At 48.8% G+C, this 66,163-nt stretch overlaps 6 non-coding genes across 6 annotated transcripts; 2 read left to right on the forward strand and 4 right to left on the reverse strand.

Moving 5' to 3' along the window:
- Positions 1 to 20,838: 20,838 nt before the first annotated feature.
- trnas-cga (transfer RNA serine (anticodon CGA)) lies at positions 20,839 to 20,920 on the forward strand. The gene has a single exon. It is a non-coding gene; the product is annotated as a tRNA-Ser (tRNA).
- Positions 20,921 to 21,878: 958 nt separating this feature from the next.
- trnai-aau (transfer RNA isoleucine (anticodon AAU)) lies at positions 21,879 to 21,952 on the reverse strand. Its single transcript has one exon. It is a non-coding gene; the product is annotated as a tRNA-Ile (tRNA).
- A 22,139-nt stretch (positions 21,953 to 44,091) lies between these two features.
- On the reverse strand, positions 44,092 to 44,165 carry trnai-aau (transfer RNA isoleucine (anticodon AAU)). The gene has a single exon. It is a non-coding gene; the product is annotated as a tRNA-Ile (tRNA).
- Positions 44,166 to 49,794: 5,629 nt separating this feature from the next.
- On the reverse strand, positions 49,795 to 49,868 carry trnai-aau (transfer RNA isoleucine (anticodon AAU)). The gene has a single exon. It is a non-coding gene; the product is annotated as a tRNA-Ile (tRNA).
- A 400-nt stretch (positions 49,869 to 50,268) lies between these two features.
- trnai-aau (transfer RNA isoleucine (anticodon AAU)) lies at positions 50,269 to 50,342 on the reverse strand. The gene has a single exon. It is a non-coding gene; the product is annotated as a tRNA-Ile (tRNA).
- A 4,631-nt stretch (positions 50,343 to 54,973) lies between these two features.
- Positions 54,974 to 55,067, forward strand: trnar-ucu (transfer RNA arginine (anticodon UCU)). The gene is made up of 2 exons: positions 54,974 to 55,010; positions 55,032 to 55,067. It is a non-coding gene; the product is annotated as a tRNA-Arg (tRNA).
- Positions 55,068 to 66,163: the final 11,096 nt, after the last annotated feature.

The following is a 66,163-nucleotide window of genomic DNA, read 5'->3' on the forward strand; positions in this document are numbered from 1 at the left end:
ACACACAGTCTCTATACTGAGCTGAGACAGGCTGACACACAGTCTCTATACTGAGCTGAGACAGGCTGACACACAGTTTCTATACTGAGCTGAGACAGGCTGATACACAGTCCCTATACTGAGCTGAAAGAGGCTGACACACAGTCTCTATACTGAGCTGAGACAGACTGACACACAGTCTCTATACTGAGCTGAGACAGGCTGACACACAGTCCCTATACTGAGCTGAGACAGACTGACACACAGTCTCTATACTGAGCTGAGACAGACTGACACACAGTCTCTATACTGAGCTGAATGAGGCTGACACACAGTCTCTATACTGAGCTGAGACAGACTGACACACAGTCTCTGTATTGAGCTGAGACAGGCTGACACACAGTCTCTATACTGAGCTGAGACAGGCTGACACACAGTCTCTATACTGAGCTGAGACAGACTGACACACAGTCTCTATACTGAGCTGAGACAGGCTGACACACAGTCTCTATACTGAGCTGAGACAGGCTGACACACAGTTTCTATACTGAGCTGAGACAGGCTGACACACAGTTTCTATACTGAGCTGAAAGAGGCTGACACACAGTCTCTATACTGAGCTGAGACAGACTGACACACAGTCTCTATACTGAGCTGAATGAGGCTGACACACAGTCCCTATACTGAGCTGAATGAGGCTGACACACAGTCTCTATACTGAGCTGAGTGAGGCTGACACACAGCCTCTATACTGAGCTGAATGAGGCTGACACACAGACTCTATACTGAGCTGAGACAGGCTGACACACAGTCTCTATACTGAGCTGAGACAGACTGACACACAGTCTCTATACTGAGCTGAGACAGGCTGACACACAGTCTCCATACTGAGCTGAATGAGGCTGACACACAGTCTCTATACTTAGCTGAGACAGACTGACACACAGTCTCTATACTGAGCTGAGTGAGGCTGACACACAGCCTCTATACTGAGCTGAGACAGACTGACACACAGTCTCTATACTGAGCTGAGACAGGCTGACACACAGTCTCTATACTGAGCTGAGACAGGCTGACACACAGTCTCTATACTGAGCTGAATCAGACTGACACACAGACTCTCACAGTCTCTATACTGAGCTGAGACAGACTGACACACAGTCTCTATACTGAGCTGAATGAGGTTGACACACAGTCCCTATACTGAGCTGAATGAGGCTGACACACAGTCCCTATACTGAGCTGAATGAGGCTGACACACAGTCTCTATTCTGAGCTGAATGAGGTTGACACACAGTCCCTATACTGAGCTGAATGAGGCTGACACACAGTCTCTATACTGAGCTGAATGAGGCTGGCACACAGTCCCTATACTGAGCTGAGACAGACTGACACACAGTCTCTATACTGAGCTGAATGAGGCTGACACACAGTCTCTATACTGAGCTGAATGAGGCTGACACACAGTCTCTATACTGAGCTGAGACAGGCTGACACACAGTCTCTATACTGAGCTGAGACAGGCTGACACACAGTCTCTATACTGAGCTGAGACAGGCTGACACACAGTCTCTATACTGAGCTGAGACAGGCTGACACACAGTTTCTATACTGAGCTGAGACAGGCTGACACACTGTCTCTATACTGAGCTGAGACAGGCTGACACACAGTCTCTATACTGAGCTGAATGAGGCTGACACACAGTCTCTATACTGAGCTGAATGAGGCTGACACACAGTCTCTATACTGAGCTGAGACAGGCTGACACACAGTCTCTATACTGAGCTGAGACAGGCTGACACACAGTCTCTATACTGAGCTGAATGAGGCTGACACACAGTCCCTATACTGAGCTGAATGAGGCTGACACACAGTCCCTATACTGAGCTGAATGAGGCTGACACACAGTCTCTATTCTGAGCTGAATGCGGTTGACACACAGTCCCTATACTGAGCTGAATGAGGCTGACACACAGTCTCTATACTGAGCTGAATGAGGCTGACACACAGTCCCTATACTGAGCTGAGACAGACTGACACACAGTCTCTATACTGAGCTGAATGAGGCTGACACACAGTCTTTATACTGAGCTGAATGAGGCTGACACACAGTCTCCATACTGAGCTGAGACAGGCTGACACACAGTCTCTATACTGAGCTGAGACAGGCTGACACACAGTCTCTATACTGAGCTGAGACAGGCTGACACACAGTCTCTATACTGAGCTGAGACAGGCTGACACACAGTTTCTATACTGAGCTGAGACAGGCTGACACACTGTCTCTATACTGAGCTGAGTCAGGCTGACACACAGACTCTATACTGAGCTGAATGAGGCTGACACACAGTCTCTATACTGAGCTGAATGAGGCTGACACACAGTCTCTATACTGAGCTGAGACAGGCTGACACACAGTCTCTATACTGAGCTGAGACAGGCTGACACACAGTCTCTATACTGAGCTGAATGAGGCTGACACACAGTCCCTATACTGAGCTGAATGAGGCTGACACACAGTCTCTATACTGAGCTGAATGAGGCTGACACACAGTCTCTATACGGAGCTGAATGAGGCTGACACACAGTCTCTATACTGAGCTGAATGAGGCTGACACACAGTCTCTATACTGAGCTGAGACAGGCTGACACACAGTCTCTATACTGAGCTGAGACAGGCTGACACACAGTCTCTATACTGAGCTGAATGAGGCTGACACACAGTCCCTATACTGAGCTGAATGAGGCTGACACACAGTCTCTATACTGAGCTGAATGAGGCTGACACACAGTCTCTATACTGAGCTGAATGAGGCTGACACACAGTCTCTATACTGAGCTGAATGAGGCTGACACACAGTCCCTATACTGAGCTGAATGAGGCTGACACACAGTCTCTATACTGAGCTGAATGAGGCTGACACACAGTCTCTATACTGAGCTGAGACAGGCTGACATACAGTCTCTATACTGAGCTGAATGAGGCTGACACACAGTCCCTATACTGAGCTGAGACAGGCTGACACACAGTCTCTATACTGAGCTTAATGAGGCTGACACACAGTCTCTATACTGAGCTGAGACAGGCTGACACACAGTCTCTATACTGAGCTGAATGAGGCTGACACACAGTCCCTATACTGAGCTGAATGAGGCTGACACACAGTCTCTATACTGAGCTGAAAGAGGCTGACACACAGTCTCTATACTGAGCTGAGACAGGCTGACACACAGTCTCTATACTGAGCTGAATGAGGCTGACACACAGTCTCTATACTGAGCTGAGACAGGCTGACACACAGTCTCTATACTGAGCTGAATGAGGCTGACACACAGTCCCTATACTGAGCTGAGACAGACTGACACACAGACTCTATACTGAGCTGAGACAGGCTGACACACAGTCCCTATACTGAGCTGAGACAGGCTGACACACAGTCTCTATACTGAGCTGAGACAGGCTGACACACAGTCTCTATACTGAGCTGAATGAGGCTGACACACAGTCCCTATACTGAGCTGAGACAGACTGACACACAGACTCTATACTGAGCTGAATGAGGCTGACACACAGTCCCTATACTGAGCTGAATGAGGCTGACACACAGTCTCTATACTGAGCTGAGACAGGCTGACACACAGTCCCTATACTGAGCTGAATGAGGCTGACACACAGTCTCTATACTGAGCTGAATGAGGCTGACACACAGTCCCTATACTGAGCTGAGACAGGCTGACACACAGTCTCTATATTGAGCTGAATGAGGCTGACACACAGTCTCTATACTGAGCTGAATGAGGCTGACACACAGTCTCTATACTGAGCTGAATGAGGCTGACACACAGTCTCTATACTGAGCTGAGACAGACTGATACACAGTCTCTATACTGAGCTGAGACAGACTGACACACAGTCCCTATACTGAGCTGAGACAGGCTGACACACAGTCTCTATACTGAGCTGAGACAGGCTGACACACAGTCTCTATACTGAGCTGAATGAGGCTGACACACAGTCCCTATACTGAGCTGAGACAGACTGACACACAGACTCTATACTGAGCTGAATGAGGCTGACACACAGTCCCTATACTGAGCTGAATGAGGCTGACACACAGTCTCTATACTGAGCTGAGACAGGCTGACACACAGTCCCTATACTGAGCTGAATGAGGCTGTCACACAGTCTCTATACTGAGCTGAGACAGGCTGACACACAGTCCCTATTCTGAGCTGAATGAGGCTGACACATAGTCTCTATACTGAGCTGAATGAGGCTGACACACAGTCTCTATACTGAGCTGAGACAGGCTGACACACAGTCTCTATACTGAGCTGAATGAGGCTGACACACAGTCTCTATACTGAGCTGAGACAGGCTGACACACAGTCTCTATACTGAGCTGTATGAGGTTGACACACAGTCTCTATACTGAGCTGAGACAGACTGACACACAGTCTCTATACTGAGCTGAGACAGGCTGACACACAGTCCCTATACTGAGCTGAGACAGACTGACACACAGTCTCTATACTGAGCTGAATGAGGCTGACACACAGTCCCTATACTGAGCTGAATGAGGCTGACACACAGTCTCTATACTGAGCTGAGTGAGGCTGACACACAGCCTCTATACTGAGCTGAATGAGGCTGACACACAGACTCTATACTGAGCTGAGACAGGCTGACACACAGTCTCTATACTGAGCTGAGACAGACTGACACACAGTCTCTATACTGAGCTGAGACAGGCTGACACACAGTCTCTATACTGAGCTGAATGAGGCTGACACACAGTCTCTATACTGAGCTGAGACAGACTGACACACAGTCTCTATACTGAGCTGAGTGAGGCTGACACACAGCCTCTATACTGAGCTGAGACAGACTGACACACAGTCTCTATACTGAGCTGAGACAGGCTGACACACAGTCTCTATACTGAGCTGAGACAGGCTGACACACAGTCTCTATACTGAGCTGAATCAGACTGACACACAGACTCTCACAGTCTCTATACTGAGCTGAGACAGACTGACACACAGTCTCTATACTGAGCTGAATGAGGTTGACACACAGTCCCTATACTGAGCTGAATGAGGCTGACACACAGTCCCTATACTGAGCTGAATGAGGCTGACACACAGTCTCTATTCTGAGCTGAATGAGGTTGACACACAGTCCCTATACTGAGTTGAATGAGGCTGACACACAGTCTCTATACTGAGCTGAATGAGGCTGACACACAGTCCCTATACTGAGCTGAGACAGACTGACACACAGTCTCTATACTGAGCTGAATGAGGCTGACACACAGTCTCTATACTGAGCTGAATGAGGCTGACACACAGTCTCTATACTGAGCTGAGACAGGCTGACACACAGTCTCTATACTGAGCTGAGACAGGCTGACACACAGTCTCTATACTGAGCTGAGACAGGCTGACACACAGTCTCTATACTGAGCTGAGACAGGCTGACACACAGTTTCTATACTGAGCTGAGACAGGCTGACACACTGTCTCTATACTGAGCTGAGACAGGCTGACACACAGTCTCTATACTGAGCTGAATGAGGCTGACACACAGTCTCTATACTGAGCTGAATGAGGCTGACACACAGTCTCTATACTGAGCTGAGACAGGCTGACACACAGTCTCTATACTGAGCTGAGACAGGCTGACACACAGTCTCTATACTGAGCTGAATGAGGCTGACACACAGTCCCTATACTGAGCTGAATGAGGCTGACACACAGTCCCTATACTGAGCTGAATGAGGCTGACACACAGTCTCTATTCTGAGCTGAATGCGGTTGACACACAGTCCCTATACTGAGCTGAATGAGGCTGACACACAGTCTCTATACTGAGCTGAATGAGGCTGACACACAGTCCCTATACTGAGCTGAGACAGACTGACACACAGTCTCGATACTGAGCTGAATGAGGCTGACACACAGTCTTTATACTGAGCTGAATGAGGCTGACACACAGTCTCCATACTGAGCTGAGACAGGCTGACACACAGTCTCTATACTGAGCTGAGACAGGCTGACACACAGTCTCTATACTGAGCTGAGACAGGCTGACACACAGTCTCTATACTGAGCTGAGACAGGCTGACACACAGTTTCTATACTTAGCTGAGACAGGCTGACACACTGTCTCTATACTGAGCTGAGTCAGGCTGACACACAGTCTCTATACTGAGCTGAATGAGGCTGACACACAGTCTCTATACTGAGCTGAATGAGGCTGACACACAGTCTCTATACTGAGCTGAGACAGGCTGACACACAGTCTCTATACTGAGCTGAGACAGGCTGACACACAGTCTCTATACTGAGCTGAATGAGGCTGACACACAGTCCCTATACTGAGCTGAATGAGGCTGACACACAGTCTCTATACTGAGCTGAATGAGGCTGACACACAGTCTCTATACTGAGCTGAATGAGGCTGACACACAGTCTCTATACTGAGCTGAATGAGGCTGACACACAGTCTCTATACTGAGCTGAGACAGGCTGACACACAGTCTCTATACTGAGCTGAATGAGGCTGACACACAGTCTCTATACTGAGCTGAGACAGGCTGACACACAGTCTCTATACTGAGCTGAATGAGGCTGACACACAGTCTCTATACTGAGCTGAGACAGGCTGACACACAGTCTCTATACTGAGCTGAATGAGGCTGACACACAGTCCCTATACTGAGCTGAGACAGACTGACACACAGACTCTATACTGAGCTGAGACAGGCTGACACACAGTCCCTATACTGAGCTGAGACAGGCTGACACACAGTCTCTATACTGAGCTGAGACAGGCTGACACACAGTCTCTATACTGAGCTGAATGAGGCTGACACACAGTCCCTATACTGAGCTGAGACAGACTGACACACAGACTCTATACTGAGCTGAATGAGGCTGACACACAGTCCCTATACTGAGCTGAATGAGGCTGACACACAGTCTCTATACTGAGCTGAGACAGGCTGACACACAGTCCCTATACTGAGCTGAATGAGGCTGACACACAGTCTCTATACTGAGCTGAATGAGGCTGACACACAGTCCCTATACTGAGCTGAGACAGGCTGACACACAGTCTCTATATTGAGCTGAATGAGGCTGACACACAGTCTCTATACTGAGCTGAATGAGGCTGACACACAGTCTCTATACTGAGCTGAATGAGGCTGACACACAGTCTCTATACTGAGCTGAGACAGACTGACACACAGTCTCTATACTGAGCTGAGACAGACTGACACACAGTCCCTATACTGAGCTGAGACAGGCTGACACACAGTCTCTATACTGAGCTGAGACAGGCTGACACACAGTCTCTATACTGAGCTGAATGAGGCTGACACACAGTCCCTATACTGAGCTGAGACAGACTGACACACAGACTCTACACTGAGCTGAATGAGGCTGACACACAGTCCCTATACTGAGCTGAATGAGGCTGACACACAGTCTCTATACTGAGCTGAGACAGGCTGACACACAGTCCCTATACTGAGCTGAATGAGGCTGTCACACAGTCTCGATACTGAGCTGAGACAGGCTGACACACAGTCCCTATTCTGAGCTGAATGAGGCTGACACATAGTCTCTATACTGAGCTGAATGAGGCTGACACACAGTCTCTATACTGAGCTGAGACAGGCTGACACACAGTCTCTATACTGAGCTGAATGAGGCTGACACACAGTCTCTATACTGAGCTGAGACAGGCTGACACACAGTCTCTATACTGAGCTGTATGAGGTTGACACACAGTCTCTATACTGAGCTGAGACAGACTGACACACAGTCTCTATACTGAGCTGAGACAGGCTGACACACAGTCCCTATACTGAGCTGAGACAGACTGACACACAGTCTCTATACTGAGCTGAGACAGGCTGACACACAGTCTCTATACTGAGCTGAGACAGGCTGACACACAGTCTCTATACTGAGCTGAGACAGACTGACACACAGTCTCTATACTGAGCTGAGACAGGCTGACACACAGTTTCTATACTGAGCTGAGACAGGCTGTCACACAGTCTCTATACTGAGCTGAGACAGGCTGACACACAGTCTCTATACTGAGCTGAATGAGGCTGACACACAGTCTCTATACTGAGCTGAGACAGGCTGACACACAGTCTCTATACTGAGCTGAATGAGACTGACACACAGTCCCTATACTGAGCTGAATGAGGCTGACACACAGTCTCTATACAGAGCTGAATGAGGCTGACACACAGTCTCTATACTGAGCTGAATGAGGCTGACACACAGTCTCTATACTGAGCTGAATGAGGCTGACACACAGTCTCTATACTGAGCTGAGACAGGCTGACACACAGTCTCTATACTGAGCTGAATGAGACTGACACACAGTCCCTATACTGAGCTGAATGAGGCTGACACACAGTCTCTATACTGAGCTGAATGAGGCTGACACACAGTCCCTATACTGAGCTGAATGAGGCTGACACACAGTCTCTATACTGAGCTGAATGAGGCTGACACACAGTCTCTATACTGAGCTGAATGAGGCTGACACACAGTCTCTATACTGAGCTGAATGAGGCTGACACACAGTCTCTATACTGAGCTGAATGAGGCTGACACACAGTCTCTATACTGAGCTGAGACAGGCTGACACACAGTCTCTATACTGAGCTGAATGAGACTGACACACAGTCCCTATACTGAGCTGAATGAGGCTGACACACAGTCTCTATACTGAGCTGAATGAGGCTGACACACAGTCCCTATACTGAGCTGAATGAGGCTGACACACAGTCTCTATACTGAGCTGAATGAGGCTGACACACAGTCTCTATACTGAGCTGAGACAGGCTGACACACAGTCTCTATACTGAGCTGAATGAGACTGACACACAGTCCCTATACTGAGCTGAATGAGGCTGACACACAGTCCCTATACTGAGCTGAGACAGACTGACACACAGTCTCTATACTGAGCTGAATGAGGCTGACACACAGTCTCTATACTGAGCTGAGACAGACTGACACACAGTCTCTATACTGAGCTGAGACAGGCTGACACACAGTCTCTATACTGAGCTGAATGAGACTGACACACAGTCCCTATACTGAGCTGAATGAGGCTGACACACAGTCCCTATACTGAGCTGAGACAGACTGACACACAGTCTCTATACTGAGCTGAATGAGGCTGACACACAGTGTCTATACTGAGCTGAGACAGACTGACACACAGTCTCTATACTGAGCTGAATGAGGCTGACACACAGTCCCTATACTGAGCTGAGACAGACTGACACACAGTCTCTATACTGAGCTGAATGAAACTGACACACAGTCCCTATACTGAGCTGAGACAGACTGACACACAGTTTCTATACTGAGCTGAGACAGGCTGTCACACAGTCCCTATACTGAGCTGAGACAGGCTGACACACAGTCTCTATACTGAGCTGAGACAGACTGACACACAGTCTCTATACTGAGCTGAGACAGACTGACACACAGTCTCTATACTGAGCTGAGACAGGCTGTCACACAGTCCCTATACTGAGCTGAGACAGACTGACACACAGTCTCTATACTGAGCTGAGACAGGCTGACACACAGTCTCTATACTGAGCTGAGACAGACTGACACACAGTCTCTATACTGAGCTGAGACAGGCTGACACACAGTCTCTATACTGAGCTGAGACAGGCTGACACACAGTTTCTATACTGAGCTGAGACAGGCTGACACACAGTCCCTATACTGAGCTGAAAGAGGCTGACACACAGTCTCTATACTGAGCTGAGACAGACTGACACACAGTCTCTATACTGAGCTGAGACAGGCTGACACACAGTCCCTATACTGAGCTGAGACAGACTGACACACAGTCTCTGTACTGAGCTGAGACAGGCTGACACACAGTCTCTATACTGAGCTGAGACAGGCTGACACACAGTCTCTATACTGAGCTGAGACAGGCTGACACACAGTCTCTATACTGAGCTGAGACAGACTGACACACAGTCTCTATACTGAGCTGAGACAGGCTGACACACAGTCTCTATACTGAGCTGAGACAGGCTGACACACAGTTTCTATACTGAGCTGAGACAGGCTGACACACAGTTTCTATACTGAGCTGAAAGAGGCTGACACACAGTCTCTATACTGAGCTGAGACAGACTGACACACAGTCTCTATACTGAGCTGAGACAGGCTGACACACAGTCCCTATACTGAGCTGAGACAGACTGACACACAGTCTCTGTACTGAGCTGAGACAGGCTGACACACAGTCTCTATACTGAGCTGAGACAGACTGACACACAGTCCCTATACTGAGCTGAGACAGGCTGACACACAGTCTCTATACTGAGCTGAATGAGGCTGACACACAGTCCCTATACTGAGCTGAATGAGGCTGACACACAGTCCCTATACTGAGCTGAATGAGGCTGACACACAGTCTCTATTCTGAGCTGAATGCGGTTGACACACAGTCCCTATACTGAGCTGAATGAGGCTGACACACAGTCTCTATACTGAGCTGAATGAGGCTGACACACAGTCCCTATACTGAGCTGAGACAGACTGACACACAGTCTCTATACTGAGCTGAATGAGGCTGACACACAGTCTTTATACTGAGCTGAATGAGGCTGACACACAGTCTCCATACTGAGCTGAGACAGGCTGACACACAGTCTCTATACTGAGCTGAGACAGGCTGACACACAGTCTCTATACTGAGCTGAGACAGGCTGACACACAGTCTCTATACTGAGCTGAGACAGGCTGACACACAGTTTCTATACTGAGCTGAGACAGGCTGACACACTGTCTCTATACTGAGCTGAGTCAGGCTGACACACAGTCTCTATACTGAGCTGAATGAGGCTGACACACAGTCTCTATACTGAGCTGAATGAGGCTGACACACAGTCTCTATACTGAGCTGAGACAGGCTGACACACAGTCTCTATACTGAGCTGAGACAGGCTGACACACAGTCTCTATACTGAGCTGAATGAGGCTGACACACAGTCCCTATACTGAGCTGAATGAGGCTGACACACAGTCTCTATACTGAGCTGAATGAGGCTGACACACAGTCTCTATACTGAGCTGAATGAGGCTGACACACAGTCTCTATACTGAGCTGAATGAGGCTGACACACAGTCCCTATACTGAGCTGCATGAGGCTGACACACAGTCTCTATACTGAGCTGAATGAGGCTGACACACAGTCTCTATACTGAGCTGAGACAGGCTGACACACAGTCTCTATACTGAGCTGAATGAGGCTGACACACAGTCCCTATACTGAGCTGAGACAGGCTGACACACAGTCTCTATACTGAGCTTAATGAGGCTGACACACAGTCTCTATACTGAGCTGAGACAGGCTGACACACAGTCTCTATACTGAGCTGAATGAGGCTGACACACAGTCCCTATACTGAGCTGAATGAGGCTGACACACAGTCTCTATACTGAGCTGAATGAGGCTGACACACAGTCTCTATACTGAGCTGAGACAGGCTGACACACAGTCTCTATACTGAGCTGAATGAGGCTGACACACAGTCTCTATACTGAGCTGAGACAGGCTGACACACAGTCTCTATACTGAGCTGAGACAGGCTGACACACAGTTTCTATACTGAGCTGAGACAGGCTGTCACACAGTCTCTATACTGAGCTGAGACAGGCTGACACACAGTCTCTATACTGAGCTGAATGAGGCTGACACACAGTCTCTATACTGAGCTGAGACAGGCTGACACACAGTCTCTATACTGAGCTGAATGAGACTGACACACAGTCCCTATACTGAGCTGAATGAGGCTGACACACAGTCTCTATACAGAGCTGAATGAGGCTGACACACAGTCTCTATACTGAGCTGAATGAGGCTGACACACAGTCTCTATACTGAGCTGAATGAGGCTGACACACAGTCTCTATACTGAGCTGAGACAGGCTGACACACAGTCTCTATACTGAGCTGAATGAGACTGACACACAGTCCCTATACTGAGCTGAATGAGGCTGACACACAGTCTCTATACTGAGCTGAATGAGGCTGACACACAGTCCCTATACTGAGCTGAATGAGGCTGACACACAGTCTCTATACTGAGCTGAATGAGGCTGACACACAGTCTCTATACTGAGCTGAATGAGGCTGACACACAGTCTCTATACTGAGCTGAATGAGGCTGACACACAGTCTCTATACTGAGCTGAATGAGGCTGACACACAGTCTCTATACTGAGCTGAGACAGGCTGACACACAGTCTCTATACTGAGCTGAATGAGACTGACACACAGTCCCTATACTGAGCTGAATGAGGCTGACACACAGTCTCTATACTGAGCTGAATGAGGCTGACACACAGTCCCTATACTGAGCTGAATGAGGCTGACACACAGTCTCTATACTGAGCTGAATGAGGCTGACACACAGTCTCTATACTGAGCTGAGACAGGCTGACACACAGTCTCTATACTGAGCTGAATGAGACTGACACACAGTCCCTATACTGAGCTGAATGAGGCTGACACACAGTCCCTATACTGAGCTGAGACAGACTGACACACAGTCTCTATACTGAGCTGAATGAGGCTGACACACAGTCTCTATACTGAGCTGAGACAGACTGACACACAGTCTCTATACTGAGCTGAGACAGGCTGACACACAGTCTCTATACTGAGCTGAATGAGACTGACACACAGTCCCTATACTGAGCTGAATGAGGCTGACACACAGTCCCTATACTGAGCTGAGACAGACTGACACACAGTCTCTATACTGAGCTGAATGAGGCTGACACACAGTCTCTATACTGAGCTGAGACAGACTGACACACAGTCTCTATACTGAGCTGAATGAGGCTGACACACAGTCCCTATACTGAGCTGAGACAGACTGACACACAGTCTCTATACTGAGCTGAATGAAACTGACACACAGTCCCTATACTGAGCTGAGACAGACTGACACACAGTTTCTATACTGAGCTGAGACAGGCTGTCACACAGTCCCTATACTGAGCTGAGACAGGCTGACACACAGTCTCTATACTGAGCTGAGACAGACTGACACACAGTCTCTATACTGAGCTGAATGATGCTGACACACAGTCTCTATACTGAGCTGAGACAGACTGACACACAGTCTCTATACTGAGCTGAGACAGGCTGTCACACAGTCCCTATACTGAGCTGAGACAGACTGACACACAGTCTCTATACTGAGCTGAGACAGGCTGACACACAGTCTCTATACTGAGCTGAGACAGACTGACACACAGTCTCTATACTGAGCTGAGACAGGCTGACACACAGTCTCTATACTGAGCTGAGACAGGCTGACACACAGTTTCTATACTGAGCTGAGACAGGCTGACACACAGTCCCTATACTGAGCTGAATGAGGCTGACACACAGTCTCTATACTGAGCTGAGACAGGCTGACACACAGTCCCTATACTGAGCTGAATGAGGCTGACACACAGTCTCTATACTGAGCTGAATGAGGCTGACACACAGTCCCTATACTGAGCTGAGACAGGCTGACACACAGTCTCTATATTGAGCTGAATGAGGCTGACACACAGTCTCTATACTGAGCTGAATGAGGCTGACACACAGTCTCTATACTGAGCTGAATGAGGCTGACACACAGTCTCTATACTGAGCTGAGACAGACTGACACACAGTCTCTATACTGAGCTGAGACAGACTGACACACAGTCCCTATACTGAGCTGAGACAGGCTGACACACAGTCTCTATACTGAGCTGAGACAGGCTGACACACAGTCTCTATACTGAGCTGAATGAGGCTGACACACAGTCCCTATACTGAGCTGAGACAGACTGACACACAGACTCTATACTGAGCTGAATGAGGCTGACACACAGTCCCTATACTGAGCTGAATGAGGCTGACACACAGTCTCTATACTGAGCTGAGACAGGCTGACACACAGTCCCTATACTGAGCTGAATGAGGCTGTCACACAGTCTCGATACTGAGCTGAGACAGGCTGACACACAGTCCCTATTCTGAGCTGAATGAGGCTGACACATAGTCTCTATACTGAGCTGAATGAGGCTGACACACAGTCTCTATACTGAGCTGAGACAGGCTGACACACAGTCTCTATACTGAGCTGAATGAGGCTGACACACAGTCTCTATACTGAGCTGAGACAGGCTGACACACAGTCTCTATACTGAGCTGTATGAGGTTGACACACAGTCTCTATACTGAGCTGAGACAGACTGACACACAGTCTCTATACTGAGCTGAGACAGGCTGACACACAGTCCCTATACTGAGCTGAGACAGACTGACACACAGTCTCTATACTGAGCTGAGACAGGCTGACACACAGTCTCTATACTGAGCTGAGACAGGCTGACACACAGTCTCTATACTGAGCTGAGACAGACTGACACACAGTCTCTATACTGAGCTGAGACAGGCTGACACACAGTTTCTATACTGAGCTGAGACAGGCTGTCACACAGTCTCTATACTGAGCTGAGACAGGCTGACACACAGTCTCTATACTGAGCTGAATGAGGCTGACACACAGTCTCTATACTGAGCTGAGACAGGCTGACACACAGTCTCTATACTGAGCTGAATGAGACTGACACACAGTCCCTATACTGAGCTGAATGAGGCTGACACACAGTCTCTATACAGAGCTGAATGAGGCTGACACACAGTCTCTATACTGAGCTGAATGAGGCTGACACACAGTCTCTATACTGAGCTGAATGAGGCTGACACACAGTCTCTATACTGAGCTGAGACAGGCTGACACACAGTCTCTATACTGAGCTGAATGAGACTGACACACAGTCCCTATACTGAGCTGAATGAGGCTGACACACAGTCTCTATACTGAGCTGAATGAGGCTGACACACAGTCCCTATACTGAGCTGAATGAGGCTGACACACAGTCTCTATACTGAGCTGAATGAGGCTGACACACAGTCTCTATACTGAGCTGAATGAGGCTGACACACAGTCTCTATACTGAGCTGAATGAGGCTGACACACAGTCTCTATACTGAGCTGAATGAGGCTGACACACAGTCTCTATACTGAGCTGAGACAGGCTGACACACAGTCTCTATACTGAGCTGAATGAGACTGACACACAGTCCCTATACTGAGCTGAATGAGGCTGACACACAGTCTCTATACTGAGCTGAATGAGGCTGACACACAGTCCCTATACTGAGCTGAATGAGGCTGACACACAGTCTCTATACTGAGCTGAATGAGGCTGACACACAGTCTCTATACTGAGCTGAGACAGGCTGACACACAGTCTCTATACTGAGCTGAATGAGACTGACACACAGTCCCTATACTGAGCTGAATGAGGCTGACACACAGTCCCTATACTGAGCTGAGACAGACTGACACACAGTCTCTATACTGAGCTGAATGAGGCTGACACACAGTCTCTATACTGAGCTGAGACAGACTGACACACAGTCTCTATACTGAGCTGAGACAGGCTGACACACAGTCTCTATACTGAGCTGAATGAGACTGACACACAGTCCCTATACTGAGCTGAATGAGGCTGACACACAGTCCCTATACTGAGCTGAGACAGACTGACACACAGTCTCTATACTGAGCTGAATGAGGCTGACACACAGTGTCTATACTGAGCTGAGACAGACTGACACACAGTCTCTATACTGAGCTGAATGAGGCTGACACACAGTCCCTATACTGAGCTGAGACAGACTGACACACAGTCTCTATACTGAGCTGAATGAAACTGACACACAGTCCCTATACTGAGCTGAGACAGACTGACACACAGTTTCTATACTGAGCTGAGACAGGCTGTCACACAGTCCCTATACTGAGCTGAGACAGGCTGACACACAGTCTCTATACTGAGCTGAGACAGACTGACACACAGTCTCTATACTGAGCTGAGACAGACTGACACACAGTCTCTATACTGAGCTGAGACAGGCTGACACACAGTCTCTATACTGAGCTGAGACAGGCTGACACACAGTTTCTATACTGAGCTGAGACAGGCTGACACACAGTCCCTATACTGAGCTGAAAGAGGCTGACACACAGTCTCTATACTGAGCTGAGACAGACTGACACACAGTCTCTATACTGAGCTGAGACAGGCTGACACACAGTCCCTATACTGAGCTGAGACAGACTGACACACAGTCTCTGTACTGAGCTGAGACAGGCAAACACACAGTCTCTATACTGAGCTGAGACAGGCTGACACACAGTCTCTATACTGAGCTGAGACAGGCTGACACACAGTCTCTATACTGAGCTGAGACAGACTGACACACAGTCTCTATACTGAGCTGAGACAGGCTGACACACAGTCTCTATACTGAGCTGAGACAGGCTGACACACAGTTTCTATACTGAGCTGAGACAGGCTGACACACAGTTTCTATACTGAGCTGAAAGAGGCTGACACACAGTCTCTATACTGAGCTGAGACAGACTGACACACAGTCTCTATACTGAGCTGAGACAGGCTGACACACAGTCCCTATACTGAGCTGAGACAGACTGACACACAGTCTCTGTACTGAGCTGAGACAGGCTGACACACAGTCTCTATACTGAGCTGAGACAGACTGACACACAGTCCCTATACTGAGCTGAGACAGGCTGACACACAGTCTCTATACTGAGCTGAATGAGGCTGACACACAGTCCCTATACTGAGCTGAATGAGGCTGACACACAGTCCCTATACTGAGCTGAATGAGGCTGACACACAGTCTCTATTCTGAGCTGAATGCGGTTGACACACAGTCCCTATACTGAGCTGAATGAGGCTGACACACAGTCTCTATACTGAGCTGAATGAGGCTGACACACAGTCCCTATACTGAGCTGAGACAGACTGACACACAGTCTCTATACTGAGCTGAATGAGGCTGACACACAGTCTTTATACTGAGCTGAATGAGGCTGACACACAGTCTCCATACTGAGCTGAGACAGGCTGACACACAGTCTCTATACTGAGCTGAGACAGGCTGACACACAGTCTCTATACTGAGCTGAGACAGGCTGACACACAGTCTCTATACTGAGCTGAGACAGGCTGACACACAGTTTCTATACTGAGCTGAGACAGGCTGACACACTGTCTCTATACTGAGCTGAGTCAGGCTGACACACAGTCTCTATACTGAGCTGAATGAGGCTGACACACAGTCTCTATACTGAGCTGAATGAGGCTGACACACAGTCTCTATACTGAGCTGAGACAGGCTGACACACAGTCTCTATACTGAGCTGAGACAGGCTGACACACAGTCTCTATACTGAGCTGAATGAGGCTGACACACAGTCCCTATACTGAGCTGAATGAGGCTGACACACAGTCTCTATACTGAGCTGAATGAGGCTGACACACAGTCTCTATACTGAGCTGAATGAGGCTGACACACAGTCCCTATACTGAGCTGCATGAGGCTGACACACAGTCTCTATACTGAGCTGAATGAGGCTGACACACAGTCTCTATACTGAGCTGAGACAGGCTGACACACAGTCTCTATACTGAGCTGAATGAGGCTGACACACAGTCCCTATACTGAGCTGAGACAGGCTGACACACAGTCTCTATACTGAGCTTAATGAGGCTGACACACAGTCTCTATACTGAGCTGAGACAGGCTGACACACAGTCTCTATACTGAGCTGAATGAGGCTGACACACAGTCCCTATACTGAGCTGAATGAGGCTGACACACAGTCTCTATACTGAGCTGAATGAGGCTGACACACAGTCTCTATACTGAGCTGAGACAGGCTGACACACAGTCTCTATACTGAGCTGAATGAGGCTGACACACAGTCTCTATACTGAGCTGAGACAGGCTGACACACAGTCTCTATACTGAGCTGAGACAGGCTGACACACAGTTTCTATACTGAGCTGAGACAGGCTGTCACACAGTCTCTATACTGAGCTGAGACAGGCTGACACACAGTCTCTATACTGAGCTGAATGAGGCTGACACACAGTCTCTATACTGAGCTGAGACAGGCTGACACACAGTCTCTATACTGAGCTGAATGAGACTGACACACAGTCCCTATACTGAGCTGAATGAGGCTGACACACAGTCTCTATACAGAGCTGAATGAGGCTGACACACAGTCTCTATACTGAGCTGAATGAGGCTGACACACAGTCTCTATACTGAGCTGAATGAGGCTGACACACAGTCTCTATACTGAGCTGAGACAGGCTGACACACAGTCTCTATACTGAGCTGAATGAGACTGACACACAGTCCCTATACTGAGCTGAATGAGGCTGCCACACAGTCTCTATACTGAGCTGAATGAGGCTGACACACAGTCCCTATACTGAGCTGAATGAGGCTGACACACAGTCTCTATACTGAGCTGAATGAGGCTGACACACAGTCTCTATACTGAGCTGAATGAGGCTGACACACAGTCTCTATACTGAGCTGAATGAGGCTGACACACAGTCTCTATACTGAGCTGAATGAGGCTGACACACAGTCTCTATACTGAGCTGAGACAGGCTGACACACAGTCTCTATACTGAGCTGAATGAGACTGACACACAGTCCCTATACTGAGCTGAATGAGGCTGACACACAGTCTCTATACTGAGCTGAATGAGGCTGACACACAGTCCCTATACTGAGCTGAATGAGGCTGACACACAGTCTCTATACTGAGCTGAATGAGGCTGACACACAGTCTCTATACTGAGCTGAGACAGGCTGACACACAGTCTCTATACTGAGCTGAATGAGACTGACACACAGTCCCTATACTGAGCTGAATGAGGCTGACACACAGTCCCTATACTGAGCTGAGACAGACTGACACACAGTCTCTATACTGAGCTGAATGAGGCTGACACACAGTCTCTATACTGAGCTGAGACAGACTGACACACAGTCTCTATACTGAGCTGAGACAGGCTGACACACAGTCTCTATACTGAGCTGAATGAGACTGACACACAGTCCCTATACTGAGCTGAATGAGGCTGACACACAGTCCCTATACTGAGCTGAGACAGACTGACACACAGTCTCTATACTGAGCTGAATGAGGCTGACACACAGTCTCTATACTGAGCTGAGACAGACTGACACACAGTCTCTATACTGAGCTGAATGAGGCTGACACACAGTCCCTATACTGAGCTGAGACAGACTGACACACAGTCTCTATACTGAGCTGAATGAAACTGACACACAGTCCCTATACTGAGCTGAGACAGACTGACACACAGTTTCTATACTGAGCTGAGACAGGCTGTCACACAGTCCCTATACTGAGCTGAGACAGGCTGACACACAGTCTCTATACTGAGCTGAGACAGACTGACACACAGTCTCTATACTGAGCTGAGACAGACTGACACACAGTCTCTATACTGAGCTGAGACAGGCTGTCACACAGTCCCTATACTGAGCTGAGACAGACTGACACACAGTCTCTATACTGAGCTGAGACAGGCTGACACACAGTCTCTATACTGAGCTGAGACAGACTGACACACAGTCTCTATACTGAGCTGAGACAGGCTGACACACAGTCTCTATACTGAGCTGAGACAGGCTGACACACAGTTTCTATACTGAGCTGAGACAGGCTGACACACAGTCCCTATACTGAGCTGAAAGAGGCTGACACACAGTCTCTATACTGAGCTGAGACAGACTGACACACAGTCTCTATACTGAGCTGAGACAGGCTGACACACAGTCCCTATACTGAGCTGAGACAGACTGACACACAGTCTCTGTACTGAGCTGAGACAGGCTGACACACAGTCTCTATACTGAGCTGAGACAGGCTGACACACAGTCTCTATACTGAGCTGAGACAGGCTGACACACAGTCTCTATACTGAGCTGAGACAGACTGACACACAGTCTCTATACTGAGCTGAGACAGGCTGACACACAGTCTCTATACTGAGCTGAGACAGGCTGACACACAGTTTCTATACTGAGCTGAGACAGGCTGACACACAGTTTCTATACTGAGCTGAAAGAGGCTGACACACAGTCTCTATACTGAGCTGAAACAGACTGACACACAGTCTCTATACTGAGCTGAGACAGGCTGACACACAGTCCCTATACTGAGCTGAGACAGACTGACACACAGTCTCTGTACTGAGCTGAGACAGGCTGACACACAGTCTCTATACTGAGCTGAGACAGACTGACACACAGTCTCTATACTGAGCTGAGACAGGCTGACACACAGTCCCTATACTGAGCTGAGACAGACTGACACACAGTCTCTGTACTGAGCTGAGACAGGCTGACACACAGTCTCTATACTGAGCTGAGACAGACTGACACACAGTCTCTGTACTGAGCTGAGACAGGCTGACACACAGTCTCTATACTGAGCTGAATGAGACTGACACACAGTCTCTATACTGAGCTGAGACAGGCTGTCACACAGTCTCTGTACTGAGCTGAGACAGGCTGACACACAGTCTCTATACTGAGCTGAGACAGGCTGACACACAGTCTCTATACTGAGCTGAATGAGGCTGACACACAGTCTCTATACTGAGCTGAGACAGGCTGACACACAGTCTCTATACTGAGCTGAATGAGGCTGACACACAGTCTCTATACTGAGCTGAGACAGACTGACACACAGTCTCTATACTGAGCTGAATCAGACTGACACACAGTCTCTATACTGAGCTGAATCAGACTGACACACAGTCTCTATACTGAGCTGAATCAGGATTTTGCTCAGTGGCTGCGATGGCCGAGTGGTTAAGGCGTTGGACTCGAAATCCAATGGGGTTTCCCCGCGCAGGTTCGAACCCTGCTCGCAGCGGAGCGGCACATAGCCTTTTACACCCAATCCCGGGATACACACCCGGGATCCCGGGATACACTCTCCCTGCTCGCAGCGGCACATAGCCTTTTACACCCAATCCCGGGATACACACCCGGGAACCCGGGATACACTCTCCCTGCTCGCAGCGGAGCGGCACATAGCCTTTTACACCCAATCCCGGGATACAGACCCGGGATCCCGGGATACACTCTCCCTGCTCGCAGCGGCACATAGCCTTTTACACCCAATCCCGGGATACACACCCGGGAACCCGGGATACACTCTCCCTGCTCGCAGCGGCACATAGCCTTTTACACCCAATCCCGGGATACACACCCCGGGATCCCGGGATACACTCTCCCTGCTCGCAGCGGCACATAGCCTTTTACACCCAATCCCGGGATACAGACCCGGGATCCCGGGATACAGACCCGGGAACCCGGGATACACTCTCCCTGCTCGCAGCGGAGCGGCACATAGCCTTTTACACCCAATCCCGGGATACACACCCCGGGATCCCGGGATACACTCTCCCTGCTCGCAGCGGCACATAGCCTTTTACACCCAATCCCGGGATACAGACCCGGGAACCCGGGATACACTCTCCCTGCTCGCAGCGGCACAGAGCCTTTTACAGCCAATCCCGGGATACACACCCCGGGAACCCGGGATACACTCTCCCTGCTCGCAGCGGCACATAGCCTTTTACACCCAATCCCGGGATACACACCCCGGGAACCCGGGATACACACCCCGGGATCCCGGGATACACTCTCCCTGCTCGCAGCGGCACAGAGCCTTTTACAGCAAATCCCGGGAACGGACACTAGGATAGAGACCCCCGGGATTACCCCGGAATCCCGGGATTACAGACCCCGGAATCCCGGGATCACAGACGCCGGAATCCCGGGCCCAGACTTTGGGCAACAGGAAGTAAAATTAACAAAACAAGACTTGGCCCGTACGGGGATCGAACCCGCGACCTTGGCGTTATTAGCACCACGCTCTAACCAACTGAGCTAACCGGCCGGTGGAAACAACAGCGAATAATACTGCTACTCACACAGAGAGGGAGGGAATATCCAGAGCGAGCAACAGTACCCAGAGAGAGGAATAATACCCAGAGAGAGGAATAATACCAAGAGAGAGTATTACAAAGAAATGTACAGCACAGGAACAGGCCCTTCGGCCCTCCAAGCCCGTGCCGACCATGCTGCCCGACTAAACTACAATCTTCTACACTTCCTGGGTCCGTATCCCTCTATTCCCATCCTATTCATGTCTTTGTCAAGATGCCCCTTAAATGTCACTATCGTCCCTGCTTCCACCACCTCCTCCGGTAGCGGGTTCCAGGCACACACTACCCTCTGCGTAAAAAACTTGCCTCGTACATCTACTCTAAACCTTGCCCCTCGCACCTTAAACCTATGCCCCCGAGTAATTGACCCCCCTACCCTGGGGAAAAGCCTCTGACTATCCACTCTGTCTATGCCCCTCATAATTTTGTCTTCCTCTATCAGGTCCCCCCTCAACCTCCTTCGTTCCAATGAGAACAAACCGAGTTTATTCAACCGCTCCTCATAGCTAATGCCCTCCATACCAGGCAACACTCTGGTAAATCTCTTCTGCACCCTCTCTAAAGCCTCCACATCCTTCTGGTAGTGTGTTGACCAGAATTAAACACTATACTCCAAGTGTGGCCTAACTAAGTGTGGCTGCAACATGACTTGCCAATTCTTATACTCAATGCCCCGGCCAATGAAGGCAAGCATGGCGTATGCCTTCTTGACTACCTTCTCCACCTGTGTTGCCCCTTTCAGTGACCTGTGGACCTGTACACCTAGATCTCTCTGACTTTCAATACTCTTGAGGGTTCTACCATTCACTGTATATTCCCGACCTGCATTAGACCTTCACATTTGTCCGGATTAAACTCCATCTGTCATCTCTCCGCCCAAGTCTCCAAACAATCTAAATCCTGCTGTATCTTCTGACAGTCCTCATCGCTATCCGCAAATCCACCAACCTTTGTGTCGTCTGCAAACTTACTAATCAGACCAGTTACATTTTTCTCCACATCATTTATATATACTACAAACAGCAAAGGTCCCTGCACTGATCCCTGCGGAACACCACTAGTCACAGCCCTCCAATTAGAAAAGCATCCTCCCATTGCTACTCTCTGTCTTCTATGACCTAGCCAGCTCTGTATCCATCTTGCCAGCTCACAGCTTGCCATCTTGCCGTGTGACTTCGCCCTTTGTACCAGTCTGCCATGAGGAACCTTGCCAAAGGCCTTACTGAAGTCCATATAGACAACATCCACTGCCCTACCTACATCAATCATAAGACCATAAAACATAGGAGCAGAAGTAAGGCCATTCGGCCCATCGAGTCCACTCCACCATTCAATTATGGCTGATTTCAACTCCATTCACCCGCTCTCTCTCCATAGCCCATAATTCCTCGAGAAATAAGAATTTATCAACTTCTGTCTTAAAGACACTCAACGTCCCGGCCTCCACCGCCCTCTGTGGCAATGAATTCCACAGACCCACCACTATCTGGCTGAAGAAATTTATCCTCATCTCTGTTCTTAAGTGACTCCCTTTTATTCTAAGGCTTAATTCCCCGGGTCCTAGTCTCCCCTGCTAATGGAAACAGCTTCCCTACATCCACCCTATCTAAGCCATTCATTATCTTGTAAGTTTCTATTAGATCTTCCCTCAACCTTCTGAACTTCAATGAATATAATCCCAGGATCCTCAGACGTTCATCGTATGTTAGGCCTACCATTCCTGGGATCATCCGTGTGAATCTCCGCTGGACCCGCTCCAGTGCCAGTATGTCCTTCCTGAGGTGTGGGGCTCAAAATTGCTCACAGTATTCTAAATGGGGCCTAACTAGTGCTTTATAAAGCTTCAGAAGTACATCCCTGCTTTTATATTCCAAGCCTCTTGAGATAAATGACAACATTGCATTTGCTTTCTTAATTACGGACTCAACCTGCAAGTTTACCTTTAGGGAATCCTGGACTAGGACTCCCAAGTCCCTTTGCACTTCAGCATTATGAATTTTGTCACCGTTTAGAAAATAGTCCATGCCTCGATTCTTTTTTCAAAAGTGCAAGACCTCGCACTTGCCCACGTTGAATTTCATCAGCCATTTCTTGGACCACTCTCCTAAACTGTCTAAATCTTTCTGCAGCCTCCCCCCACCTCCTCAATACTACCTGCCCCTCCACCTATCTTTGTATCATCGGCAAACTTAGCCAGAATGCCCCCAGTCCCGTCATCTAGATCGTTAATATGTAAAGAGAACAGCTGTGGCCCCAACACTGAACCCTGCGGGACACCACTCGTCACCGGTTGCCATTCCGAAAAAGAACCTCTTATCCCAACTCTCTGCCTTCTGCCTGACAGCCAATCGTCAATCCATGTTAGTACCTTGCCTCAAATACCATGGGCCCTTATTTTACTCAGCAGTCTCCCGTGAGGCACCTTATCAAAGGCCTTTTGGAAGTCAAGATAGATAACATCCATTGGCTCTCCTTGGTCTAACCTATTTGTTATCTCTTCAAAGAACTCGAACAGGTTTGTCAGGCACGACCTCCCCTTACTAAATCCATGCTGACTTGTCCTAATCCGACCCTGCACTCCCAAAAATTTAGAAATCTCATCCTTAACGATGGATTCTAGAATCTTGTCAACAACCGAGGTTAGGCTAATTGTCCTATAATTTTCCATCTTTTTTCTTGTTCCTTTCTTGAACAGGGGGTTACAACAGCGATTTTCCAATCCTCTGGGACTTTCCCTGACTCCAGTGACTTTTGAAAGTTCATAACTAACTCCACTATTTCTTCAGCTATCTCCTTTAGAACTCTAGGATGTAGCCCATCTGGGCCCGGAGATTTATCAATTTTTAGATCTCTTAGGTTCTCTAGCACTTTCTCCTTTGTGATGGCTACCATATTCAACTCTGCCCCCTGACTCTCCGGAATTGTTGGGATATTACTCATGTCTTCTACTGTGAAGACTGACGCAAAGTACTTATTTAGTTCCTCAGCTATTTCCTTGTCTCCCATCACTAGATTATCAGCGTCATTTTGGAGCGGCCCAATGTCTACTTTTGCCTCCCATTTGTTTTTAATGTATTTAAAGAAACTTTTACTATCATTCCTAATGTTACTGGCTAGCCTACCTTCATATTTGATCCTCTCCTTCCTTATTTCTCTCTTTGTTATCCTCTGCTTGTTTTTGTGGCCTTCCCAATCTTCTGACTTCCCACTACTCTTTGCCACATTATAGGCTTTCTCTTTTGCTTTGATGCATTCCCTAACTTCTTTTGTCAGCCATGGCTGCCTAATCCCCCCTCTGATAACCTGTCTTTTCTTTGGGATGAACCTCTGTACTGTGTCCTCAATTACTCCCAGAAACTCCTGCCATTGCTGTTCTACTGTCTTTCCCACTGGGCTCTGCTCCCAGTCAATTTTCGTCAGTTCCTCCCTCATGCCCCTGTAGTTACCTTTATTTAACTGTAACACCTTTACATCTCGAAGGATCTTGCTAATGTGGAAGGAGGCGAAGCCCCCCAGCCTGGAGGCCTGGATAAATGATTATGGCTGGGTTCATAAAGTTGCAGAGGATTAAGTTCGCCTTGAGAGGGTCTGCGCAGGGGTTCTACAGGCGGTGGCAACCGTTCCTAGACTATCTCGCGGAGCGTTAGAGGAAGGTCGGTCAGCAGCAGCAGCAACCTTGCGGGGGGGGGGGACGTCCTGGGAGGGGGATGGGGGGGGAAAGGGGGACTGCCTGCGCAAGAGATAACATGAAGGGCTGGGGAAACTGGCACGTACGGGTGAGGACCAGTGTACAAAGCTGTGAAAATATACCATTTTGCCATGTATATATCTTGCTCTGCGCGATTTCTCTTTTTGTTTTGTTACTGGCGGGGGGGGTTATTGTTTGTAAGGGAGAAAAATTGTGTTAAAAAACTTTAATAAATATATATATTTTTTAAAAACACCTTTACATCTGATTCTACCTTCTTTTGTTCAAATTGGAGCTTGAATTCGACCATATTATGATCACTGCCTCCTAAGTGCTCCCTTACTTTAAGATCTTTAATCAAGTCTGGCTCATTACATAACACTAAGTCCAGAATGGCCTGTTCCCTCGTGGGCTCCATCACAAGCTGTTCCAAAAAGCCCTCCTGTAAACATTCAATGAATTCCCTTTCCTTGGGTCCACTGGCAGCATTATTTACCCAGTCCACCTGCATATTGAAGTCCCCCATGATCACTGTGACCTTGCCTTTCTGACATGCACTTTCTATTTCGTGGGGCATTTTGTGCCCCCGGTCCTGACCACTGTTAGGAGGCCTGTACATAACTCCCATTATGGTTTTTTTGCATTTGTGGTTCCTCAACTCTACCCACACAGACTCCACATCATCTGACCCTATGTCGTTTAGTGCCATTGATTTAATTTCATTCCTAATAATTGATAAATGATTTGGAGGAAAATGTAACTGGTCTGATTAGTAAGTTTGCAGACGACACAAAGGTTGGTGGAATTGCGGATAGCGATGAGGACTGTCTGAGGATACAGCAGGATTTAGATTGTCTGGAGACTTGGGCGGAGAGATGGCAGATGGAGTTTAATCCGGACAAATGTGAGGTAATGCATTTTGGAAGGGCTAATGCAGGTAGGGAATATACAGTGAATGGTAGAACCCTCAAGAGTATTGAAAGTCAAAGAGATCTAGGAGTACAGGTCCACAGGTCATTGAAAGGGGAAACACAGGTGGAGAAGGTAGTCAAGAAGGCATAAGGCATGCTTGCCTTCATTGGCCGGGGCATTGAGTATAAGAATTGGCAAGTCATGTTGCAGCTGTATAGAACCTTAGTTAGGCCACACTTGGAGTATAGTGTTCAATTCTGGTCGCCACACTACCAGAAGGATGTGGAGGCTTTAGAGAGGGTGCAGAAGAGATTTACCAGAATGTTGCCTGGTATGGAGGGCATAAGCTATGAGGAGCGATTGAATAAACTCGGTTTGTTCTCACTGGAACGAAGGAGGTTGAGGGGCGACCTGATAGAGGTATACAAAATTATGAGGGGCATAGACAGAGTGGATAGTCAGAGGCTTTTCCCCAGGGTAGAGGGGTCAATTACTAGGGGGCATAGGTTTAAGGTGAGAGGGGCAAGGTTTAGAGTAGATGTACGAGGCAAGTTTTTTACGCAGAGGGTAGTGGGTGCCTGGAACTCGCTACCGGAGGAGGTAGTGGAAGCAGGGACGATAGGGACATTTAAGGGGCATCTTGACAAATATATGAATAGGATGGGAATAGAAGGATACGGACCCAGGAAGTGTAGAAGATTGTAGTTTAGTCGGGCAGTATGGTCGGCACGGGCTTGGAGGGCCGAAGGGCCTGTTCCTGTGCTGTACATTTCTTTGTTCTTTGTTTGTTTGTTCTAATTAACAAGGCAACCCCGCCCCCTCTGCCCACCTCCCTGTCTTTTCGATAGATTATGAATCCCTGGATGTTTAAATGCCAGTCCTGAACCCCCTGCAACCACGTCTCTGTGATGCCTACCACATCATACCTGCCAGTCACAATCTGGGCCACAAGCTCATCTACCTTGTTCCGTACACTGCGCGCATTTAAATATAACACCTTTAATTCTCTATTGACCGTCCCTTTTTGTTTTCTTAGTGTGGTGGACCTTGGTTTACTGAGCCTTTCCATACACTGTGTCATATTTTGTGGGATGGGGACTATCGTAACCTCTCCTGAGTTCTGTCTTTTTGTGCTTTTTTGTATTCCTAAGCAGCTACGCTCCCCGCTGATTACTTCACCTCTTGGTTCCCTGACTTTCCCTTCCTCCCCAATCTCTAGTTTAAAGTCCTATTGACCACCCTATTTACTCTTTTCGTCAGAACACTGGTCCCAGCTCGGTTCAGGTGGAAACCATCCCAACGGTATAGGTCCCCCCTGTCCCAAAACTGATGCCAGTGTCCCATGAAAAGGAACCCCTCATTCCCACACCACTCTTTCAGCCACGTGTTAACTTCTCTTATTCTTGCCTCCCTATGCCAATTTGCACGTGGCTCGGGCAGTAATCCGGAGATTATGACCCTTGAGGACCTGTTTTTTAATTTGAATCCTAGCTTTTATAATCTCTAAACAGGTCCTCTTTCCTGGACTTGCCTATGTTGTTGGTACCGACATGGACCACAACAACTGGATCCTCCCCCTCCCTCTCCAGTATCCTTTCAAGCCGGTCAGAGATGTCCCGCACCCGAGCACCGGGCAGGCAACATACCATGCGGGACTCTTTATCCTGCTCACAAAGGATACTATCTATCCCCCTGATAATAGAATCCCCTACAACTACAACTTGCCTATTTACTCCCTCCCCTTGAATGGCCTGCTGAACCATGGTGCCTTGGTCAGCTGACTCATCCTTCCTGCAACCCTGTTCGCCATCCACACAGGGAGCAAGTGCCTCATACCTGTTGGACAGAGTCAAGGGCTGAGGCTCCTGAGTTCCTGACTGCTGGTTCCCTTTACCTGCCTGACTTGCAGTCACACCCTGTTGTCCCTGGCCACTGGCAGGATTTAAACTACTTACTCTGACAGGTGTGACTGCCTCCTGAAACACAGTGTCCAGGTAAGTCTCCCCCTCCCGGATGTGCCTCAGTGTTTGAAGCTCAGACTCCAGCTCATCAACTCTGAGCCGGAGCTCTTCGAGCAGCCAACACTTACTGCAGATGTGGTCGCTGCAACTCGCAATGGGATCTGCCAGCTCCCACATCAAGCAGCTCAAGCACATCGCCTGACCAGCCATCTCTAATTAATTAATTAGTTTAATTTAAGTTTACGAGTTTAGCTGTGTTTTTTTTTAAATTTGGGGCAGATTTGCTATCAACCAATCAGATCACAGCTTCCCTCTGACGTCACTTTTGGGGGGAAAAAGTGGAAAACAGGAAGTTACTGTTAGGTTTTTATACTCACACAGAGACTGCTCCTCCTCCTCCGAAAGGCTCCCGAAACTAGGCCGCGATCCCCGAGTTAAAGTGGGTTTTTATACTCACACAGAGACTGCTCCTCCTCCTCCGAACGGCTCCCAAAACTAGGCCCATCTTAGTGACCTCTTCGAAAACCTCTGTCAAGTTAGTGAGACACGACCTCCCCTTCACATAACCGTACTGCCTCTCACTAATACGTCCATTTGCTTCCAAATGGGAGTAGATCCTGTCTCGAAGAATTCTCTCCAGTAATTTCCCGACCACTGATGTAAGGCTCACTGGCCTGTAGTTCCCTGGATTATCCTTGCTATCCTTCTTAAACAAAGGAACAACACTGGCTATTCTCCAGTCCTCCGGGACATCACCTGAAGACAGTGAGGATCCAAAGATTTCTGTCAAGGCCTCAGCAGTTTCCTCTCTAGCCTCCTTCTGTATTCTGGGGTAGATCCCATCAGGCCCTGGGGACTTATCTACCTCAATATTTTTCAAGACGCCCAACACCTCTTTTTGGTCCTCAATATGACCCAGGCTATCTACACACCCTTCTCCAGACTCAACATCCACCAATTCCTTCTCTTTGGTGAATACTGATGCAAAATATTCATTTAGCACCTCGCCCATTTCCTCTGGCTCCACACATAGATTCCCTTGCCTATCCTTCAGTGGGCCAACCCTTTCCCTGGCTACCCTCTTGCTTTTTATGTACGTGTAAAAAGCCTTGGGATTTTCCTTAACCCTATTTGCCAATGACTTTTCGTGACCCCCTTCTAGCCCTCCTGACTCCTTGCTTAAGTTCCTTCCTACTTTCCTTATATTCCACACAGGCTTCGTCTGTTCCCAGCCTTCTAGCCCTGACAAATGCCTCCTTTTTCTTTTTGACGAGGCCTACAATATCTCTCGTTATCCAAGATTCCCGAAAATTGCCGTATTTATCCTTCTTCCTCACAGGAACATGCCGGTCCTGAATTCCGTTCAACTGACATTTGAAAGCCTCCCACATGTCAGATGTTGATTTACCCTCAAACATCCGCCCCCAATCTAGGTTCTTCAGTTCCTGCCTAATATTGTTATAATTAGCCTTCCCCCAATTTAGCACATTCATCCTAGGACCACTCTTATCCTTGTCCACCAGCACTTTAAAACTTATTGAGTTGTGGTCACTGTTCCCAAAATGCTCCACTACTGAAACTTCTACCACCTGGCTGGGCTCATTCCCCAATACCAGGTCCAGTACCGCCCCTTCCCTAGTTGGACTGTCTACATATTGTATTAAGAAGCCCTCCTGGATGCTCCTTACAAACTCTGCCCCGTCTAAGCCTGGCACTAAGTGAGTCCCAGTCAATATTGGGGAAGTTGAAGTCTCCCATCACCACAACCCTGTTGTTTTTGCTCTTTTCCAAAATCTGTCTACCTATCTGCTCCTCTATCTCCCGCTGGCTGTTGGGAGGCCTGTAGTAAACCCCCAACATTGTGACTGCACCCTTCTTATTCCTGATCTCTACCCATATAGCCTCACTGCCCTCTGAGGTGTCCTCCCGTAGTACAGCTGTGATATTCTCCCGAACCAGTAGCGCAACCCCGCCTCCCCTTTTACATCCCCCTCAATCCCACCTGAAATATCTAAATCCTGGAACGTTTAGCTGCCAATCCTGCCCTTCCCTCAACCAGGTCTCTGTAATGGCAACAACATCATAGTTCCAAGTACTAATCCAAGCTCTAAGTTCATCTGCCTTACCCGTAATACTTCTTGCATTAAAACATATGCACTTCAGGCCACCAGACTTGCTGTGTTCAGCAACTTCTCCCTGTCTGCTCTGCCTCAGAGCCCCACTGTCCCTATTCCCTAGTTCTTCCTCAATGCTCTCACCTTCTGACCTATTGCTCCCGTGCCCACCCCCCTGCCATACTAGTTTAAACCCTCCCGTGTGACACTCGCAAACCTCGCGGCCAGGATATTTATGCCTCTCCAGTTTAGATGCAACCCATCCTTCTTATATAGGTCACACCTGCCCCGGAAGAGCTCCCAGTGGCCCAGATAACGGAAACCCTCCCTCCTACACCAGCTGTTTAGCCACGTGTTTAGCTGCTCTATCTTGCTATTTCTGGCCTCACTGGCACGTGGCACAGGGAGTAATCCCGAGATTACAACCCTCGAGGTCCTGTCTTTTAACTTTCTGCCTAGCTCCCTGAACTCCTGCTGCAGGACCTCATGCCCCTTCCTGCCTATGTCGTTAGTACCAATATGTACAACGACCTCTGCCTGTTTGCCCTCCCCCTTCAGGATGCCCTCTACCCGTTCGGAGACATCCTGGACCCTGGCACCAGGGAGGCAACATACCATCCTGGAGTCTCTTTCACGTCCACAGAAGCACCTATCTGTGCCCCTGACTATAGAGTCCCCTATTCCTATTGCTCTTCTGCGCTTTTACCCTCCCTTCTGAACATCAGAGCCAGCCGTGGTGCCACTGCTCTGGCTGCTGCTGTTTTCCCCTGAATAATACCCAGAGACAGAACTAATACCCAGAGAGGAATAATACCCAGAGAGAGGAATAATACCCAGAGAGAGGAATAATACCCAGAGACAGAAATAATACCCAGAGACAGAACTGGGACTCTCACACTGTTACTGAGAGCAGCAGACAGCATTACTGTGGTAAACCACTGTGTTCTGATATTAGAGGTTGTACGGTAGAACCTGCACTACAGGTTCACCTGTGGCCCCTGCATGCTAGCTCCGCCCAGGAGGCGGGATATAAATAGGCGTGGCCTCCAGCTCGCAGCCATTTCGTCAGCTGCTGTGGGAGGCCACGCACCTGATACTCATAAACCCTCTGTTTGGATTCTACTTCGTCTCCAGTCAAATTGACCGTGCCTCAATTTATCAGTATCAGATTCAGAAGATGGACCTCCGGGTTAAACCAGACCGCCTGCAGCTGGATCCACACGCAAGCGACGCCAAAAAGGACTTCCAGCACTGGCTAGCTTGTTTTGAAGCGTATATCAACGCGGCGCCGACCCCTGTTCCAGAGGCTCAGAAGATCCAGATATTGTACTCCAGACTCAGCTCCAAAGTCTTCCCGCTGATCCAGGATGCGCCCAATTACGCTGATGCCATGACTCGACTCAAAGAGAATTACGAACAGAAGACGAACACGCTCTTCACCAGACACGTGCTCGCAATTCGTATTCAACCACCTGGTAAGTCAATCGAGGACTTCTGGAGGGCCCTGATCCCACTTCGGGACTGTGACTGCCAGGACGTTACAGCTAAGGAGCATTCAGATCTCCTTATGCGGGACGCTTTTGTGACTGGGATTGGGTCTGATGTTATCAGGCAGCGGCTCCTACCTCGCAGAGACTAAAACACGAGCGCTCTCCATGAAGGTCGCCCCACACAACGTCCAGTCCTACGCCTCCAACCGCGCGGCCCACTCCTCCTACGCTTCATGGGCCCCACAGGCAGCTGCCCCAGCGGGGGCGCTACCCACCCAATACGCCTGCGCTACGCGCCAGCCAGCGATCCCCGGGGGCCCCGATGCTACTTTTGCAACCAGCAAAAACACCCCCACCAACGCTGCCCGGCCCGCGCTGCCCTTTGTAAGGCCTGCGGGAAGAAGGGCCACTTCGCTGCGGTGTGCCAGGCCCACTCAGTGGCCGCGGTCGCCCCCCCCCCCCTCCCCCACCGGTCACGGACAATCCTCCTCTCCTCCCCAGGCCATGTGCGACCAATGGGGGCCGCTATCTCCTCCGCACAACACGTGCATTTCATGGGTGCTGCCATCTTGCTCCGCCCCCACAATGTGCGTTCCATGGGTGCCGCCATTTTGTAACCCCCAGGTTCTCCAGGCGCCGCCATCTTGTCCACCCCGCAACACATGGACACCAACGGCGTTCCAGGACCCCAACTCAACGGCCGCCTCACTACCCGACAATCAACCACGGCTCGCTTCCATGGCAATCGACCAGTCCCGACCACATACTCTGACCAACGCGTCTACCCAAATACAGCAAGGCGCTGCTCCCTTAAGGTACACCCTACAAATCAAAAAATCTCCCTGGCGGTCGTATCCCATCGTGTAGCGATCCGGGGGTACTGCACGGTCACGCTCACAGTCCAAGGCGTAGAGTTCCACGGCTTTCGCCTCTACGTCCTCCCTAAACTCTGCGCTGCACTTATCCTCGGCCTGGACTTCCAGTGCAACCTCCAGAGCCTGACCCTTAAATTCGGCAGACCCTTACCACCCCTCACTATGTGCGGCCCCGCGACCCTAAATGTCAATCCTCCTTCCCTCTTTGCCAATCTAACTCCAGATTGCAAACCCATCGCCACCAGGAGCAGACGGTACAGCACCCAGGATAAGGCCTTCATCAGGTCCGAGGTCCAGCGGTTGCTTCGGGAGGGAGTCATCGAGGCCAGCAACAGCCTCTGGAGAGCTCAAGTGGTAGTGGTTAAATCTGGGGAGAAAAACCGAATGGTCATGAACTACAGCCAGACCATCTACAGGTACACGCAGCTCGATGCGTACCCCCTCCCACGCATATCTGATATGGTTAACCAGATTGCACAGTACCGGGTCATCTCAACGGTGGACCTGAAATCCGCTTACCACCAGCTCCCCATCTGTAAATCGGACCGGCCATACACCGCCTTCGAGGCAGGCGGCCGACTATATCACTTCCCAAAGGATTGTGAATCTCTGGAATTCCTTGCCCAGTGAAGCAGTTGAGGCTCCTTCTTTAAACATTTTTAAGAAAAAGATAGATGCCTTTCTAAAGAATAAAGGGATTCGGGGATATGGTGTACGGGCCGGAGAGTGGAGCTGAGTCCACAAAGATCATCCATGATCTCATTAAATGGCGGAGCAGGCTCGAGGGGCCAGATGGCCTACTCCTGTGCCTAGATCTTATGTTCTTCTGTTCTTAGGGTCGCCTTCGGTGTCACCAACGGGGTTTTGGTCTTCCAAAGGGAGATGGGCCGAATGGTGGACCGGTGCGGTTTGCGGGCCACCTTTCCGTACCTAGACAATGTGACAATGCGGCCATGACCAGCAGGACCACGACGCCAACCTTGCTAAATTCCTCCACACCGCCACTCTCCTCAACCTCACCTACAACAAGGAGAAGTGCGTGTTCAGCACGAACCGCTTAGCCATCCTCGGCTACGTGGTCCAGAACGGAGTTCTGGGGCCCGATCCCGACCGCATGCGCCCCCTCATGGAGCTCCCCCTCCCCCACTGCCCAAGGCCCTCAAACGCTGCCTAGGGTTCTTCTTGTATTACTCACAGTGGGTCCCATACTATGCGGACAAGACCCGCCCACTCATACAGTCCACTCATTTCCCCCTGACGGCCAGGGCCCAACAGGCCTTCGCCCGGATCAGAGCCGATATTGCCAAAGCTGGAATGCACGCTGCAGACGAAACACTTACCTTCCAAGAAGAAAGCGACGCATCGGACGTCGCCCTTGCCGCACCTTCAACCAGGCAGGCAGGCCCATGGCATTCTTTTCCTGCACCCTCCATGCCTCTTAAATTCGGCACTCGTCCGTCGAAAAAGAGGCCCAGGCTATCGTTGAGGCTGTGCGACATTGGAGGCATTACCTGGCCAGCAGGAGATTCACTCTCCTCACTGAGCAACAGTCGGTTGCCGTCATGTTCAACAACACACAGCGGGGCAAGGTCAAAAATGATAAAATCTTGCGGCGGAGAATCGAGCTCTCCACCTATAACTCCGAGATTAAGTATCGCCCCGGCAAACGAGCCCCCAGACGCCCTATCCCGAGGTACATGTGCCAGCGCCCAGGTAGACCAATTCCGGACCCTGCACGACAGCCTTTGTCCCCCAGGGGTCACTCGGTTGTACCACTTCATTAAGGCACGAAATTTGCCCTACTCCGTCGAGGAAGTAAAGACAATCACCAGGGACTGCCAGGTCTGTGCGGAGTGCAACCCGCACTTCTACCGGCCGGACCGCGCGCACCTGGTGAAGGCCTCCCGCCCCTTTGAACGCCTCAGCGTGGACTTCAAAGGCCCCCTCCCCTCCACCGATCGTCACACATTTTTCCTCAGTGTGATCGATGAATACTCCTGTTTTCCCTTCGCCATCCCATGCCCCGACATGACGTCTGCCACCGTCATTAAAGCCCTTAATTCTACTTTCACTCTGTTCGGCTTCCCCGCCTACATCCACAGTGACAGGGGATCCTCATTCATGAGTGATGAGCTGCGTCAGTTCCTGCTCAGCAGGGGTATCGCCTCCAGCAGAACGACGAGCTACAACCCCCGGGGAAACGGGCACATAGAACGGGAGAATGGACGGTATGGAGGGCCGTACAGCTGGCCCTACGGTCCAGAAATCTCCCGCTGGCAAGAGGTCCTCCCTGATGCACTACATTCCATTCGCTCGTTACTCTGCACTGCCACTAACAGTACACCGCATGAACGTCTTTTTGCCTTCCCCAGGAAGTCCACATCCGGGGTATCGCTCCCAACTTGGCTTTTACAGCTCCGGGAACCGTGCTTCTCCGTAAACATGTGCGGCTCCACAAGGCGGATCCATTGGTGGAAAGGGTGCACCTGCTCCACGCAAACCCCCAGTACGCCTATGTGGCGTTCCCCGACGGCCGCCAGGATACCGTCTCCCTCAGGGACCTGGCACCAGCAGGTTCTGCCCCCACACCACCCCCGTCGCCCCCGTCGCCACCCTCCCCTCCCCCGCCGCTCCCATCACCCCTCCGAGGGCTGGCCGTCCTCCCCCTGCCCACGCCCGTCGACAAAGAGGATTTCGGCACGCTCCCAGAGTCAACTTCGACCACGACAGCGGCAAAATCGCCGTCACCACTTCACCGATCTCAAAGAACCATCAAGGTACCGGACCGGCTGAACCTCTGACCGGCCCACCGGATGACAAGAGACATTTTTTTTGGCTGCTCTGCAAATATTAAAATTTCTAATTGTATATAGTTATCCACCACCCCCGCCATACTCCTTTAACAGGGGGTGAATGTGGTAAACAACTGTGTTCTGATATTAGAGGTTGTACGATAGAACCTGCACTACATACTCGTGCGACTCGGCCAACGTTGTCTACCTCATACGCTGCAGGAAAGGATGTCCCGAAGCGTGGTACATTGGCGAGACCATGCAGACGCTGCGACAACGAATGAACGGACATCGCGCGACAATCACCAGGCAGGAATGTTCCCTACCAGTCGGGGAACACTTCAGCAGTCAAGGGCATTCAGCCTCTGATCTCCGGGTAAGCGTTCTCCAAGGCGGCCTTCAGGACCCGCGACAACGCAGAATCGCCGAGCAGACGCTTATAGCCAAGTTCCGCACACATGAGTGCGGCCTCAACCGGGACCTGGGATTCATGTCGCATTACATTCATCCCCCACCATCTGGCCTGCAAAATCCTACCAACTGTCCTGGCTTGATACAATTCACACCTCTTTAACCTGCGGTTACCCCATCTCTGGATCTGTAAAGATTTAATCACCTGCTAATGGTCGCATTCCTAGCATTGTTTGGCATCTTTGAATTTGTCGATATATATGTTTCTGGAACAGACCTCTTCATTCACCTGAGGAAGGAGCAGCGCTCCGAAAGCTAGTGACAGCGAAACAAACCTATTGGACTTTAACCTGGTGTTGTAAGACTTCGTACTGTATATAGTTAACCATTTACTGCTCAATAATCCCTGGGAGCAGGGGACAGGCATTACTGCTACCCACACACACACAGAACTGGGACACACACTGTTACTGAGAGTAGCAGACAGCATTACTGCTACTCACACACACACTGAGAACTGGGACACAGACTGTTACTGAGAGCAGCAGACAGCATTACTGCTACCCACACACACAGAGAACTGGGACACACACTGTTACTGAGAGCAGCAGACAGCATTACTGCTACTCACACACACAGAGAACTGGGACACACACTGTTACTGAGAGCAGCAGACAGCATTACTGCTACTCACACACAGAGAGAACTGGGACACACACTGTTACTGAGAGCAGCAGACAGCATTACTGCTACTCACACACACACAGAACTGGGACACACACTGTTACTGAGAGCAGCAGACAGCATTACTGCTACTCACACACACAGAGAACAGGGACACACACTGTTACTGAGAGCAGCAGACAGCATTACTGTTACTCACACACAGAGAGAACTGGGACACACACTGTTACTGAGAGCAGCAGACAGCATTACTGCTACTCACACACACACAGAACTGGGACACATACTGTTACTGAGCAGCAGACAGCATTACTGCTACTCACACACAGAGAGAACTGGGACACACACTGTTACTGAGAGCAGCAGACAGCATTACTGCTACTCACCCACACAGAGAACTGGGACACACACTGTTACTGAGAGCAGCAGACAGCATTACTGCTACTCACACACACACAGAACTGGGACACACACTGTTACTGAGAGCAGCAGACAGCATTACTGCTACTCACACACAGAGAGAACTGGGACACACACTGTTACTGAGAGCAGCAGACAGCATTACTGCTACTCACACACACACAGAACTGGGACACACACTGTTACTGAGAGCAGCAGACAGCATTACTGCTACTCACACACACAGAGAACAGGGACACACACTGTTACTGAGAGCAGCAGACAGCATTACTGCTACTCACACACAGAGAGAACTGGGACACACACTGTTACTGAGAGCAGCAGACAGCATTACTGCTACTCACACACACACAGAACTGGGACACACACTGTTACTGAGCAGCAGACAGCATTACTGCTACTCACACACAGAGAGAACTGGGACACACACTGTTACTGAGAGCAGCAGACAGCATTACTGCTACTCACACACACAGAGAACTGGGACACACACTGTTACTGAGAGCAGCAGACAGCATTACTGCTACTCACACACACAGAGAACTGGGACACACACTGTTACTGAGAGTAGCAGACAGCATTACTGCTACTCACACACACACAGAACTGGGACACACACTGTTACTGAGAGCAGCAGACAGCATTACTGCTACTCACACACACACAGAGAACTGGGACACACACTGTTACTGAGAGTAGCAGACAGCATTACTGCTACTCACACACACAGAGAACTGGGACACACACTGTTACTGAGAGCAGAAGACAGCATTACTGCTACTCACACACAGAGAACTGGGACTCTCACTGTTACTGAGAGCAGCAGACAGCATTACTGCTACTCACACACACACAGAACTGGGTCTCTCACACAGTAAAACTGATTTATTTCTGTTTCTTGGGCTTTCCAATCTATCCCCCCAGCTCCAGTGTGTGAAGGGGCAGATGGGGAGATGGAAGGGAGACAGGAGCTTAGGTCGGCAGGCATTACTCCAAAATACCGTGCCCATGGTGGGATGGAGGGTTCCGAAATGAGAGCGATGGCAAAATTAAGAATCGGAAGAAAACAAGGGGTTGGCCGCTACGGGGATCAAACCAGCGACGATGGATCTTTTAGCACAACGGTCGAACCAACTGCGCTAATCGGCCCGATAGAGCAAAAGCGAATAATACTGCTAATCCCACAGAGAGGGAAGGAATATCCAGAGGGAGGGGGAGAACCCAGAGAGAAACAGGACACAGAGAGAGAAATGCGACCCAGAGAGAGGAATAATCCCAGAGAGAGGAATAATACCCAGAGAGAGGAATAATACCCAGAGACAGGAATAATACCCAGAGACAGAACTAATACCCAGAGAGAGAACTAATACCCAGAGAGAGGAATAATACCTAGAGACAGAACTAATACCCAGAGAGAGGAATAATACCTAGAGACAGAACTAATACCCAGAGAGAGAACTAATACCCAGAGAGAGAACTAATACCCAGAGAGAGAACTAATACCCAGAGAGGAATAATACCCAGAGTGAGGAATAATACCCAGAGACAGAACTAATACCCAGAGAGAGGAATAATACCAGAGAGAGGATTAATACCCAGAGAGAGAACCAGTACCCCGAGAGGAATAATAGCCGGAGAGAGGAATAGTACCCAGAGAGAAATAATACCCAGAGACAGAAATAATACCCAGAGAGAGAACTAATACCCAGAGAGAGAACTAATACCCAGAGAGGAATAATACCCAGAGTGAGGAATGATACCCAGAGACAGAACTAATACCCAGAGAGAGGAATAATACCAGAGAGAGGAATAATACCCAGAGAGAGAACTAATACCCAGAGAGGAATAATACCCCGAGAGGAATAATACCCGGAGAGAGGAAAAGTACCCAGATAGAGAAATAATACCCAGAGACAGAACTAATACCCAGAGAGAGGAATAATACCCAGAGAGAGGGAAAATACCCAGAGACAGAACTGGGACACACACTGTTACTGAGAGCAGCAGACAGCATTACTGCTACCCACACACAGAGAACTGGGACACACACTGTTACTCAGAGCAGCAGACAGCATTACTGCTACCCACACACAGAGAACTGGGGACACACTGTTACTGAGAGCAGCGGACAGCATTACTGCTACTCACACACACACAGAGAAGTGGGACACACACTGTTACTGAGAGTAGCAGACAGCATTACTGCTACTCACACACAGAGAGAACTGGGACACACACAGTTACTGTGAGCAGCAGACAGCATTACTGCTACCCACACACAGAGAACTGGGACACACACTGTTACAGAGAGCAGCAGACAGCATTACTGCTACCCACACACAGAGAACTGGGACACACACTGTTACTGAGAGTAGCAGACAGCATTACTGCTACTCACACAGAGAGAGAACTGGGACACACACTGTTACTGAGAGCAGCAGACAGCATTACTGCTACTCACACGCAGAGAGAACTGGGACACACACTGTTACTGAGAATAGCAGACAGCATTACTGCTACTCACACACAGAGAGAACTGGGACACACACTGTTACTGAGAGCAGCAGACAGCATTACTGCTACCCACACACAGAGAACTGGGAAACACACTGTTACTGAGAGTAGCAGACAGCATTACTGCTACTCACACACAGAGAGAACTGGGACACACACTGTTACTGCGAGCAGCAGACAGCATTACTGCTATCCACACACACACAGAACTGGGACACACACTGTTACTGAGAGCAGCAGACAGCATTACTGCTACTCACACACAGAGAGAACTGGCACACACACTGTTACTGAGAGCAGCAGGCAGCATTACTGCTACTCACACACACACAGAACTGGGACACACGCTGTTACTGAGAGCAGCAGACAGCATTACTGCTACTCACACACACACAGAGAACTGGGACACACACTGTTACAGAGAGTAGCAGACAGCATTACTGCTACTCACACACACAGAGAACTGGGACACACACTGTTACTAAGAGTAGCAGACAGCATTACTGCAACTCACACACACAGAGAACTGGGACACACACTGTTACTGAGAGCAGCAGGCAGCATTACTGCTACTCACACCCACACAGAACTGGGACACACACTGTTACTGAGAGCAGCAGACAGCATTACTGCTACTCACACACACAGAGAACAGGCTCACACACACTGTTACTGAGAGTAGCAGACAGCATTACTGCTACTCACACACACAGAGAACTGGGACACACACTGTTACTGAGAGCAGCAGACAGCATTACTGCTACTCACACACACACAGAACTGGGAAACACACTGTTACTGAGAGCAGCAGACAGCATTACTGCTACTCACACACACACAGAGAACTGGGACACACACTGTTACTGAGAGTAGCAGACAGCATTACTGCTACTCACACACACAGAGAACTTGGACACACACTGTTACTGAGAGCAGCAGACAGCATTACTGCTACTCACACACACAGAGAACAGGGACACACACTGTTACTGAGAGTAGCAGACAGCATTACTGCTACTCACACACACACAGAACAGGGACACACACTGTTACTGAGAATAGCAGACAGCATTACTGCTACTCACACATACACAGAACTGGGACACACACTGTTACAGAGAGTAGCAGGCAGCATTACTGCTACTCACACACACAGAGAACTGGGACACACACTGTTACTGAGAGCAGCAGACAGCATTACTGCTACTCACACACACACAGAACTGGGACACACACTGTTACTGAGAGTAGCAGACAGCATTACTGCTACTCACACACACACAGAGAACTGGGACACACACTGTTACTGAGAGTAGCAGACAGTATCACTGCTACTCACACAGACACAGAGAACTGGGACACACACTGTTACTGAGAGCAGCAGACAGCATTACTGCTACTCACACACACAGAGAACTGGGACTCTCACTGTTACTGAGAGCAGCAGACAGCATTACTGCTGTTCACACACACCGAAAACCGGGACACACACTGTTACTGAGAGCAGCAGACACCATTACTGCTACTCACACACACACAGAACTGGGACACACCCTGTTACTGAGAGCAGCAGACAGCATTACTGCTACTCACACACACACAGAGAACTGGGGGACACACTGTTACTGAGAGTAGAAGACAGCATTACTGCTACTCACACACACAGAGAACAGGGACACACACTGTTACTGAGAGTAGCAGACAGCATTACTGCTACTCACACACACACAGAACTGGGACACACACTTTTACTGAGAGCAGCAGACAGCATTACTGCTACCCACACACAAAGAGAACAGGGACACACACTGTTACTGAGAGTAGCAGACAGCATTACTGCTACTCACACACACAGAGAACTGGGGGACACACTGTTACTGAGAGCAGCGGACAGCATTACTGCTACTCACACGCACACAGAGAAGTGGGACACACACTGTTACTGAGAGTAGCAGACAGCATTACTGCTACTCACACACAGAGAGAACTGGGACACACACTGTTACTGCGAGCAGCAGACAGCATTACTGCTACCCACACACAGAGAACTGGGACACACACTGTTACTAAGAGCAGCAGACAGCATTACTGCTACCCACACACAGAGAACTGGGAAACACACCGTTACTGAGAGTAGCAGACAGCATTACTGCTACTCACACACAGAGAGAACTGGGACACACACTGTTACTGAGAGCAGCAGGCAGCATTACTGCTACTCACACACACACAGAACTGGGACACACACTGTTACTGAGAGCAGCAGACAGCATTACTGCTACTCACACACACACAGAGAACTGGGACACACACTGTTACTGAGAGCAGCAGACAGCATTACTGCTACTCACACACACAGAGAACAGGGACACACACTGTTACTGAGAGTAGCAGACAGCATTACTGCTACTCACACACAGAGAGAACAGGGACACACACTGTTACTGAGAGTAGCAGACAGCATTACTGCTACTCACACACACAGAGAACTGGGACACACACTGTTACTGAGAGCAGCAGGCAGCATTACTGCTACTCACACACACACAGAACTGGGAAACACACTGTTACTGAGAGCAGCAGACAGCATTACTGCTACTCACACACACACAGAGAACTGGGACACACACTGTTACTGAGAGTAGCAGACAGCATTACTGCTACTCACACACACAGCGAACTATGACACACACTGTTACTGAGAGCAGCAGACAGCAATACTGCTACTCACACACACAGAGAACAGGGACACACACTGTTACTGAGAGTAGCAGACAGCATTACTGCTACTCACACACACAGAGAACAGGGACACACACTGTTACTGAGAGTAGCAGACAGCATTACTGCTACTCACACACACACAGAACTGGGACACACACTGTTACTGAGAGTAGCAGGCAGCATTACTGCTACTCACACACACAGAGAACTGGGACACACACTGTTACTGAGAGCAGCAGACAGCATTACTGCTACTCACACACACACAGAACTGGGACACACACTGTTACTGAGAGTAGCAGACAGCATTACTGCTACTCACACACACACACAGAGAACTGGGACACACACTGTTACTGAGAGTAGCAGACAGTATTACTGCTACTCACACAGACACAGAGAACTGGGACACACACTGTTACTGAGAGCAGCAGACAGCATTACTGCTACTCACACACACAGAGAACTGGGACTCTCACTGTTACTGAGAGCAGCAGACAGCATTACTGCTGTTCACACACACCGAAAACCAGGACACACACTGTTACTGAGAGCAGCAGACAGCATTACTGCTACTCACACACACAGAGAACTGGGACACACACTGTTACTGAGAGCAGCAGGCAGCATTACTGCTACTCACACACACACAGAACCTGGAAACACACTGTTACTGAGAGCAGCAGACAGCATTACTGCTACTCACACACACACACAGAGAACTGGGACACACACTGTTACTGAGAGGAGCAGACAGCATTACTGCTACTCACACACACAGAGAACTGGGACACACACTGTTACTGAGAGCAGCAGACAGCATTACTGCTACTCACACACACAGAGAACAGGGACACACACTGTTACTGAGAGTAGCAGACAGCATTACTGCTACTCACACACACAGAGAACAGGGACACACACTGTTACTGAGAGCAGCAGACAGCATTACTGCTACTCACACACACACACAGAACTGGGACACACACTGTTACTGAGAGCAGCAGACAGCATTACTGCTACTCACACACACAGAGAACTGGGACACACACTGTTACTGAGAGCAGCAGACAGCATTACTGCTACTCACACACAGAGAACTGGGACACACACTGTTACTGAGAGCAGCAGACAGCATTACTGCTACTCACACACACAGAGAACTGGGACACACACTGTTACTGAGAGCAGCAGACAGCATTACTGCTACTCACACACACAGAGAACTGGGACACACACTGTTACTGAGAGCAGCAGGCAGCATTACTGCTACTCACACACACACAGAACTGGGTCTCTCACACAGTAAAACTGATTTATTCCTGTTTCATGGGCTTTCTAATCTATCCCCCCAGCTCCAGTGTGTGAAGGGGCAGATGGGGAGATGGAAGGGAGACAGGAGCTTAGGTCGGCAGGCATTACTCCAAAATACTGTGCCCATGATGGTGGAGGGTTGTGAAGTGAGAGCGAATGGCAAAATGAAGAAACGGAAGAAAATTTGGAGTTGGCCCGTACGGGGATCGAACCCGCGACCTTGGCGTTATTAGCACCACGCTCTAACCAACTGAGCTAACCGGCCGTTCGGGTAACAACGAATAATGCTGCTACTCACACAGAGACGGAAGGAATATCCAGAGAGAGGGAGAGGACCCAGAGAGAGAAACAGGACCCAGAGAGAGAAATACTACCCAGAGAGATAAATACTACCCAGAGAGAGGAATAATACCCAGAGAGAGGAATAATACCCAGAGACAGAACTAATACCCAGAGAGAGGAATAATACCCAGAGACAGAACTAATACCCAGAGACAGAACTAATACCCGGAGAGAGGAATAATACCCAGAGAGAGGAATAATACCCAGAGAGAGGAATAATACCCAGAGACAGAACTAATACCCAGAGTGAGAACTAATACCCAGAGAGAGGAATAATACCCAGAGAGAGGAATAATACCCAGAGAGAGGAATAATATCCAGAGGCAGAACTAATACCCAGAGAGGAATAATACCCAGAGACAGAACTAATACCCAGAGGGAGAAATAATACCCAGAGAGAGGAATAATACCCAGAGATAGAACTAATACCCAGAGAGAGGAATAATACCCAGAGACAGAACTAATACCCAGAGAGAGGAATAATACCCAGAGAGAGGAATAATACCCAGAGACAGAACTAATACCCAGAGAGGAATAATACCCAGAGAGAGGAATAATACCCAGAGACAGAACTAATACCCAGAGACAGAACTAATACCCAGAGAGAGGAATAATACCCAGAGAAAGGAATAATACCCAGAGAGAGGAATAATACCCAGAGACAGAACTAATACCCAGAGAGAGGAATAATACCCAGAGAGAGGAATAATGCCCAGAGGCAGAACTAATACCCAGAGACAGAACTAATACCCAGAGGGAGAAATAATACCCAGAGAGAGGAATAATACCCAGAGACAGAACTAATACCCAGAGAGAGAAATAATAGAACAAAGAACAAAGAAATGTACAGCACAGGAACAGGCCCTTCGGCCCTCTAAACCCGTGCCGACCATGCTGCCCGAATAAACTACAATCTTCTACACTTCCTGGGTCCGTATCCCTTTATTCCCATCCTATTCATGTATTTGTCAAGATGCCCCTTAAATGTCATTATCGTCCCTGCTTCCGCCACCTCCTCCGGTAGCGGGTTCCAGGTACCCACTACCCTCTGCGTTAAAAACTTGCCTCGTACATCTACTCTAAACCTTGCCCTTCTCACCTTAAACCTATGCCCCCTAGTAATTGACCCCTCTACCCCGGGGTAAAGCCTCTGACTATCCATTCTGACTATGCCCCTCATAATTTTGTTGACCTCTATCAGGTCGCCCCTCAACCTCCTTCGTTCCAGTGAGAACAAACTGAGTTTATTCAACCGCTCCTCATAGCTAATGCCCTCCATACCAGGTAACATTCTGGTAAATCTCTTCTGCACCCTCTCTAAAGCCTCCACATCCTTCTGGTAGTGTGACGACCAGAATTGAGCACGATACTCCAAGTGTGGCCTAACTAAGGTTCTATATAGCTGCAAATTGACTTACTAATTCTTATACTCAATGCCCCGGCCAATGAAGGCAAGCACGCCGTATGCCTTCTTGACTATCTTCTCCACCTGTGTTGCCCCTTTCAGTGACCTGTGGGCCTGTACTCCTAGATCTCTTTGACTTTCAATACTCTTGAGGGTTCTACCATTCACTGTATATTCCCTACCTGCATTAGACCTTCCAAAACGCATTACCTCACATTTGTCCGGATTAAACTCCATCTGCCATCTCTCTGCCCAAGTCTCCAAACAATCTAAATCCTGCTGTATCCTCTGACAATCCTCATCGCTATCCGCAATTCCACCAACCTTTGTGTCGTCTGCAAACTTACTAATCAGACCAGTTACATTTTCCTCCACATCATTTATATATACTACAAACAGCAAAGGTCCCAGCACTGATCCCTGTGGAACACCACTGGTCACAGCCCTCCAATTAGAAAAGCATCCTTCCATTGCTACTCTCTGCCTTCTATGACCTAGCCAGTTCTGTATCCACCTTGCCAGCTCACCCCTGATCCCGTGTGACTTCACCTTTTGTACTAGTCTACCATGAGGGACCTTGTAAAAGGCCTTACTGAAGTCCATATAGACAACATCCACTGCCCTACCTACAGCAATCATCTTAGTGACCTCCTCGAAAAACTCTATCAAGTTAGTGAGACACGACCTGACCTTCACAAAACCATGCTGCCTCTCACTAATACGTCCATTTGCTTCCAAATGGGAGTAGATCCTGTCTCACAGAATTCTCTCCAATAATTTCCCTACCACTGAAGTAAGGCTCACCGGCCTGTAGTTCCCTGGATTATCCTTGCTACCCTTCTTAAACAGAGGAACAACATTGGCTATTCTCCAGTCCTCCGGGATATCACCTGAAGACAGTGAGGATCCAAAGATTTCTGTCAAGGCCTCAGCAATTTCCTCTCCAGCCTCCTTCAGTATTCTGGGGTAGATCCCATCAGGCCCTGGGGACTTATCTACCTTAATATTTTTTAAGACACCCAACACCTCGTCTTTTTGGATCTCAATGCGACTCCGGCTATCTACACGCCCTTCTCCAGACTCAACATCTACCAATTTCTTCTCTTTGGTGAATACTGATGCAAACTAATACCCAGAGACAGAACTAATACGCAGAGAGAGGAATAATACCCAGAGAGAGGAATAATACCCAGAGAGAGGAATAATTCCCAGAGAGAGAACTAACACCCAGAGAGAGGAATAATACCCAGAGACAGAACTAATACCCAGAGACAGAACTAATACGCAGAGAGAGGAATAATACCCAGAGACAGAACTAATACCCAGAGAGAGGAATAATACCCAGAGACAGAACTAATACCCAGAGAGAGGAATAATACCCAAAGACAGAACTAATACCCAGAGACAGAACTAATACCCAGAGACAGAACTGACACCCAGAGAGAGAAATAATACCCTGAGAGAGAACTAATACCCAGAGAGAGAACTAATTCCCAGAGACAGAACTGACACCCAGAGAGAGAAATAATACCCTAAGAGAGAACTAATACCCAGAGAGAGGAATAATACCCCGAGAGGAATAATACCCGGAGAGAGGAATAATACCCGGAGAGAGGAATAATACTCAGAGAGAGGAATAATACCCAGAGAGAGGAATAATACCCAGAGAGAGGAATAATACCCAGAGAGAGGAATACCCAAAGACAGAACTAATACCCAGAGACAGAACTAATACCCAGAGAGAGGAATAATACCCCGAGAGAGGAATAATACCCCGAGAGGAATAATACCCGGAGAGAGGAATAATACCCGGAGAGAGGAATAATACTCAGAGAGAGAAATAATACCCTGAGAGAGAACTAATACCCAAAGAGAGAACTAATACCCAGAGACAGAACTGACACCCAGAGAGAGAAATAATACCCTGAGAGAGAACTAATACCCAGAGAGAGGAATAATACCCCGAGAGGAATAATACCTGGAGAGAGGAATAATACCCGGAGAGAGGAATAATACTCAGAGAGAGGAATAATACCCAGAGAGAGGAATAATACCCAGAGAGAGGAATAATACCCAGAAAAAGGAATAATACCCAGAGACAGAACTAATACCCAGGGAGAGGGAGAGTACCCAGAGAGAGAACTAATACCCAGAGACAGAACTAATACCCAGAGAGAGGAATAATACCCAGAGAGAGAACTAATACCCAGAGAGGAATAATACCCAGAGAGAGGAAGAGTACCGAGATAGAGAAATAATACCCAGAGAGAGGAATAATACCCAGAGGGCAATAATACCCAGAGAGGAATAATACCCGGAGAGAGGAATAATACCCAGAGAGGAATAATACCCGGAGAGAGGAATAGTACCCAGATAGAGAAATAATACCCAGAGACAGAAATAATACCCAGAGAGAGAAATGATACCCAGAGACAGAACTAATACCCAGAGATAGGAATATAACCCAGAGAGAGGAAAAATACCCAGAGACAGAACTGGGACACACACTGTTACTGAGAGCAGCAGACAGCATTACTGCTCCTCACACACACACAGAGAACTGGGACACACACTGTTACTGAGAGCAGCAGACAGCATTACTGCTACTCACACACACACAGAACTGGGACACACACTGTTACTGAGAGCAGCAGACAGCATTACTGCTGTTCACACACACCGAAAACCGGGACACACACTGTTACTGAGAGTAGCAGACAACATTACTGCTACCCACACACAGAGAACTGGGGACCCTGGAGCTGTGAAGCAATTGTGCTATCCACAATGCCACCGTGCTGCCCACACTGTTACTGAGAGCAGCAGACAGCATTACTGCTACTCACACACACAGAGAACTGGGACACACACTGTTACTGAGAGCAGCAGACAGCATTACTGCAACTCACACACACACAGAACTGGGACACACACTGTTACTGAGAGCAGCAGACAGCATTACTGCTACTCACACACACAGAGAACTGGGACACACACTGTTACTGAGAGCAGCAGACAGCATTACTGCTACTCACACACACAGAGAACTGGGACACACACTGTTACTGAGAGCAACAGACAGCATTATTGCTACTCACACACACACAGAGAACTGGGACACACACTGTTACTGAGAGCAGCAGACAGCATTACTGCTACTCACACACACAGAGAACTGGGACACGCACTGTTACTGAGAGCAGCAGACAGCATTACTGCTGCTCACACACACAGAGAACTGGGACACACTGTTACTGAGAGCAGCAGACAGCATTACTGCTACTCACACACACACAGAACTGGGACACACACTGTTACTGAGAGCAGCAGACAGCATTACTGCTACTCACAGACACACAGAACTGGGACACACACTGTTACTGAGAGTAGCAGGCAGCATTACTGCTACTCACACACACACAGAACTGGGACACACACTGTTACTGAGAGCAGCAGACAGCATTACTGCTAATCACAGACACACAGAACTGGGACACACACTGTTACTGAGAGCAGCAGACAGCATTACTGCTACTCACAGACACACAGAACTGGGACACACACTGTTACTGAGAGTAGCAGACAGCATTACTGCTACCCACACACAGAGAACTGGGACACACACTGTTACTGAGAGCAGCAGACAGCATTACTGCTACCCACACACACAGAGAACTGGGACACACACTGTTACTGAGAGCAGCAGACAGCATTACTGCTACTCACACACACTGAGAACTGGGACACACACTGTTACTGAGAGCAGCAGACAGCATTACTGCTACTCACAGACACACAGAGAACTGGGACACACACTGTTACTGAGAGCAGCAGACAGCATTACTGCTACTCACACACACACAGAACTGGGACACACACTGTTACTGAGAGCAGCAGACAGCATTACTGCTACTCACACGCACACAGAACTGGGTCTCTCACACAGTAAAACTGATTTATTCCTGTTTCTTGGGCTTTCCAATCTATCCCCCCAGCTCCAGTGTGTGAAGGGGCAGATGGGGAGATGGAAGGGAGACAGGAGCTTCGGTCGGCAGGCATTACTCCAAAATACTGTGCCCATGGTGGGGTGGAGGGTTGTGAAGTGAGAGCGAATGGCAAAATGAAGAATTGAAAGAAAAGGTGAAGCTGGCCCGTACGGGGATCGAACCCGCGACCTTGGCGTTATTAGCACCACGCTCTAACCAACTGAGCTAACCGGCCGGTGAGAGTCGGAGCCAATAACGCTGCTACTCACACAGGCATAACTGTAGCAGACGTTCATATTACTGATACCCAGAGGGAGAACTTGGATATTTCCACTGATATTACTGTTGCACAATAGTTACACTCACACTGTTATTTCTATGACGCAAACACAGTTGTTGCTCGGGCCCCCACATTGCTTTTGAGGATTTGTTGATGTTATTTATTGGTGATGAATATCAGCCATTGCAGACACAAGGAGAAATAGCTAAACAATCTCAAACTTCAGCCCCTTTGCCCCAGAAACAATTTCAGATTTCAGACCATTTACCCCCAATAAAACTGTCCCCAACTTGGTGGAGGATTATTGTGAAGCGTTTCAGATGGAGAGAGGAAAAATTGGAAGAAAAGTGATGGTTGGCCCGTACGGGGATCGAACCCGCGACCTTGGCGTTATTAGCACCACGCTCTAACCAACTGAGCTAACCGGCCAGATGCTTCCCAAGTTGCACAGAGTCACAATTGTTGCGTTGACACAAACGAAAACCTTATTTTTTTTGTCGGTGATTGCAATTGGGGTCATCGACCTTTTAAACAGTATCGGGCGAGTTCCTTCGGCCCATCCCGTCTGTGCCAGCCTTCAGCACCTATCCAGCCTATTCCCATTCTCTACAACTGGCTTTGTTGCCTTTTGAGGCGACAGAGTTCAAATGCTCATTGAAATATTCTTTATGGTTGTGGGGGTTCCCGCGTCTACCTGCCCTTCAGTTGCCGATTCCCACCACCCTCAAAATCCGATTCAAATCTCCTGTCCCTTATCTTAAATCTATCCCCCTGCTAGTTATTGAATCCTCCTCTAAGGGGAAAGGTTCTTTCCAATCCACCCTATCTGTCTCCCTCATAAATTTATACACAACAAATAACAAAGAATAAAGAAATGTACAGCACAGGAACCCCTTCGGCCCTCCAAGCCCCTGCCAACCATGCTGCTCGTCTAAACTAAAATCTTCTACACTTCCTGTATCCCTCTATTCCCATCCTATTCATGTATTTGTCAAGATGCCCCTTAAATGTCACTATCGTCCCTGCTTCCACCACCTCCTCCGGCAGCGAGTTCCAGGCACCCACTACCCTCTGTGTAAAAAACTTGCCTCGTACATCTACTCTAAACTTTGCCCCTCGCACCTTAAACCAAGATAATCATAGAAGTTTACAGCATGGAAACAGGCCCTTCGGCCCAACCAGTCCATGCCGCCCAGTTTTTACCATTAAGCTAGTCCCAGTTGCCCGCACTTGGCCCATAACCCTCTATACCCATCTTACCCATGTAACTATCTAAATGCTTTTTAAAAGACACAATTGTACCCGCCTCTACTACTACCTCTGGCAGCACATTCCAGACACTCACTACCCTCTGAGTGAAGAAATTGCCCCTCTGGGCCCTTCTGAATCTCTCCCCTCTCACCTTAAACCTATGCCCTCTAGTTTTAGACTCCCCTACCTTTGGGAAAAGATGTTGACTATCTACCTTATCTATGCCCCTCATTATTTTATAGACCTCTATAAGATTACCCCTAAGCCTCCTACGCTCCAGGGAAAAAAGTCCCAGTCTATCCAGCCTCTCCTTATAACTCAAATCATCAAGTCCCGGTAACATCCTAGTAAATCTTTTCTGCACTCTTTCTAGTTTAATACTATCCTTTCTATAATAGGGTGACCAGAACTGCACACAGTATTCCAAGTGTGGCTGTACCAATGTCTTGTACAACTTCAACAAGACGTCCCAACTCCTGTATTCAATGTTCTGACCAATGAAACCAAGCATGCCGAATGCCTTCTTCACCACCCTGTCCACCTGCAACTCCACCTTCAAGGAGCTATGAACCTGTACTCCCCCTAGTAATTGACCCCTCTACCCTGGGAAAAAGTCTCTGACTATCCACTCTGTCTACGCCCCTCATAATTTTGTAGACCTCTATCAGGTCACCCCTCAACCGACTGTCAGGTTACAGAGAGAGAGAGAGAGGGAGAGAAGATGTAGAGCATCGACAGGAGGACTTGTTGATGGGAAAGAACACGGTAGATGGGATATAATGTGGAAAAATGTGGGGTAGAAGGAAGTTTTGTAGAAGGAACAGATGTGTAGCTTATTTCCTAAATGGTAAGAAATTAGAATTGTATATGTACAAAGGGACCTAGATATCCTTGTCCATAATTCACTGAAGGCTGATATGCAGGTTCAGCAAGCTATTAGGGAGGCTAATGGAATATTAGCCTTTATTGTGAGAGGGTTTGAGTACAGGAGTTGCGAATCCTGCTTGTACAGGAGCTTGGTTAGACCGCACCTGAGTGCAGCTTTGGTCCCCTACCTCAGAAAGGAGATTATTGCCTTTGAGGGAATGTAACAAAGGTTCACTTGTTCCGGGATAGGCTGGACTGTCTTACAAAGAGAGATTGGGCAAACTGGGCTAAATGTTCCTATGTTCTTATTTTCCTATGATCCAGCACCGATCCCTGCGAAACACCACTGGACAGAACCTTCGACCGACACCGTCGGCCTCCTGCCACTAAACCAACTTTGGATCCAATTTGCCAAATTTCCCGGGATCCCATAGGCTTTTAGATTATTGATCAGTCTCCCATGCAAGATCGCATCAAAAGTCTTGCTGATGTCCATGTGGGCTACAGCAACTGCACTACCCTCAACTAAACACCTAGGCACCGCAAAAATTCGATCAAATTTGTGAGACACAATCTCCCTCTGACAAAGCCATGCTGACTATTGTTGCACTCAAATTGTAATTACTGCCACACATAATCTCAATTATTACACACACACTATTACTGCCACACACAATTGCAATTATTACACACACACTGTTATTACTGTCACACACAATCAGAATTATTACACACACACTTATCACTGTGACACAAAATCGCAATTGTTACACACACACTGTTATAACTGCCACACACAGTCACAATTGTTAAAGTCACACTGTTATAACTGCCACACACAGTCACAATTGTTACACTCACACTGTTATCACTGATGTGGAGATGCCGGCGTTGGACTGGGGTGAGCACAGTAAGAAGTCTTATAACACCAGGTTAAAGTCCAACAAGTTTATTTCAAACTCTAACTTTTGGAGCGCTGCTCCTTCCTCAGGTGAATGAAGAGAAACACATATATAGACAAATTCAAAGCTGCCAGACAATGCTTAGAATGCGAGCATTAGCAGGTGATTAAATCTTTACAGATCCAGAGATGGGGTAACCCCAGGTTAAAGAGGTGTGAATTGTGTCAAGCCAGGACAGTTGGTAGGATTTTGCAGGCCAGATGGTGGGGGATGAATGTAATGTGACATGAATCTCAGGTCCCGGTTGAGGCCGCACTCATGTGTGCGGAACTTGGTTATAATTTGGCACAATTTGGCACAATTTGTCTAGATATGTGTTTCTGGAACATACCTCTTCATTCACCTGAGGAAGGAGCAGTGCTCCAAATGTTAGTGTTTGAAACAAATCTGTTGGACTTTAACCTGGTGTTGTAAGACTTCTTACTGTTATTACTGTCACACACAATCGCAATTGTTACACTGACATTGTTATTACTGATGTGGAGATGCCGGCGTTGGACTGGGGTGAGCACAGTAAGAAGTTTTACAACACCAGGTTAAAGTCCAACAGGTTTGTTTCGGTGTCACTAGCTTTCGGAGCGCTGCTCCTGCCTCAGGCGAATGAAGAGTTATGTTCCAGAAACACATATATAGACAGATTCAAAGATGCCAGACAATGTTTGGAACGCGAGCATTAGCAGGTGATTAAATCTTTACAGATCCAGAGATGGGGTAACCCCAGGTTAAAGAGGTGTGAATTGTGCCAAGCCAGGACAGTTGGTAGGGTTTCGCAGGCCAGATGGTGGGGGATGAATGTAATGCGACATGAATCCCAGGTCCCGGTTGAGGCCGCACTCATGTGTGCGGGCTTTCAGCCTCTGATCTCCGGGTAAGCGTTCTCCAAGGCGGCCTTCAGGACGCGCGACAACGCAGAATCGGCGAGCAGACGCTTATAGCCAAGTTCCGCACACTTGGATCGGTAAAGATTTAATCACCTGCTAATGGTCGCATTCCAAGCATTGTCTGGCATCTTTGAATTTGTCTATATATGTGTTTCTGGAACAGACCTCTTCATTCACCTGAGGAAGGAGCAGCGCTCCGAAAGCTAGTGACATCGAAACAAACCTGTTGGACTTTAACCTGGTGTTGTAAGACTTTGTACAGTGTTATTACTGTCACACACAATCGCAATTGTTACACTCACTGTTATCACTGTCACACACAATCACAATGGTTACACTCACACTGTATTACTGTCACACACAATCACAATTGTTACACTCACTGTTATCACTGTCACACACAATCACAATTGTTACAGTCACTGTTATCACTGTCACACACAATCACAATTGTTACACTCACTGTTATCACTGTCACACACAATCACAATGGTTACACTCACACTGTATTACTGTCACACACAATCACAATTGTTACACTCACTGTTATCACTGTCACACACAATCACAATGGTTACACTCACACTGTATTACTGTCACACACAATCACAATTGTTACACTCACTGTTATCACTGTCACACACAATCACAATTGTTACAGTCACTGTTATCACTGTCACACACAATCACAATTGTTACACTCACTGTTATCACTGTCACACACAATCACAATGGTTACACTCACACTGTATTACTGTCACACACAATCACAATTGTTACACTCACTGTTATCACTGTCACACACAATCACAATTGTTACACTCACTGTTATCACTGTCACACACAATCACAATGGTTACACTCACACTGTATTACTGTCACACACAATCACAATTGTTACACTCACTGTTATCACTGTCACACACAATCACAATTGTTACAGTCACTGTTATCACTGTCACACACAATCACAATGGTTACACTCACACTGTATTACTGTCACACACAATCACAATTGTTACAGTCACTGTTATCACTGTCACACAGTGAAATGGACAGATTACCTCCTATAGGGAAAGTGAAAACTGTTTCTACCAGTGGCTCTGTGGCGCAATGGATAGCGCGTTGGACTTCTAGACTAATGGTTGCGAAAAGGCATTCAAAGGTTGTGGGTTCGAGTCCCACCAGAGTCGGGTTTTAGCCCAACTTTCTGGCGCCCCGTACATTTTGCAACGAGGCTCAGCGCAGGAAACCAAAAACCACTTCCTGCTGCAGGCAGCAGGAGCAGCAGTTCCAGCCCACATTTCCACTGATTGGTGAACGTTAGAGAGGTTAGAGACAGAGAGAGTACGACTGTCAGGTTACAGAGAGAGAGAGAAGCTGGACTGTCAGGTTACAGAGAGAGAGAGAGAGAGAGAAGCTGGACTGTCAGGTTACAGAGAGAGAGAGAGAGAAGCTGGACTGTCAGGTTACAGAGAGAGAGAGAGAGAAGCTGGACTGTCAGGTTACAGGGAGAGAGAGAGAGAGAAACTGGACTGTCAGGTTACAGAGAGAGAGAGAGAGAGAGAAGCTGGACTGTCAGGTTACAGAGAGAGAGAGAGAGAGAAGCTGGACTGTCAGGTTACAGAGAGAGAGAGAGAGAAGCTGGACTGTCAGGTTACAGAGAGAGAGAGAGAGAGAAGCTGGACTGTCAGGTTACAGAGAGAGAGAGAGAGAGAGAAGCTGGACTGTCAGGTTACAGAGAGAGAGAGAGAGAGAAGCTGGACTGTCAGGTTACAGAGAGAGAGAGAGAGAGAGAGAAGCTGGACTGTCAGGTTACAGAGAGAGAGAGAGAGAAGCTGGACTGTCAGGTTACAGAGAGAGAGAGAGAAGCTGGACTGTCAGGTTACAGAGAGAGAGAGAGAGAGAGAGAAGCTGGACTGTCAGGTTACAGAGAGAGAGAGAGAGAGAAGCTGGACTGTCAGGTTACAGAGAGAGAGAGAGAGAGAGAAGCTGGACTGTCAGGTTACAGAGAGAGAGAGAGAGAGAAGCTGGACTGTCAGGTTACAGAGAGAGAGAGAGAGAAGCTGGACTGTCAGGTTACAGAGAGAGAGAGAGAGAGAGAGAAGCTGGACTGTCAGGTTACAGAGAGAGAGAGAGAGAGAAGCTGGACTGTCAGGTTACAGAGAGAGAGAGAGAGAGAGAAGCTGGACTGTCAGGTTACAGAGAGAGAGAGAGAGAGAAGCTGGACTGTCAGGTTACAGAGAGAGAGAGAGAGAGAGAAGCTGGACTGTCAGGTTACAGAGAGAGAGAGAAGCTGGACTGTCAGGTTACAGAGAGAGAGAGAGAGAGAGAGAAGCTGGACTGTCAGGTTACAGAGAGAGAGAGAGAGAGAGAGAAGCTGGACTGTCAGGTTACAGAGAGAGAGAGAGAGAGAGAGAGAGAGAAGCTGGACTGTCAGGTTACAGAGAGAGAGAGAGAGAGACAAGCTGGACTGTCAGGTTACAGAGAGAGAGAGAGAGAGAGAAGCTGGACTGTCAGGTTACAGAGAGAGAGAGAGAGAGAGAGAGAGAAGCTGGACTGTCAGGTTACAGAGAGAGAGAGAGAGAGAGAGAGAAGCTGGACTGTCAGGTTACAGAGAGAGAGGGAGAGAGAAGCTGGACTGTCAGGTTACAGAGAGAGAGAGAGAGAGAAGCTGGACTGTCAGGTTACGAGAGAGAGAGAGAGAGAAGCTGGACTGTCAGGTTACAGAGAGAGAGAGAGAGAGAGAGAAGCTGGACTGTCAGGTTACAGAGAGAGAGAGAGAGAGAAGCTGGACTGTCAGGTTACAGAGAGAGAGAGAGAGAGAAGCTGGACTGTCAGGTTACAGAGAGAGAGAGAGAGAGAAGCTGGACTGTCAGGTTACAGAGAGAGAGAGAGAGAGAGAGAGAAGCTGGACTGTCAGGTTACAGAGAGAGAGAGAGAGAGAGAGAGAGAGAAGTTGGACTGTCAGGTTACAGAGAGAGAGAGAGAGAAGCTGGACTGTCAGGTTACAGAGAGAGAGAGAGAGAGAGAGAGAAGCTGGACTGTCAGGGTACAGAGAGAGAGAGAGAGAAGTGGGACTGTCAGGTTACAGAGAGAGAGAGAGAGAGAGAAGCTGGACTGTCAGGTTACAGAGAGAGAGAGAGAGAGAGAGAGAGAGAAGTTGGACTGTCAGGTTACAGAGAGAGAGAGAGAGAAGCTGGACTGTCAGGTTACAGAGAGAGAGAGAGAGAGAGAGAAGTTGGACTGTCAGGTTACAGAGAGAGAGAGAGAGAGAGGGAAGCTGGACTGTCAGGTTACAGAGAGAGGGAGAGAGAGAAGCTGGACTGTCAGGTTACAGAGAGAGAGAGAGAGAAGCTGGACTGTCAGGTTACGAGAGAGAGAGAGAAGCTGGACTGTCAGGTTACAGAGAGAGAGAGAGAGAGAGAGAAGCTGGACTGTCAGGTTACAGAGAGAGAGAGAGAGAGAGAGAGAGAGAAGTTGGACTGTCAGGTTACAGAGAGAGAGAGAGAGAAGCTGGACTGTCAGGTTACAGAGAGAGAGAGAGAGAGAGAGAAGTTGGACTGTCAGGTTACAGAGAGAGAGAGAGAGAGAGGGAAGCTGGACTGTCAGGTTACAGAGAGAGGGAGAGAGAGAAGCTGGACTGTCAGGTTACAGAGAGAGAGAGAGAGAGAGAGAAGTTGGACTGTCAGGTTACAGAGAGAGAGAGAGAGAAGCTGGACTGTCAGGTTACAGAGCGAGAGAGAGAGAGAAGCTGGACTGTCAGGTTACAGAGAGAGAGAGAGAGAGAGAGAAGTTGGACTGTCAGGTTACAGAGAGAGAGAGAGAGAGCGAGAGAAGCTGGACTGTCAGGTTACAGAGAGAGAGAGAGAGAGAGAAGCTGGACTGTCAGGTTACAGAGAGAGAGAGAGAGAGAGAGAAGCTGGACTGTCAGGTTACAGAGAGAGAGAGAGAGAGAGAGAGAAGCTGGACTGTCAGGTTACAGAGAGAGAGAGAGAGAGAGAGAAGTTGGACTGTCAGGTTACAGAGAGAGAGAGAGAGAAGCTGGACTGTCAGGTTACAGAGAGAGAGAGAGAGAGAGAGAGAGAAGCTGGACTGTCAGGTTACAGAGAGAGAGAGAGAGAGAGAAGTGGGACTGTCAGGTTACAGAGAGAGAGAGAGAGAGAGAAGCTGGACTGTCAGGTTACAGAGAGAGAGAGAGAGAGAGAGAGAGAGAAGTTGGACTGTCAGGTTACAGAGAGAGAGAGAGAGAAGCTGGACTGTCAGGTTACAGAGAGAGAGAGAGAAGTTGGACTGTCAGGTTACAGAGAGAGAGAGAGAGAGAGGGAAGCTGGACTGTCAGGTTACAGAGAGAGGGAGAGAGAGAAGCTGGACTGTCAGGTTACAGAGAGAGAGAGAGAGAGAGAGAGAAGCTGGACTGTCAGGTTACAGAGAGAGAGAGAGAGAGAGAGAGAGAGAAGTTGGACTGTCAGGTTACAGAGAGAGAGAGAGAGAAGCTGGACTGTCAGGTTACAGAGAGAGAGAGAGAAGTTGGACTGTCAGGTTACAGAGAGAGAGAGAGAGAGAGGGAAGCTGGACTGTCAGGTTACAGAGAGAGAGAGAGAGAGAAGCTGGACTGTCAGGTTACAGAGAGAGAGAGAGAGAAGCTGGACTGTCAGGTTACGAGAGAGAGAGAGAGAGAAGCTGGACTGTCAGGTTACAGAGAGAGAGAGAGAGAGAGAGAGAAGCTGGACTGTCAGGTTACAGAGAGAGAGAGAGAGAGAGGAAGCTGGACTGTCAGGTTACGAGAGAGAGAGAGAGAGAAGCTGGACTGTCAGGTTACAGAGAGAGAGAGAGAGAAGCTGGACTGTCAGGTTACGAGAGAGAGAGAGAGAGAAGCTGGACTGTCAGGTTACAGAGAGAGAGAGAGAGAGAAGCTGGACTGTCAGGTTACAGAGAGAGAGAGAGAGAGAGAGAGAAGCTGGACTGTCAGGTTACAGAGAGAGAGAGAGAAGCTGGACTGTCAGGTTACAGAGAGAGAGAGAGAGAGAGAAGCTGGACTGTCAGGTTACAGAGAGAGAGAGAGAGAGAGAGAAGCTGGACTGTCAGGTTACAGAGAGAGAGAGAGAGAGAGAAGCTGGACTGTCAGGGTACAGAGAGAGAGAGAGAGAGAGAAGCTGGACTGTCAGGTTACAGAGAGAGAGAGAGAGAGAGAAGCTGGACTGTCAGGTTACAGAGAGAGAGAAGCTGGACTGTCAGGTTACAGAGAGAGAGAGAGAGAGAGAGAAGCTGGACTGTCAGGTTACAGAGAGAGAGAGAGAGAGAAGCTGGACTGTCAGGTTACAGAGAGAGAGAGAGAGAGAGAGAGAAGCTGGACTGTCAGGTTACAGAGAGAGAGGGAGAGAAGCTGGACTGTCAGGTTACAGAGAGAGAGAGAGAGAGAGAGAAGCTGGACTGTCAGGTTACAGAGAGAGAGAGAGAGAGAAGCTGGACTGTCAGGTTACAGAGAGAGAGAGAGAGAAGCTGGACTGTCAGGTTACAGAGAGAGAGAGAGAGAGAAGCTGGACTGTCAGGTTACAGAGAGAGAGAGAGAGAGAGAGAGAAGCTGGACTGTCAGGTTACAGAGAGAGAGAGAGAGAGAGAGAGAAGCTGGACTGTCAGGTTACAGAGAGAGAGAGAGAGAGAAGCTGGACTGTCAGGTTACAGAGAGAGAGAGAGAGAGAGAGAGAAGCTGGACTGTCAGGTTACAGAGAGAGAGGGAGAGAAGCTGGACTGTCAGGTTACAGAGAGAGAGAGAGAGAGAGAGAGAGAAGCTGGACTGTCAGGTTACAGAGAGAGAGAGAGAGAGAGAGAAGCTGGACTGTCAGGTTACGAGAGAGAGAGAGAGAGAAGCTGGACTGTCAGGTTACAGAGAGAGAGAGAGAGAGAAGCTGGACTGTCAGGTTACAGAGAGAGAGAGAGAGAGAGAGAGAAGCTGGACTGTCAGGTTACAGAGAGAGAGAGAGAGAGAGAGAGAAGCTGGACTGTCAGGTTACAGAGAGAGAGAGAGAGAGAGAGAAGCTGGACTGTCAGGTTACAGAGAGAGAGAGAGAGAGAGAAGCTGGACTGTCAGGTTACAGAGAGAGAGAGAGAGAGAGAGAAGCTGGACTGTCAGGTTACAGAGAGAGAGAGAGAGAGAGAAGCTGGACTGTCAGGTTACAGAGAGAGAGAGAGAGAGAGAGAAGCTGGACTGTCAGGTTACTGAGAGAGAGAGAGAGAGAAGCTGGACTGTCAGGTTACAGAGAGAGAGAGAGAGAGAGAGAAGCTGGACTGTCAGGTTACAGAGAGAGAGAGAGAGAGAGAGAAGCTGGACTGTCAGGTTACAGAGAGAGAGAGAGAGAGAGAAGCTGGACTGTCAGGTTACAGAGAGAGAGAGAGAGAGAGAGAGCTGGACGGTCAGGTTACAGAGAGAGAGAGAGAGAGAGAAGCTGGACTGTCAGGTTACAGAGAGAGAGAGAGAGAGAGAAGCTGGACTGTCAGGTTACAGAGAGAGAGAGAGAGAGAGAGAAGCTGGACTGTCAGGTTACAGAGAGAGAGAAGAGAAGCTGGACTGTCAGGTAAAGAGAGAGAGAGAGAGAGAAGCTGGACTGTCAGGTTACAGAGAGAGAGAGAGAGAGAAGCTGGACTGTCAGGTACAGGAGAGAGAGGAGAGAGAGAGAGAAGCTGGACTGTCAGGTTACAGAGAGAGAGAGAGAGAAGCTGGACTGTCAGGTTACAGAGAGAGAGAGAGAGAGAAGCTGGACTGTCAGGTTACAGAGAGAGAGAGAGAGAGAGCTGGACTGTCAGGTTACAGAGAGAGAGAGAGAGAGAGAAGCTGGACTGTCAGGTTACAGAGAGAGAGAGAGAGAGAGAAGCTGGACTGTCAGGTTACAGAGAGAGAGAGAGAGAGAGAAGCTGGACTGTCAGGTTACAGAGAGAGAGAGAGAGAGAGAAGCTGGACTGTCAGGTTACAGAGAGAGAGAGAGAAGAGAAGCTGGACTGTCAGGTTACAGAGAGAGAGAGAGAGAGAGAAGCTGGACTGTCAGGTTACAGAGAGAGAGAGAGAGAAGCTGGACTGTCAGGTTACAGAGAGAGAGAGAGAGAGAGAAGCTGGACTGTCAGGTTACAGAGAGAGAGAGAGAGAAGCTGGACTGTCAGGTTACAGAGAGAGAGAGAGAGAGAGAGAAGCTGGACTGTCAGGTTACAGAGAGAGAGAGAGAGAGAAGCTGGACTGTCAGGTTACAGAGAGAGAGAGAGAGAGAGAAGCTGGACTGTCAGGTTACAGAGAGAGAGAGAGAGAGAGAAGCTGGACTGTCAGGTTACAGAGAGAGAGAGAGAGAGAGAGAGAAGCTGGACTGTCAGGTTACAGAGAGAGAGAGAGAGAGAGAAGCTGGACTGTCAGGTTACAGAGAGAGAGAGAGAGAAGCTGGACTGTCAGGTTACAGAGAGAGAGAGAGAGAGAGAAGCTGGACTGTCAGGTTACAGAGAGAGAGAGAGAGAGAAGCTGGACTGTCAGGTTACAGAGAGAGAGAGAGAGAGAGAAGCTGGACTGTCAGGTTACAGAGAGAGAGAGAGAGAAGCTGGACTGTCAGGTTACAGAGAGAGAGAGAGAGAGAGAAGCTGGACTGTCAGGTTACAGAGAGAGAGAGAGAGAGAGAAGCTGGACTGTCAGGTTACAGAGAGAGAGAGAGAGAGCCGAGAAGCTGGACTGTCAGGTTACAGAGAGAGAGAGAGAGAGAAGCTGGACTGTCAGGTTACAGAGAGAGAGAGAGAGAGAAGCTGGACTGTCAGGTTACAGAGAGAGAGAGAGAGAGAGAGAAGCTGGACTGTCAGGTTACTGAGAGAGAGAGAGAGAGAAGCTGGACTGTCAGGTTACAGAGAGAGAGAGAGAGAAGCTGGACTGTCAGGTTACAGAGAGAGAGAGAGAGAGAGAGAAGCTGGACTGTCAGGTTACAGAGAGAGAGAGAGAGAGAAGCTGGACTGTCAGGTTACAGAGAGAGAGAGAGAGAGAGAAGCTGGACTGTCAGGTTACAGAGAGAGAGAGAGAGAGAGAGAAGCTGGACTGTCAGGTTACAGAGAGAGAGAGAGAGAGAGAAGCTGGACTGTCAGGTTACAGAGAGAGAGAGAGAGAGAGAAGCTGGACTGTCAGGTTACAGAGAGAGAGAGAGAGAGAGAAGCTGGACTGTCAGGTTACAGAGAGAGAGAGAGAGAGAGAAGCTGGACTGTCAGGTTACAGAGAGAGAGAGAGAGAGAGAAGCTGGACTGTCAGGTACAGAGAGAGAGAGAGAGAGAGAGAAGCTGGACTGTCAGGTTACAGAGAGAGAGAGAGAAGCTGGACTGGCAGGTTAAAGAGAGAGAGAGAGAGAAGCTGGACTGTCAGGTTACAGAGAGAGAGAGAGAGAGAGAAGCTGGACTGTCAGGTTACAGAGAGAGAGAGAGAGAAGCTGGACTGTCAGGTTACAGAGAGAGAGAGAGAGAAGCTGACTGTCAGGTTACAGAGAGAGAGAGAGAGAGAGAAGCTGGACTGTCAGGTTACAGAGAGAGAGAGAGAGAGAGAAGCTGGACTGTCAGGTTACAGAGAGAGAGAGAGAGAGAGAGAGAGAGCTGGACTGTCAGGTTACAGAGAGAGAGAGAGAGAGAAGCTGGACTGTCAGGTTACAGAGAGAGAGAGAGAGAGAGAAGCTGGACTGTCAGGTTACAGAGAGAGAGAGAGAGAGAGAAGCTGGACTGTCAGGTTACAGAGAGAGAGAGAGAGAGAGAGAAGCTGGACTGTCAGGTTACAGAGAGAGAGAGAGAGAGAGAGAGAAGCTGGACTGTCAGGTTACAGAGAGAGAGAGAGAGAGAGAAGCTGGACTGTCAGGTTACAGAGAGAGAGAGAGAGAGAGAAGCTGGACTGTCAGGTTACAGAGAGAGAGAGAGAGAGAGAAGCTGGACTGTCAGGTTACAGAGAGAGAGCGAGAGAGAAGCTGGACTGTCAGGTTACAGAGAGAGAGAGAGAGAGAGAAGCTGGACTGTCAGGTTACGAGAGAGAGAGATAGAGAAGCTGGACTGTCAGGTTACAGAGAGAGAGAGAGAGAGAGAGAAGCTGGACTGTCACGTTACAGAGAGAGAGAGAGAGAGAAGCTGGACTGTCAGGTTACAGAGAGAGAGAGAGAGAGAAGCTGGACTGTCAGGTTACAGAGAGAGAGAGAGAGAGAGAGAAGCTGGACTGTCAGGTTACAGAGAGAGAGAGAGAGAGAGAAGCTGGACTGTCAGGTTACAGAGAGAGAGAGAGAGAGAGAAGCTGGACTGTCAGGTTACAGAGAGAGAGAGAGAGAGAGAGAAGCTGGACTGTCAGGTTACAGAGAGAGAGAGAGAGAGAGAGAAGCTGGACTGTCAGGTTACAGAGAGAGAGAGAGAGAGAAGCTGGACTGTCAGGTTACAGAGAGAGAGAGAGAGAGAGAAGCTGGACTGTCAGGTACAGGGAGAGAGAGAGAGAGAGAGAAGCTGGACTGTCTTTACAGGTTACAGAGAGAGAGAGAGAGAAGCTGGACTGTCAGGTTACAGGGAGAGAGAGAGAGAGAAACTGGACTGTCAGGTTACAGAGAGAGAGAGAGAGAAGCTGGACTGTCAGGTTACAGAGAGAGAGAGAGAGAGAGAAGCTGGACTGTCAGGTTACAGAGAGAGAGAGAGAGAGAAGCTGGACTGTCAGGTTACAGAGAGAGAGAGAGAGAGAGAAGCTGGACTGTCAGGTTACAGAGAGAGAGAGAGAGAAGCTGACTGTCAGGTTACAGAGAGAGAGAGAGAGAGAGAGAAGCTGGACTGTCAGGTTACAGAGAGAGAGAGAGAGAGAAGCTGGACTGTCAGGTTACAGAGAGAGAGAGAGAGAAGCTGGACTGTCAGGTTACAGAGAGAGAGAGAGAGAGAGAGTAGCTGGACTGTCAGGTTACAGAGAGAGAGAGAGAGAGAGAGAAGCTGGACTGTCAGGTTACAGAGAGAGAGAGAGAGAGAGAGAAGCTGGACTGTCAGGTTACAGAGAGAGAGAGAGAGAGAGAAGCTGACTGTCAGGTTACAGAGAGAGAGAGAGAGAAGCTGGACTGTCAGTTACAGAGAGAGAGAGAGAGAAGCTGGACTGTCAGGTTACAGAGAGAGCAGAGAGAGAGAGAGAGAAGCTGGACTGTCAGGTTACAGAGAGAGAGAGAGAGAGAAGCTGGACTGTCAGGTTACAGGAGAGAGAGAGAGAGAGAAGCTGGACTGTCAGGTTACAGAGAGAGAGAGAGAGAGAAGCTGGACTGTCAGGTTACAGAGAGAGAGAGAGAGAGAAGCTGGACTGTCAGGTTACAGAGAGAGAGAGAGAGAGAAGCTGGACTGTCAGGTTACAGAGAGAGAGAGAGAGAGAGAACTGGACTGTCAGGTTACAGAGAGAGAGAGAGAGAGAGAGAGAAGCTGGACTGTCAGGTTACAGAGAGAGAGAGAGAGAGAGAGAGAAGCTGGACTGTCAGGTTACAGAGAGAGAGAGAGAGAGAGAGAAGCTGGACTGTCAGGTTACAGAGAGAGAGAGAGAGAGAGAGAAGCTGGACTGTCAGGTTACAGAGAGAGAGAGAGAGAGAAGCTGGACTGTCAGGTTACAGAGAGAGAGAGAGAGAGAAGCTGGACTGTCAGGTTACAGAGAGAGAGAGAGAGAGAGAAGCTGGACTGTCAGGTTACAGAGAGAGAGAGAGAGAAGCTGGACTGTCAGGTTACAGGAGAGAGAGAGAGAGAAGCTGGACTGTCAGGTTACAGAGAGAGAGAGAGAGGAGAGAGAAGCTGGACTGTCAGGTTACAGAGAGAGAGAGAGAGAGAGAGAAGCTGGACTGTCAGGTTACAGAGAGAGAGAGAGAGAGAGAAGCTGGACTGTCAGGTTACAGAGAGAGAGAGAGAGAAGCTGGACTGTCAGGTTACAGAGAGAGAGAGAGAGACGAGAGAAGCTGGACTGTCAGGTTACAGAGAGAGAGAGAGAGAGAGAAGCTGGACTGTCAGGTTACAGAGAGAGAGAGAGAGAGAAGCTGGACTGTCAGGTTACAGAGAGAGAGAGAGAGAGAGAAGCTGGACTGTCAGGTTACAGAGAGAGAGAGAGAGAAGCTGGACTGTCAGGTTACAGAGAGAGAGAGAGAGGAGAGAGAAGCTGGACTGTCAGGTTACAGAGAGAGAGAGAGAGAGAGAGAAGCTGGACTGTCAGGTTACAGAGAGAGAGAGAGAGAGAGACGAGGAGAGAAGAGGACTGTCAGGTTACAGAGAGAGAGAGAGAGAGAGAGAGAGAAGCTGGACTGTCAGGTTACAGAGAGAGAGAGAGAGAGAGAAGCTGGACTGTCAGGTTACAGAGAGAGAGAGAGAGAGAGAGCTGGACTGTCAGGTACAGAGAGAGAGGAGAGAGAGAGAGAAGCTGGACTGTCAGGTTACAGAGAGAGAGAGAGAGAAGCTGACCTGTCAGGTTACAGAGAGAGAGAGAGAGAGAAGCTGGACTGTCAGGTTACAGAGAGAGAGAGAGAGAGAAGCTGGACTGTCAGGTTACAGAGAGAGAGAGAGAGAGAAGCTGGACTGTCAGGTTACAGAGAGAGAGAGAGAGAGAAGCTGGACTGTCAGGTTACAGAGAGAGAGAGAGAGAGAAGCTGGACTGTCGGTTACAGAGAGAGAGAGAGAGAGAGAGAGAAGCTGGACTGTCAGGTTACAGAGAGCGAGAGAGAGAAGTTGGACTGTCAGGTTACAGAGAGAAAGAGAGAGAAGCTGGACTGTCAGGTTACAGAGAGAGAGAGAGAGAGAGAGAGAAGCTGGACTGTCAGGGTACAGAGAGAGAGAGAGAAGAAGTGGACTGTCAGGTTACAGAGAGAGAGAGAGAGAGAGAGAAGCTGGACTGTCAGGTTACAGAGAGAGAGAGAGAGGAGAGAGAGAAGTTGGACTGTCAGGTTACAGAGAGAGAGAGAGAGAAGCTGGACTGTCAGGTTACAGAGAGAGAGAGAGAGAGAGAAGCTGGACTGTCAGGTTACAGAGAGAGAGAGAGAGAGAGAGAGAAGCTGGACTGTCAGGTTACAGAGAGAGAGAGAGAGAGAGAGAGAAGTTGGACTGTCAGGTTACAGAGAGAGAGAGAGAGAAGCTGGACTGTCAGGTTACAGAGAGAGAGAGAGAGAGAGAGAAGCTGGACTGTCAGGTTACAGAGAGAGAGAGAGAGAGAGAGAAGCTGGACTGTCAGGGTACAGAGAGAGAGAGAGAGAAGTGGGACTGTCAGGTTACAGAGAGAGAGAGAGAGAGAAGCTGGACTGTCAGGTTACAGAGAGAG

The sequence above is a fragment of the Scyliorhinus torazame genome, chromosome 26, assembly GCF_047496885.1.
Source record: "Scyliorhinus torazame isolate Kashiwa2021f chromosome 26, sScyTor2.1, whole genome shotgun sequence".
NCBI lineage: Eukaryota > Metazoa > Chordata > Chondrichthyes > Carcharhiniformes > Scyliorhinidae > Scyliorhinus > Scyliorhinus torazame.